The sequence below is a fragment of the Heptranchias perlo genome, unplaced genomic scaffold, assembly GCF_035084215.1.
Source record: "Heptranchias perlo isolate sHepPer1 unplaced genomic scaffold, sHepPer1.hap1 HAP1_SCAFFOLD_55, whole genome shotgun sequence".
Lineage (NCBI taxonomy): Eukaryota > Metazoa > Chordata > Chondrichthyes > Hexanchiformes > Hexanchidae > Heptranchias > Heptranchias perlo.
This window is the reverse complement of record NW_027139570.1, coordinates 3,388,396-3,460,484: the sequence shown is the minus strand read 5'-3', so window position 1 is coordinate 3,460,484 and position 72,089 is coordinate 3,388,396. Positions and strand designations below refer to the sequence as shown.

Sequence of the window (72,089 nt, the reverse complement as noted above, 5' to 3'; positions counted from 1 at the left end):
GTATACAGTCCTTACTACCTCTGTAATTCTCGACTCTCTCTCCCAAACCCCTGTAAATACTGACACAAACTGTGAACTGTCTGAATATCTACAGTCCTTGGTACCCCTTTATATATTGACTCAATCTCGCAGACCCCTGTAAATACTGTCATAGTCTGGGGACTTACTGAATATCTACAGTCCTTGGTATCCTTTTATTTACTGACTCACTCTCAAAGACCCCTGTAAATCGTGACACCATCTCGTTGCTGTCTGAATATCTACATGTGGAGATGCCGGTGATGGACTGGGGTTGACAATTGTAAACAATTTTACAACACCAAGTTATAGTCCAGCAATTTTATTTTAAATTCACAAGCTTTCGGAGATTTTCTCCTTCCTCAGGCAAACATTTGCCTGAGGAAGGAGAAAATCTCCGAAAGCTTGTGAATTTAAAATAAAATTGCTGGACTATAACTTGGTGTTGTAAAATTGTTTACAATTGAATATCTACAGTCCTTGGTACCCTTTTATATACTGACTCACTCTCAAAGACCGCTGTAATTACTGACACAAGCTGGGAACTGTCTGAATATCACCCGTCCTTGGCACCCCTTTATACATTAACTCACTCTCACAAACCCCTGTAAATACTGTCACATTCTGGAGTATTTCTGAATATTTCCAATCCTTGGTACCTTGATACATATTGACTCACTCTCAGAGATCCCTCTACTTAATGACACAATCTGGGAACTCTCTGAATATCTTTAGTCCTTGGTGCCCATTTATATATTGACTCACTCTCACCGGCCCCTGTAAATACTGACACAGTCGGGGGACTTCCTGAAAATCTCCAACCCTTGGTACCCCTGTCAATATCGACTCACTTGCACAGACCCCTGTAAATAATGATACAATCCGCGAACTGTCTGAATATCTATAATCCGTTGTACTCGTTTATATACTGAATCACTCGCACAGACCCCTGTAAATACTGACACATTCTGGGGACTTCCTGAATGTCTCCAGTCCTTGTTACCCCTGTAAATATCGACTCACTCTCTTATACCCCTCTAAATAATGACACAATGTGGGGACTTCCTGAATATCTGCAGTCCTTGGTGCACCTTTGCATATTGACTCACTCTCAGAGATCCCTCTACATACACATACAATCTGGGAACTGTCTGAATATCTACAGTCCTTGATACCCTTTTATATATTGACTCACTCCCACAGACCCCTGTAAGTACTGACACAATCTGGGAACTCCCTGAATATCTGCAGTCCTTGGCATAATTTTATATGTTGACTCACTCTCACAGACCCCTGTAAATACTGACACAATCTGGCACTGTCTGAATAGATACAGTCCTTTGTATCCCTTTTATATATTACAGGAAGGACGTAATTGCTCTGAACAGAGTGCAAAGAAGATTTACAAGAATGTTGCCAAGTCTTGAAACTTGCAGCTACGAGGAGAGATTGGATAGGCTGGAGTTGCTTTCCTTGGAGTAGAGGAGGCTGAGGGGAGACTTGATTGATCTGCACAAAATTATGAGGTGCCGAGATAGAGAAGACAGGAAGTACCTGTTTCCCCTCGCGGAGAGTTCAAGAACTCGAGGACATAGATTTAAGGATTAGAGGGGAAATGAGGAAAAAAAAAATACCCAGAGGGTGGTGGATGTTTGGAATTCGCTGCCCGAATTGGTGGTAGAGGCAGGGACCTCCAACTCTTTAAAAAAGTACCTGGACCTGCACCTAAAGTGCTGTAAGCTGCAGGGCTACGGACCGGATGCTGGAAGGTGGGATTAGAATGGGCATCTGGTTGATCTTCGAGTCGGCGCGGACACGATGGGCCGAATGGCCACCTTCTGTGCTGCAGCTTTTCAATGGTCCTATGGTTCTGTATTGATTCAATCTCGCAGAACTTTGTAAATACTGTCAGAATCCGGGGACTTCCTGAATATCTACAGTCCTTGGTACCCCTTTATATATTGACTCACTCTCACAGAACCTTGTAAAGACTGACACAATCTGAGAACTGTCTGAATATCTACCGTCCGTGGCATCCTTTTACATATTGTCTCACTCTCAGACATCCCTCTGCATACTGACACAATCTGGGGACTTCCTGAATATCTCCAGTCCTTGGTAACCCTGTTAATATTGACTCACTCTCACAGCCCCCTGTAAATACTGACACAGTCTGGGGACTCCCTGAATGTCTACGGTCCTTGGCACCCTTTTACATATTGTCTCACTCTCAGACATCCCTCTACATACTGACACAATCTAGGAACAGTCTGATTATCTACAGTCCTTGGTACCCCTTTATATATTGACTCACTCTCACAGCCCCCTGTAAATACTGACACATTCTGGGGACCCCTGAAAGTTTACAGTCCTTGGTATCCCTGTAATTATTGACTCACTCTCACAGACCCCTGTAAATAATGGTACAATCTAGTGACTGCCTAAATATCTACAGTCCTTGGTACCCCTTTATTTATCGACTAACTCGCACAGAACCATGATATAGTCTGGGAACTCCCTGAATGTCTACAGTCCTTGGTATCCCTGTAAATATCGACTCTCTCCCACAGACACCATTAGATACTGACACAGTCTGGGGACTCCAGAATGTGTACAGTCCTTGGCGCCCCTGTAATTATCGACTCACTCTCATAGACCCCTGTAAATGCTGACACAATCTGGGAACTGTCTGAATATTTATAGTTCTTGGTACGCCTTTATATATTGACTGGCTCTCACAGACCCATCTAAATATTGACACAGTCGGGGGACTTCCTGAATATCTCCAATCCTTGGTACCACTGTAAATATCGTCTAACTCTCACAGACCCCTGTAAATAATCACACAATCTGGGAACTATCTGGATATTTACAGTCCTTGGTGTCCCCTTTATATATTGACTAACTCTCCCTTTGAATGCTGACTCAATCTGGAAACTGTCTGAATATCTATAGTCCTTGGTACCTATTTATATGTTAATCACACTTACAGACTCCTGTAAATAATATCACATTCTGGGGACTTCCTGAATATCTGTAGTCCTTGGTATCCCTATAAATATTGACTCACTCTCACAGACCACTGTAAATAATTACGCAACCTGGGAGCTGTCTGAATATCTACAGTCCTTGTTACCCCTTTATATATTGATCAACTCTCACACAACCTTGTAAATACTGACACAGTCTGGGGACTCCCTGAATGTCTGCAGTCCTTGGTGCCACTACAAATATCGACTCACTCTCACAGACCCCTGTAAATAATGATACAGCGGCTGGGGACTTCCTGAAAGTCTGCAGTCCTTGGTACCCCTGTAATAATCGACCCGCTCTCACAGACCCCTGTAAATGTTGATACAATCTTGGAACTGTCTGAATATCTATAGTCCTTGGCACCCTTCATATATTGACTCACTCTCACAGACCCATGTAAATAATGACACAATCCGGGGACTTCCTGATTATCTACTGGCCTTGATAGCCTCTTCTATATTGATCACTCTCACAGACGGCTGTAAATGATGACACCCATCTGGGGAATCCCTGAACATCTACAGTCCTTGGTACCCTTTTATTTATTGATCACTCTCACAGACCCCTGTAAGTACTGACACAAACCCGGGATTTCCGGAATATCCATTTCCTTGGTAGCCTTCAACATATTGACTCACTCTCAGAGATCCGTCTTCATATTGACACAATCTGTGAACTATCTGAATATCTACAGTCCTTGCTACCACTTTACATATTGACTCACTCTCACAGACCCCTGTAAATGCTGTCTCATTATTAGGACTTCCTGAATACCTACAGTCCTTGGTCTCCCTGTAAATATCGACTCACTCTCAAAGACAACTGTAAATAATGAAACAATCTGCGGACTCCCTGAATATCTAAAATCCTTGGTACCCCTTCATATAGTGACTCACTCCCACAGACCCCTCTAAATCATGATACAAACTAGGGACTGTCAAAAATATCTACAGTCCTTGGTACCCCTTTATTTATTGACTCACTGTCACAGAATCCTGTAAATACCGACACAGTCTGGGGACTTCCTGAATATATACAATCATTGGTACCCTTTCACACACGAAATCACTCTTAGAGATCCCTCTATATTATGACACAATCTGGAAACTGTCTGGAGATCGACAGTCCTTGGTAACCTTTTATACATTGACTCACTCTCACAGACCCCTGTAAATACTGTCAGAGTCTGGGAACTTCCTGAATATCTGCAGTCCTGATTTCCCTTTTACATATTGACTCACTCACACAGACCCCTGTAAATACTGACACATTCTCGGGACTGTCTCAATACCTTCAGTCCTGATTTCCCTTTTATATATTGACTCACTCTCACAGACGCCTGTAAATAATGACACAATCTGGCAACTGTCCGAAAAAATACAGTACTTGGTATCCCTTTACATATCGGCTCACTCCCACAGACCCCTGTAAATACTGTCACATTAGTAGGCCGTTCCGCCCATCAAGACTTTTATACAGGAACAGGAAGAGGCCACAGTGACCCAATGATTACCGTGACCAAGTGATCCCTCAATGCTGCACAGAGATCCCACAGTGACCCAGTGATCCCACAATGTCCCAGTGATCTCGCATTGTCCCAGTGATCCCACAGACTCCCAGTGGACCCACAGTGCCCCACTGTGCCCCACTGATCCCACAGTATCCCACAGTGATCCAGTGATCCCACTGTGCCACAGTGATCCCACAGTCACACAGTGATCCCACAGTGTTACACAGTGATGCCACAATGACACAGTGATCCCACAGTGACTCAGTGATTCCTCTGTGAACCCACAGTGATCCCAATGATCCCACAGTGTCCCACAGTGTCGCACAGTGATCCCACAGTGACCCAGTGATCACCGAGACCAAGTAATCCCTCAATGCCCCACAGAGATCGACAGTAACCCAGTGATCCCACAGTGCTCCCGGTGATCCAGCAGTAACCAATACACAGGTCACGTGAGTCCCATTGTGTGCAGCCTGTGGTGAAGGCCTCGGTCAGTCCCCTCTGGAGAGAAAGCTTCTTTTCAAAGGATTCCTCCTCCTCCCAAAATTTATCTTTCCACATCTTTATGTCACAGCATTTCCACAAAAATCGTCCACTGGAGAGAGAGAGAAATAAGAAGTTGATTACAATCAAAGCAAGATTTGAATAAAGGACAGCAAGAGCCCAGAGCTCTCTCACACTCACTCACTCACATTCATTCCGTTACACAGGCAATCTCTCAGCAAACACCATTGATAAAATCCCCAGTTACAAAGCAGAGAATCTAAAGGGAAGAGAGGAAAGTTGGGAGAGAGAGAGAGAGAGACTCGGGACAGACTGAAGAGCGCATGTTGTTTCACTCTTTCTCCAATACAAGTTTTCAGGGTTTTCTCTCCTGCTTTGCCACTCACTCATTCCCCCTAAAAGGTGCCGGTCTGACTGTCTGTCCTGGTCAATATTTGCTGCAGGATCCAAACTGCCCCGAGTTCGTTTTCTCTTCAGTTCCTGGAACAGGGGACAAAAAGGTGAACGAACTTTCCCTTTGCTCTTTTCTCTTGTTTTAATTAGCAGTGGATAAAAAGCCTGTAGTTTGTGGTCAACTTACAGTTTGTGGCTTTTTCCAATCAGCCAAAGATTTCAAATAAATTCATGTCATTTAAAAGAGCTAAAGCAAAGCACTTAAAAAAAACAAATACACAGCAAGATCCCTCACTCAGTTGCAGGGACAATCTCTCAGCAACATTCATTTACACAGAAACAAAGCCCAGTTTATAAAGGAGATAAATGTAAAGATTGAGAGGCAATCTTTATAGACATAACAAGTTGTATTTATATATTACAGCAATTACTACAACAACAACTTGTGTAGAAATATATATAAATATTTGCACATTACAACCACTACATGGCCCAGAGAAGGGTTGTGGGGAGAGAGCTGAGAGGGAAATGGGATCGCCCTTTCAAAGAGCCAGCGCAGGCACGGTGGGCCGAATGGCCTCCTCCTGTTTTGTACCCACTATGATACCATGAACAACAACTTCAAAGTCTGGGACAGGAAACTAAATAGCCGCCTCTGCGGCAGCCATCTTACTGAGGGGCAAACTGGATATCATACTTGGGGTCAAGGTGGCCATCTTATTGGTGTCAAGGTGACCATGTTAAACAAAATGGCTGCCCCGAAGCTTAAACAAAATGGCTGCCCTTAACCGGAAACGAAATGGCCGCCAGTAAGGTCGTCATCTTACTGAGGGGCAAGGAGGGCATCTTAAACAAAGTAGCGAACATGAAGTTTAATCAAAATAGCCGCATTGAACCCGAAGCAAAATGGGCACCAGTAAGGGTGAGAGGCAAGGAGAAGCTTGTTATGGTGAAAGAGACGGAGAGGGTTCATTTGCTGTTACTGTTAAATTACCGTTGCACGATAGTTAAAGATACAAACTGTGTGAAAATTTCACCAGCTGGTGTTTAACACAAAGACAGCGGTGCAGTGAAGGAATTAAACACCAAAATGTGAACTTCTGCAAGAAAAATGGATTAACATTTGATTATTTGGTCGTAATGTTTAAGGGGAAGGAGAGACCAGACATTCGGAGGAAAGGTCCAATTAGTCATTTTGTGTAGAGAATGTAATTCTAGCTTCTATTAAATAAATCAGAGTAAAATTGGACTCAATCGGAATGTTGTTCTGATCTGGGATTTTGGTTATTTCTCCATTATTCATATTTTTATTTAATCTGAAACAATAACAGTATTTGTAACAGTAACAGATCAGGAGAGTGCTGAGGGACCCTGTCCAGTTTAGTAAGACAGCAGAAGGGGTAAGAGTACATTGTGATTAATTACAGAATCCAGCAGCTCACTGGGAAAGTTACACATGGTCCAGATGGAGAGGCAAAAAGGTGCAAAGTGATTTTACACTTTAATTTGGGGCAATGGCCTTTTCTTTTCACGAGGTCTAATTTTACATTGAACTTGATGAGCTCTTTTTCCTAAAGAAACTTCAGGCACAAACTATGGCGTTATAAAGGAAAAAATAATTTATTATTATTAATACTGGAAAAATTGACATTACAATTCAAACAACACCTTGGGTTTATGCCCGATTTGGAATTGCGTTAACCACAATAAAACAACACATTCTGAATTCCTAAAATGTATAACCGTTTCGAAATCCAATGTCTATCTTAGACTAAGCCCATAACGAAAGGTACATCCTTATGGTTTGCACAGTCTTGCCAGGAAGATTCCAGGTATTTTTGTGGATAATGTTGTAGTGTAGCGTGACTTTCTCTTGTATCCAAGTCATCTGCTTAACAGGCAATCTGTAAACCAGTATCGAGGCATCAAGCTGGGAGGTAGCGAGCAGTCATGAAGATTCCAAGTTAGGTGGTGCTGCCAGGAAGCAAAAGGTGAGGTTGGAGCAGTTATGGTGGATCTGTGTCTCTCCCAACTCAACTTCTGCCCAGATTTTAAAGACCTTTTCTCGAGACAAAAACAGCTCTGGGACGGTAGCTTCTGAACAACAGGTTCCTACAAACACAACCCACGATTGATTGACACTTCACTTGTTTTCTCTCAGTGTCCACAACGTCACCAAGTTAAGTCGGCAGGAGTTCAAACTACCTCCAGCCCTCCTGGAATCGTTCTTGTTGCTATGGTGATCTACCCTCTGCCTTGTGATCATTTAAAATATGTCATTAACAATCCTTTTAATAGTTCTTCCTCCTTTTAATCATCTATTTCCTTCAGACATGCTGAAGCCGATTTAGTCTCCGGCTTTCGTTTATCAGATGAATGTTTGCTGCACAGAGCAGCTGGGAATCGCCTGCAGTAAGTAATGGTCAGGGTCAGGTACACAAGACTGAGGGACTTTATTGTGCAGCCTCCAGGCATCTCCTGCGGAATTGTCTCAATTAAATATACAAGAGTGTTACCACAGAACAAACATGAACTCTCTGACCTGCTTCATCTGCTGCTGTTCTGCTGGTCAGCACTCTCACACACTCCAGGCTGATTACACAGTTTGTTTGGTTATTTAATGCTTTCTGTGTTCTATTCTCACTCCTGTCTCTACCCTCCTGTCACGTTATATGTTTGTCCGTCTTTCATTGTCTCTGTTCTCTGTTTATATCGTTTGTTTCCATTTATTTTCTGTGTTTTTCTATCTTGTTATTTCCACTTCTACTTCCATCACTTTGTAATTCATTGTCAGTCTCCCTCTCTCGTTCCATCCATGTCTGCTTTCTCTTTCTCATTATATATATATATATATATATATATACACACACATATATGCTTTCTTGCACGCTTTCTTTCTTTATTTTTCTCCCCTGCCTGAAAAACTCTCGTTGTTTCTCTCCTTCTCCGCGTAACTGTGTTTCTGCCCCTCTGTTTCTAGCTCTCTCACACACACTCTCTCCCTTATATGTGAATCCTCTTAATTTTCTGCGCTTTATCGTCAATATATTTATTTTATCCCTCTGTCTCTCTCTCTCCCACTCTCACTCTGTTCCTCTCTTTCCCTGCCTCTCTCTCTCTGTTTCTCTCTCTCTCTCCCTCTCTCTCTCTCTATCACGCTCTCTATCACTGTCAGTCTCTCTCTCTCTCTTTCTTTGTTTTTCTCTCTCGGTCTCTCTCTCTCTCTATCTTTCTCTCTCTGTGTCTCTCTCTCTCGCCCTCTGTATCACTCTCGCTCGCTGTATCACTATCTCGCTCTCCCTCACTCTCTATCTCTCTGTATATCTGTGGGTGTGCGCGGTGTCTCCCTCCCTACCTCACATTCCCTCTCCCTCACTCAATCTCCCACACTCTCCCTGTCTCTCTCTCCCTCTTTATCTCTCTCTCCACCTCTCCACCTCTCTCTCCCCCTCTCCATTTATGTGGAGTGCGCCCATTCTCATCAGGCTCACAGCAGCTATTTTGATTGCAATTTCGATGAAGTCCAGCTGAGCTCTTCAGTGCCGCCATTTTGAGCAACAATTCATCTGTCGTCTGCAGAATAAACCCTGCCTCAATAGGTTAGATAATCAATAAAATATAACATCAGAATCAGATTTAAGATCATTTCAGGGCTCTGTGCTAAAATAAAATGTATTTTGCATCCCCTGGGAAGTGTAGGGGATGGAGTATGAAATAAGATTTAGTTCTAGTGCTTGAAACCCTTCAGCTCTTTCTATGATTTCACTAATTTAACAATTAGATTAAGTGGGTATTTCACCGCGTTCTTCAGCTCCTCTCTGAATTTAGTCTGGGTCAGGACATAAATACACGTGTTTGTACAGGAACTGAGGAGCTGCAGCATCTTTGCTGTATGATCTGTGAGATAAACAGGGTCAGTGTAGGAGTAATAAAACCGAATGTCTGCGATTCGCACGTAAATGGAAAAGACAACCTTTGTCATAAGCAACAGTATAAAACTGCCCGATATACTTAAGAGTAAAATGATGGATTTCTTTCGGTTCTCCATCTCTGGATCACTCTGATTCTCTCCATTGCTGCGGCCCCGGAGTCCCCTGCGGACTCGACTGGACGCTAAAATGCGCCTGACCGTCACAACATTGAGCAGTAAAATCAGACAGAACGGGATAAATGGTGTTAAAATCAGATCAAACATGTCAAATGCGGCCCATGCGGGGGATGAACGGAAGCTCGGTATAGTCTCACAACCCCAGGGAACATTATCAATTATAACGTAAGGTTCATATGTAAAGCTCCAGGGGACAGTCACCAAACAGCCCAGCACACTCACTGTTCCCAGAACCACAGCCGCCGTTCTCTCGGTGCAATATTTAGTTTTCAGCTTCTCACAACAAATGGCCACAAATCGATCAAAGGTGAAAGCGACCGTGAACCAGACAGAAACCACGATGGCTGCAGTACTCACGAAGATAATAGAACTACACACAGGAGTAATGTGCAGGAATGGCCATGGGCTATAAATCGAATTAATTACCACCAAAATCACACGAATGATAACGACCATGAGATCGGCCACTGCCATTCCCATCAGATAGCGACTGATACATTTGGAGAGACCGCACTTTCCTCGGGACAGGATCACAATCGCCACCAAGTTAACTGTAAGAGAGAGAAAATGAAGCAGAGAAATTACTGATCAGCCCTGGAGCCAAAGCAACAGTTTGACAGGAACTGGGGTAAAATTTCCAGCTTTGTTGCTGCATCGAAGGGTGGAAAGTGATTCGTCGACCTGGGCATCGCTTTTGAGCAGAGAGATGTTTTTAAACACGATGATCAATAATGAATTGGGAGATGGATACAGAAAGTGAATAAAGTGAGCACCGGATCCACTGGAAGGGCTGAGTGAGGGCTCGGTGCCTGTCAGGGAGGGAGAAAGGGTTTTACACACCTGGAATCCAACAGATTAAAGCCGCGTTTGGCCTCCAGATGAACGGGGAAAGAGAGCGAAAGGTCGGGAAGGTGAGAGGACAGGGGGAGGTGCAGCTTGTGTGTTGCTTTGGGTTAAGCGAGCCGACAGTGAGTGAGATTGTGACGGAGTCAGGGAAAAGAGTAGTGTACATGAACATTGAGGAGCTGGAGGCGAGTGAGGAGCAGATGATTTGGGAAAACGGACAAACTGAAGGAACCGACGAGGAGGCAGAGGATTCAATGCAGAGTGAGGAGAGGCTGGGATTCACAGGGAGAGACTGCAGCGGAGTGTTAGAGGAAATCTAATCTGTAGGTCCCACTAACACAATGCAACTAAAATATTCAACAGTTCATTTCTGTGGTTATTGGTGTCACGGAAACTATGTTGGGTATAAAATGTGTTCAATAAATTTAATTTGCACATTCAATTAAACTTAAATTGAAAATTATTAATAAAATCAACCACGTTGTTATTGAATTCAGCCGAGCTTTGAAAATACAGAATCCGAATAATTCATTGTGATCAAGAAATTTCTGATTCTATTCTTGAAGTAAATTTTTAATTATGTTTACTGTTAAGTTGGAAAACAAGGAACATTCACAAAAACAGACTGAGGACCTGACAGGGATACAAACATGAGGAGCGAGTCCCACAATAAAAACTCACCCAATCTGACCACATCATAATAACACCTTCAAATCACATTTTCTATGTTTAATTGTACTGGAAGTTTCAGCAGTTCATTCTGATGAATTATTCACACCACAGCCTCTCGCTTTCCCTCTCAGTCGCCCTCTCTATCACTCACTCTACTCTCTTTCTCAAGTCCATTTTCATATCCGATTAAATCCTATCATCCTGTGCCTGCATTCTGTTCACCAGCCCCGTGTTCCACCGATCCTATTCTCAGTGTTAGTTTGTTTAATAGTGAAGCCTCTGTGCAATAGTTTAATGTTTCTACAGATCATCCGATTTTCCACCTGTTCACCTATACTGCTCACTTCATCTACAAAGCATGGAACAAACAGAATCAAATGCCTCTTCCAGACAGATCACTAAATAATTGAGATTCCTTCTCCTGCAATTATAAAGTAACGGGATAGATGGCGGGATTGTTCAATTAACAAAACGCCAAAATGTCACTTATAATCCACATATAAATAGAAGGGCTGCTGAGTCCAACAGAGACAGTGCAAATTGAGACAACAAAACATCAAAACATTTCATTTTACAGTGAAGTCCAGTGAAAGTCAGTGAATTCATCCACAGTGAAGCAGAGGAGGAGATGTGAAAGAATCAGCAGAAACCTCAGTTCGGTATTGAGGATGGAGGACACTGCGGTCCCTCCATGTAACACTGAGACTGTGAGCTGTCTCATTATCAATCACTGAAAACACATTGATGAAAACATATTCCAGGACAGGTTAGTTCCACACGATGGAACTATTAACAGCTCCTGATTGTCTGACATCAGCTATTAGCCCAAGCACCTGACTCTAATACATTCAGTACAAGAATCATTCCAGTAACAATGCCGGGGTTGGATACACAAAAAAACTTTACGAATATATTGCAGCCGCTACAAGACCGAAAGAGACTTAATACATTCAATCATTCAACCAATATAACAGGACAGTCGACTGTGTAAAATATGCAGGGAGAAAATATGGCAAGTACAGCAACAGAGTTAACAGTGATTTAGACCATTATCAGTTGGTATAACGGCTTACCTGGAACTCCAATTGCTGCAAGAACAGGATGATAAATGCGTTCTATCTGATAGATTACTGGATATTCCATTTCTGTGAGAAGCAGTGACTTCTGTTGGCCTGGAAGCCACAACTTCAGCAGGCACTCTGAGCTGATCCATTCCAACAAGCCCTGATTTATACAGGGGATCAGTCTCCACTGACACGGTTATACTCCTGACCATTGTTATTAGTAACAGTCAGTTTAACAAACACATTACATCTGCAGCTTTGACTCCGATGTAAATAATGTGGTGAATAAAACACAAACATCTCAAAGTCCAGGTCATTATCATAATCAGCCCTCTCTCTGGAATAAAGTTTATATCTGTTCTCATACAGGACTGATCCAACAATAATGATCGGCTACATTTACAGTTTTTATATAATTGTATTGACCATGTTCACTCCTGGTGATTCATTTATAAATGTTACCGATTCTCCGCAGTGCAGACTGAATCCAGGGATACAGGCAGACCCGTTTCACTCTGTTCCTGCAGTTTCCCAGTTAAAATATGAATTGTGAGTCTCTGACACGAGGACAGTTAAAGGGCAGGTTGAGGATTGCAGCCTAGAAATGACTGTGGGTGATATTAGGGGACGGACACTGAACGTGTCCCATTGACATTCCTCTCTCCGCTATTTTACTGCAGATGTTTACCCGGTTATCCTACATTGGTTAACGGCTCCAGGAAAATTGGTCCCGTGTAAAACCGAGCTGAACTCATGACCCGATTTGACCTCCATCACAAAGGCCCCATGATTCCCTCACCGCCTCCATTCCTTCCTCAGCCCATTTTCATTGAAACCCTCATCAATTCCTCTGTCCCCTCCAGACTCCATTCCTATAATGGACTCCTGGCCGGCCACCAACCTCCACATTCCATAAACGTGAGCTCGTCCAAGGCTCTGTTGTCCGTGTCCAACCAGCACCAGGTCCTGCTCGGCCTCACTCACCCTCACTGGCTCCCAGTTCCATATCCCTTAAACTTAAAATTCACATCCTTGGGTTTAAATCCCTCCATGGCCCACCCCTCCCCATCTCCATACCTACAGACAACCCACCCGTCACCTCTTCATTCATCAGACACTGGCCTCTTTTGCTGGGACTACCCTCACTTGGTTCCACTCACCTATCTGATCAGAGCCAGGAGAAGCTTCTCTTCCCACCCTATCACCGTTTTCTCTGATGTTTCTAAAGGTTCAATCCTTGACTCCCTCCTCTTCCTCATCTACATGCTGCCCTTTGGTGACATAGTCCACAGACTGAATTTGTCCAAGGTTAGAGTTTGTAGATTCTCGGGTTTCTGTTGTGTAGTGGGGGACTGCTCTTCAGCAAGTGCCCTTGAGTATACCTTTTAATTGAAGTGAAATTGGTGGGATTCATTTAATTTGAATTAATTAGTTAAAGGGTAAGTCATGTCAGGACAGCTCAGCCCCGTGTTATGCTCTTCCTGCTCTATGTGGGAAATCAGGGACCCTTCCGGTGTCCCTGACGACCATGTGTGCGGGAAATGTATCCAGCTGCAGCTACTGACAAACCGCATTGCGGCACTGGAGCTGCGGATGGATTCATTATGGAGCATTCGCATTGCTGAGAACGTCGTGCTTAGCACGTTTAGTGAGGTGGTCACACCGCAGGTAAAGGTTGTACAGGCAGGAAGTAATTGGGTGACCAACAGGCAGAGTAAGAGGAGCAGGCAGGCAGTGCAGGGGTCCCCTGTGGCCGCCCCCCTCTCAAACAAATAAACCGCTTTGGATATTGTTGATGGGGATGACTTATCAGGGGAAGGCAGCAGCAGCCAACTTCCTGGCACCAGGGGTAGCTCTGCTGCACAGGCTGGGAGGAAAAATAGTGGAAGAGCTATCGTGGTAGGGAATTCTATCGTAAGGGGAACAGACAGGCGTTTCTGTGGCCGTAAACGTGACTCCAGGATGGTTTGTTGCCTCCCTGGTGCCAGGGTCATGGATGTCACTGAGCGGCAACAGGGCATTCTCAAGGGGGAGGGTGAGCAGGCAGAGGTCGTGGTCCACATTGGGACCAACGACATAGGTAGGAAGGGAGATGAGGTCCTGCATCAAGAATTTAGGGAGCTAGGTAGCAGATTGAAGAGCAGGACCTCAAAGGTTGTAATCTCTGGATTACTCCCAGTGCCACGGGCTAGTGAGTATAGAAATAGAAGGATAGAACAGATGAATGCGTGGCTAAAGAGTTGGTGCAGGAGGGAGGGTTTCAGTTTCCTGGATCATTGGGCCTGCTTCTGTGGAAGGTGGGACTTGGACAAGTCGGATGGGTTGCACCTGAACCAGAACGTGACAAATATCCTTGCGGGGAGGTTTGCTCGCACTGTTGGGTGGGGGGGTTTAAACTAACTTGGCAGGGGGATGGGATACAGAGTGGAGCTACAATAGGGGGAGATGTGCAGCGAAATATAGAGAAAGAAACAAGTCAGCTTGGAAGACAGGGCAAATATGTAAGGGCAAGGCTGGATGGCATCTATTTTAATGCAAGGAGTCTTGCGAATAAGGTGGATGAACTGAAGGTGTTGATAAACACATGGGAGTATGATATTGTTGCTGTCACAGAGACATGGTTGAGGGATGGGCAAGATTGGCAGCTAAATATTCCGGGGTACAGAATCTTCAGGCGAGACAGAGTGGGAGGTATAAGAGGAGGGGGGGTCGCAATATTAATTAAAGAATCAATTACTGCCATAAGGAGGGATGATATATTAGCAGGTTCCTCTAATGAGGACATATGGGTGGAGCTTAAAAACAAAACGGGGGCAAGCACTTTGATGGGAGTGTACTATAGGCCCCCAAACAGTCAGGGGGAGATAGAGGAACAGATATGTAGGCAAATCTCAGAAAATTGTGCAAATAATAGGGTAATAATAGTGGGGGATTTCAACTTCCCCAATATTAACTGGGATACTCAGAGTGTAAAAGGCATAGAGGGTACAAAATTCTTAACGTGCATCCAGGGGAGCTTTTTGAGCCAGCATGTAGAAAGTCCTACAAGAGAGGGGGCGGTACTGGATGTAATTCGAGGGAATGTGGCCGGCCAAGTGGAAGAAGTGCTCGTCGGTGAGCACTTTGGTGACAGTGACCATAATTCGGTGAGATTTAAGGTGGTCATGGAAAAGGACAGGGAGGGGCCGGAAATAAAGGTTCTAAATTGGGGGAAGGCCGATTTTAATAGGATAAGGCAGGATCTGGCCAAAATGGACTGGGATCAGCTGCTTGTAGGAAAATCCGCATCGGAGCAATGGGAGTCTTTCAGAAGGGAGATTGAGACCATACAATGGCAACATGTTCCCGTATAGGTCAAGGGTGGTTCCAAGAACTCCAGGGAACCTTGGATGTCAGGGGATATACGAGAATGGATTAGGTAAAAAAGGAGGGCTTTTGGCAGATACAAAAGGCTAAAGACGGAGGAAGCCCTAGAGGAGTACAAAAATTGCAGGGGGATACTTAAAAAAGAAATTAGGAGATCAAGGAGGGGCCATGAAATAACACTGGCGAGCAAAATAAAGGAAAATCCTAAGATGTTTTATAAGTATATTAAGGGTAAGAGGATGACTAGGGAAAAAATAGGGCCCATTAGGGACAAAAATGGCAATCTGTGTGTGGAGCCGGCAGATGTAGGAGGGGTTCTAAATGAAATTTTTGCATCTGTTTTCACTATGGAGAAGGACGATGTAGACAGAGAAATAAGGCAGGGGGACTGTGATATACTCGAACATATTAACATAGAGCGGGAGGAGGTATTGGCGGTTTTAGCAGGCCTAAAAATGGTTAAATCCCCAGGCCCGGACGAAATGTATCCCAGGCTGCTGTGTGAGGCAAAGGAGGAGATTGCGATGGCTCTAACACATATATTCAGAACCTCTCTGGCCACAGGGGATGTGCCAGAGGACTGGAGAACCGCTAATGTAGTACCATTATTCAATTGGTTGGTCAGATGGGCGGAACAGTGGCAAATGGAATTTAACCCGGAAAAGTGCGAGGTGATGCACTTTGGAGGGACTGACAAGGCAAGGGAATACACAATGAATGGGAGGACCCTAGGAAAGACAGAGGGTCAGAGGGATCTTGGTGTGCAAGTTCACAGATCCCTGAAGGCGGCGGAACAAGTAGATAAGGTGGTAAAGAAGGCATATGGGATACTTGCCTTTATTAGCCGAGGCATAGAATATAAGAGCAAGGAGGTTATGATGGAGCTGTATAAAACACTGGTTAGGCCACAGCTGGAGTACTGTGTGCAGTTCTGGTCGCCACACTACAGGAAGGATGTGATCGCTTTGGAGAGGGTGCAGAGGAGATTCACCAGGATGTTACCAGGGCTGGAGCGCTTCAGCTATGAAGAGAGACTGGGAAGATTGGGTTTGTTTTCCTTGGAGAAGAGGAGGCTGAGGGGGGACATGATTGAGGTGTACAAAATTATGAGGGGCACAGATAGGATGGATACTAAGGAGCTTTTTCCCTTCGTTGAGGGTTCTATAACAAGGGGACATAGATTCAAGGTAAAAGGCGGGAGGTTTAGAGGGGATTTGAGAAAGAACTTTTTCACCCAGAGGGTGGTTGGAGTCTGGAACTCGCTGCCTGAAAGGGTTGTTGAGGCAGGAACCCTCACAACATTCAAGAAGCATTTGGATGAGCACTTGAAATGCCATAGCATACAAGGCTACGGACCAAATACTGGAATATGGGATTAGAGTAGACAGGGCTGATGGCCGGCGCGGACACGATGGGTCGAAGGGCCTCTCTCCGTGCTGTATAACTCTATGACTCTAAGGGGAGTAGGGAAAAACCGGGGAACTGCAGGCCAGTGAGCCTAACATCAGTGGTAGGAAAATTATTGGAACAAATTCTGAAGGACAAAATTAGTCTCCACTTGGAGAAGCAAGGATTAATCAGGGATAGTCAACATGGCTTTGACAAGGGAAGATCATGTCTGACTAATTTGATTGATTTTTTTGAGGGGGTGACTAGGCGTGTGGATGAGGGTAACGCAGTGGATGTGGTATACATGGATTTCAGTAAGGCCTTCGATAAAGTCCCGCACAGGAGACTGGCCAAGAAGGTACGAGCCCATAGAATCCAGGCATGCCTTGGCACTTTGGATACAAAACTGGCTTAGTGGCAGAAGGCAGAGGGTGATGGTCGAAGGTTGTTTTTGTGACTGGAAGCCTGTGGCCAGTGGGGTACCACAGGGATCGGTACTGGGTCCCTTGCTGTTTGTGGTCTACATTAACGACTTGGATATGAATGTAAAAGGTATGATCAGTAAGTTCGCTGATGATACAAAAATTGGTAGGGTGGTAAATAGCGACGAGGATAGCCTCAGTCTGCAGGACGATATAGTTGGGTTGGTCAGATGGGCGGAACAGTGGCAAATGGAATTTAACCCGGAAAAGTGCGAGGTGATGCACTTTGGAGGGACTAACAAGGCAAGGGAATACACAATGAATGGGCGGACCCTAGGCAAGACAGGGGGTCAGAGGGATCTTGGTGTGCAAGTTCACAGATCCCTGAAGGCTGCGGAACAGGTAGATAAGGTGGTAAAGAAGGCATATGGGATACTTGCCTTTATTCGCCGAGGCATAGAATATAAGAGCAAGGAGGTTATGATGGAGCTGTATAAAACACTGGTTAGGCCACAGCTGGAGTACTGTGTGCAGTTCTGGTCGCCACACTGCAGGAAGGATGTGATCGCTTTGGAGAGGGTGCAGAGGAGATTCACCAGGATGTTACCAGGGCTGGAGCGCTTCAACTATGATGAGAGACTAGGAAGATTGGGTTTGTTTTCCTTGGAGCAGAGGAGGCTGAGGGGGGACATGATTGAGGTGTACAAAATTATGAGGGGCACAGATAGGATGGATACTAAGGAGCTTTTTCCCTTCGTTGAGGGTTCCATAACAAGGGGACATAGATTCAAGGTAAAAGGCGGGAGGTTTAGAGGGGATTTGAGAAATAACTTTTTCACCCAGAGTGTGGTTGGTGTCTGGACCTCACTGCCTGAAAGGGTTGTGGAGGCAGGAACCCTCACAACATTCAAGAAGCATTTGGATGAGCACTTGAAATGCCATAGCATACAAGGCTACGGACCAAATGCTGGAATATGGGATTAGATTGGACAGGGCTTGATGGCCGGCGCGGACACGATGGGCCGAAGGGCCTCTATCCGGGCTGTATAACTCTATGACTCTATGACTCTATGACATGGAGCAGCTTTCAGATGGACGTTGATAAAACCACCGCCTCTCTTGATCCTTCCAATATCTTTTTGTTGTCAGACCCACATTTTTTTGAGATGAGCACAATTTCGTCAAGTTAAAAATTGTGAACTCATGACCTTTGGTCCCACAATCTCCACATGCTTGCCACGGATTCCATCCCCACCCCTGGTTTTTTGAATGGTGAGTCGCTCACCAATTACTGAAGTCCTTGCTGACCTGCTCTGGATTCCGGTCTCATAATCGTGTAGTTTATTTTTATTCTTCCTTAAAATTAAATCCATCAGGGCCTCACCCCTCCTTATCTCTGTCACCTCCTCCAGTCCCATAGCCGCTCCTAAACACTCTGCTCTTCCACCTCTGGTCGCTTGTGCATGCGTAGTCCATTTGCCCAACTTTAGGCATTCGTGCTTTCAGCCATATCCGCACACCTGAATGCCCTGCCTAAGCCCATCCATCTCCCTCTTCCTCTTTCAAGTGTCAGCCGTTGCTCAGTGGTAGTAGTCTCGCCTCTGAGAATATGAATGTTGTGATTTCAAGTCTCACTCCAGAAACTTGAAAACATAATACAGGCTGATGTTGCAGTGCAGTACTGAGAGAGCGCAGTACTGTCGGAGGGGCAATAGTCAGGGTGTGCTGCACTGTCAGAGGGTCAGTTTTGAGAGAGTGCAGTGCTTTCGGAGGGCCAATAATGAGGGCGTGTTGCAATGTCAGACGGGCAGTAATGAGGGAGCGCTGTGCTGTTGGAGGGTCAGTCCTGAAGGAGCACAGTAGTGTCAGAGGTGCTGACTTTTTTTGGATATGTTAAACCGAGGGCCCATCTGCCCTCTCAGGTAGATGTAAAAATCCCCCAGCAATATTCAAAAAAGTGCAGGGGAGTTCTCCCTGTTGTCCTGGCCAATGATTGTCCATCAACCAACATTACTGAAATTGATTTTCTGGTCATTTATCTCAGTGAAGTGTGTGGGATCTTGCTGTGTGCAAATTGGCTGTCGCGTTTCCTACATTACCACAGTGATTATACTTCACAGTGTACTTCATTGACTGTTTTGGGATGTCCTGAGGTCTTGAAAGACGCTATATAAATGCAAGTTACTTCCTTCTTTCAGACCTCCCATGAAACCCATCTCTTGCTCCAAGCTTTTGTCATCCCTCCGAATATCTCTTTATTTTGGGCCTTCTTTCGGGCACTATCGGGTCCTACTCTCCTCTGCCAAAACTGCTCACTATTTCTATTCCTGGAATGCAAAGATAATCCCCGTCTTCTCTTCTCCACGACAAACCATCTTCAGAAACCCCTCTCCTCAGCCACCTCCACCCTCACCTCCAACGAAAAGTGCGAGGATTGAGACCATCCGTTCAGCTGCCTCCCTTCCTCTAGCCCACCAAGCCAAACTTCCCTTACGACTCCCCCATGCCATAGCCCTGAATTCACATCTTACTCTTGTTTCTCTCCTGTCTCCCCTCACAGCCTTTCCAAGCTCGTCTTGAACATAAGACCCACCTCCTGCTCCCTCGACTCTATTCCCAATAAACTGCTCACCACCCAACTTCCCTTCCTGGGCCCCATTTTAGCTGATATTGTTTACGGTTCCCTCTCTTCAGGTACTGTCCTCCTCCCCTTCAAATCCGCCGTCATCAAATCCTCCTCAAAAAACCCAACCTTGACCCTCTGTCCTTGCAAATTACCGTCCCATCTCCAAACTCGCTTTCCTCTCCAAAGTCCTTGAACGTGTTGTAGCCTCTCAAATCCGTGCCTATCTTTCCCGCAACCTCATGTTTGAATCCCTCCAATCAGGTTTCCTCCCCTGCCGCAGTACTGAAACGGCCCTTATCAAAGTCACAAATGACATCCTATGTGACGGTGACGATGGTGAAATATCCCTCCTCACCCTTCTAGACCTGTCTGCAGCCTTTGACACGGTTGACCACACCATCCTACTCCAACGCCTCTCCTCCATCGTCCAGCTGGGTGGGACTGCTCTCTCCTGGTCCCATTCTTATCTATCCAGTTATAGCCAGACTATCACCTGCAATGGCTTCTCTTCCCACTCCGGCACCGTTATCTCTGGAGTCCCCGAAGGATCCATCCTTGACCCCCTCCTTTTTCTCATCTACACGCTGCCCCTCGGCGACATCATCCGATACCACAATGTCAGATTCCACATGTACACTGACGACACCCAGCTCTACCTCACACCCACCTCCCTCGTCCCCTCCAGTGTCTCTCATTTATCACATTGCTTGTCTGACATCCAGGACTGGATGAGCAAAAGTTTCCTCCGAAGACCAAAGCCATTGTGTTTGGTCCCCGCTGCAAACTCCATTCCCTAGCCACCGACTCCATCCCTCTCCCTGGCCACTGTCTGAGGATGAACCGGTCTGCTCACAACCTCGGCGACCTGAGATGAGTTTCGGACCACATTTCTGCTCCATCACCAAGACGGCCTGTTTCCACCTCCGTAACATCGCCCGTCTCCGCTCCTACCTCAGCTCACCAGCTCCTTAAACCCTCATCCATGCCCTTGTTACCTCTAGATTTGACTATTCCAATGCCCTCCTCGCCGGTCTCCTAGCTTCCACCCTCAATATACTTTACCTCATCCAAAACCCTGCTGCCCGTATCCTAACTCGCACCAATTCCCGTTCACCCAGCACCCCTGTGCTCACTAACTTACATTGGCTCCTTCTTTGCAAATCCCTCTATGCCCTCGCCCCTCTCTATCTCTGTAACTTCCTCCAGCCCTGCAACCCTCAGAGATCTCGGCGCTCCTCCAATTCTGGCCTCTTGTGCATCCCTGGTTTTAATCACTCCACCATTGGAGGCCGTGCCTTTAGCTGCCTAGGCCCTAAACTGCAATTCCCTCGCTAAACTTCGCCGCCTCTCTCCTCCTTTAAGACGCTCCTTAGAATCTACCTCTTTGAACAAGCTTTTGGTCAGCTGCCCTAATATCTCCTTATGTGGCTCTATGTCAACTATTGTTTGATAATCGCTCCTATGAAGCACCTTTGGACCTTTTACTCCGTTCAAGGCGCGATATAAATGCAAGGTGTTGTTGTTGACCATGGCTGATCTGTATCTTAATTCTATCTACCTGCCTTGGTTCCAGGCCCTTTAATCACCTTGCCTAACAAAACTCTATCGTTCTCAGTGTTGAAATTATCAATTGACCCCCAGCCTCAACAGCTTTCCTCGATTCCCTCTACTCTTTGTGTGAAGAAGTGCTTCCTGACATCATCCCTGACCGGTTCAGCTCTAATTTTAAGGTCATGGCCCCTTGTTCTGGGCTCTCTCTCTACCCCAATCAAATCCTTTAATCATCTTAAACACCTCAATTAGATCACCCCTTAATCTCCTACACTCACGTGAATACAAGACGAGTCTATGCAACCTGTCCTTACAATTTAAACCTTTTAGTCCAGGTATCATTCTGGTGAATCTGTGCTTCACCCCCTCCAAGACCAATATATCCTTCCTGAGGTGCGATGCCCAGAACTGAACGCAGTACTCCAGATGGTGCTTAACCAGAGCTCTGTCAAGCTGTAACATAACTTCTATCTCTTTATATTCCAGCCACAGAGATAAAGGCCGTTATTCCAATATCCTTTCAAATCATTTTTTGTAACTGTCCACTCGCTTTTATTGATTTCTGCACTTGGACCGTAAATCTCCCTGCTCATCCACAGTTCCGATCTTCTCACCATTTGGAACATTTTCTGATCTATCTTCCTTAGGTCCATAGGGGATAACCTCACACTTTCCCACATTGAACTCTATCTGCCACAGTTTTGCCCACTCACTTAATCTATCTATGGCCCTTTGCAACTTTCTGCTCCCATCTACACTATTTACTGTGCCACCTAACTTAGTGTCATCAGCAAACTTAGATATACAGCGATTCCTTCATCCAAGTCATTTATAAATATAGTGAAAAGCCGTGGTCGCATTACAGCTCAGTGGGGGGCACCACTCGTCACATCCTGCCAATTTGAGTATATATCCATTATTCCTATTCTATGTCTCCTACCTACTAATCAATTCCCCATTCAATCCAATAGGATGCCTCCAATTCCATGTGCTCTCATTTAACAGTCCCTTATATGGAACCTTGTCGAATGTTATCAGCATGATCTGTAAAAACTCCCACCAAACTCCTGTCTGCTGGGGGAGTGAGGCCTTCACATTGAGCAGCCTCCCACCTCGCTTTTTTTCTGAAAACTCTCCAAGCCAGGCCAACCCGGCAATTGACTTGTGGGCTCCTTCAAATATGTTGCCCCATGAACGGGCTCTGCAAGATCATGCGGGGAGCTATAACCATTTTTCTGAGGCTGAATTTGATAAATCTTCAGCATTGACTATTTTACATAATTTGAGATGTAAGGTTGGTTTAGTGAGAGCGCATTTCATTCAACGAGAACGCGTGAGAGTGACGTCATTGGAGGCGGTGTCGCTCAGGGAGCCGTAGCTTTTTAACATGCGCTGAGAGTGATGTCATCGAATGGCCCGGCGCATGGGACGTCACGCGTTGAACGAAAACCGGAAGTGCCCAAACCTGTCACTAATCACTCCCATCAAACTAAAGAACAAACGAACGTAAGAGATAGGAGCAGGAGTAGGCCATACGGTCCCTCGAGCCTGCTCCGCCATTGAATAAGATCATGGCTGATCTTCAACCTCAACTCCACTTTCCTGCTCGAACCCCACATCCCTTGATTCCCCTCGAGTCCAAATATCTACCAATCTCAGTTTTGAATATATTCAATGACTCAGTATCCACAGCCCTATGGGTTAGAGAATTCCAAATATTCACGACCCTCTGCGTGAAGAAACTCCTCCTACTCTCAGTCTTAAATGGCCGACCCCTTATCCTGAGACTATTTCCCTCTAGTTCTAGACTCTCCAGCCATGCGAAACATCTCAGCATCTACTCTTTCAAGCCTTCTCAGAATCTTATATGTTTCAATGTGAACACCTTTCATTTTCAAAAGTCCAGAGAGCATAGGCCCATTCTACTCAATCTCTCCTCACAGGACAACCCTCTCATCAAAGGAATTAATCTGGTGAAACATCGTTGCACCGCCTCTAAGGCAAATATATCCTTCCTTAAGTAAGGAGGCCAAAACTGCACACAGTACTCCAAATGCGGTCTCACAAAGACCTGTTCAATTACATCAAGAGTTTCTTACTCTTGAACTCCAACAGCCTTGAAATAAAGGCCTACATACCATTTCCCTTCCTAATTGCTTGCTGTGCCTGCTTGTTAACTTTCTGTGTGTCGTGCACAAGGACACCCAAATCCTTTTCAACACCAACATTTAATAGTTTCTCACCATTTGAATAATATTCTGTTTCTCTATTCATCCTACCAAAGTGAATAATCTCACATTTCCCCACATTATACTCCATCTGCCACATTCTTGCCCACTCATCCAACCTGTCTATATCTCTTTGCAGACTCTTTGCGTCCTCCTCACAGCTTACTTTCCCACCCAGCTTTGTATCGTCAGCAAATGCTTATGAAAACCCAAATACACGACTTCCACTGGATCCCCTTCATTTTACCCTGCAAGTTAATTCCTCAAAAATTTCTGATCGATATGTCAAACACGGTTTCGTTTTCATAAAACGATTTGACTTTCCCTAATCACATTATGGTTTTCCATGTGTCTAAGTGAGGAAAGCGTCATCCAGGTCGGAGGAGGAGAGTAGAAGAACGTGATCTGGGACTAACGAGGAGAGGAGGGGAATGTGATCCCGGTCTATGGAGGAGAGGAGGGGAATGTGATCCGGGTCTAATAGGGAGAGGAGGAGAATGTGATCCGGGTCTAAGGGGGAGAGGAGGAGAATGTGATCCGGGTCTAATAGGGAGAGGAGGAGAATGTGATCCGGGTCTAAGGGGGAGAGGAGGAGAATGTGCTACGGGTCTAAGGAGGAGAGGAGGGGAATGTGATCCGGGTCTAACGGGGAGAGGAGGGGAATGTGATCCGGGTGTAAGGGGGAGAGGAAGGGAATGCGATCCGGGTCTAAGGGGGAGAGGAGGGGAATGTGATCCGGGTCTAAGTGGGAGAGGAGTAGAATGTGATCCGGGTCTAAGGGAGAGAGGAGGAGAATGTGATCCGGGTCTAAGGGAGAGAGAAGGAGAATGTGATCCGGGTCTAAGGAGGAGAGGAGGAGTAGAATGTGATCCTGGTCTAAGGAGGAGAGGAGGGGAATGTGATCCGGGTCTAAGGGAGAGAGAAGGAGAATGTGATCGGGGTCTAAGGAGGAGAGGAGGAGTAGAATGTGATCCTGGTCTAAGGGGGAGAGGAGGGGAATGTGATCCGGGTCTAAGTGGGAGAGGAGTAGAATGTGATCCGGGTCTAAGGGAGAGAGGAGGAGAATGTGATCCGGGTCTAAGGGAGAGAGAAGGAGAATGTGATCTGGGTCTAAGGAGGAGAGGAGGAGTAGAATGTGATCCAGGTCTAAGGAGGAGAGGAGGAGAATATGATTCAGGTTTCAGGGGAAGAGGAGGGGAATGTGATCCGTGTCTAAGGGGGAGCGGAGGAGAATGTGATCCGGGTCTAAGGGGGAGAGGAGGGGAATGCGATCCGGGTCTAAGGGGGAGAGGAGGAGAATGTGATCCGGGTCTAAGGGGGAGAGGAGGAGAATGTGATACGGGTCTAAGGAGGAGAGGAGGGGAATGCGATCCGGGTCTAAGGGGGAGAGGAGGGGAATGCGATCCGGGTCTAAGTGGGAGAGGAGGAGAACGTGATCCGGGTCTAAGTGGGAGAGGAGGAGAACGTGATCCGGGTCTAAGGAGGAGAGGAGGGGAATGCGATCCGGGTCTAAGGGGGAGAGGAGGGGAATGCGATCCGGGTCTAAGGGGGAGAGTAGGGGAATGCGATCCGGGTCTAAGTGGGAGAGGAGGAGAACGTGATCCGGGTCTAAGGAGGAGAGGAGGGGAATGCGATCCGGGTCTAAGTGGGAGAGGAGGAGAACGTGATCCGGGTCTAAGGAGGAGAGGAGGAGAATGTGATCCGGGTCTAAGGGAGAGAGAAGGAGAATGTGATCCGGGTCTAAGGAGGAGCGGAGGAGAATGTGATCCTGGTCTAAGGGGGAGAGGAGGGGCATGTGATTCCAGTCTAATGGAGAGAGGAAGAGAATGTGATCCTGGACTAAGGAGGAGAGGAGGAGAATGTGATTCAGGTCTAAGGGGGAGAGGAGGGGAATGTGATACGGGTCTAAGGAGGAGAGGAGAAGAATGTGATCCAGGTCTAAGGAGGAGAGGAGGAGAATATGTTCCAGGTCTAAGGAGGAGAGAAGGAGAATGTAATCCAGGTCTAAGGAGGAGAGGAGGGGGATGTGATCCCGGTCTGAGGGGGAGATGAGGGGAATGTGATCCTGGTCTAAGGGGGAGAGGAGGGGAATGTCATCCGGGTCTAAGGAGGAGAGGAGGAGAAGGGTCCAGAGGGTCAATTTTTTCACTCAAAGGGTGGTGAGTGTCTGGAACGAGCTGCTAGGGGCAGTAGTAGAGGCGGGTACAATTTGTCTTTTAAAAAGCATTTGGACAGTTACATGGGTAAGATGGGTATAGAGGGTTATGGGCCAAGTGCAGGCAATTGGGACGAGCTTAGTGGTATAAACTGGGCGACATGGACATGTTGGGCCGAAGGGCCTGTTTCCATGTTGTAACTTCTATGATTCTATGATTCTATGAATGTGATCCAGGTCTAAGGAGGAGAGGAGGGGAATGTGATCCAGGTCTAAGGGGGAGAGGAGGGGAATGTGAACCGGGTCTAAGGGGGAGAGGAGGGGAATGTGATCCAGGTCTAAGGGGGAGAGGAGGGGAATGTGATCCAGGTCTAAGGGGGAGAGGAGGGGAATGTGATCCGGGTCTAAGGGGGAGAGGAGGGGAATGTGATCCAGGTCTAAGGGGGAGAGGAGGGGAATGTGATCCAGGTCTAAGGGGGAGAGGAGGGGAATGTGATGCAGATCTAAGGGGGAGAGGAGGGGAATGTGATCCAGGTCTAAGGGGGAGAGGAGGAGAATGTGATCCAGGTCTAAGGGGGAGAGGAGGAGAATGTGATCCCGGTCTAATGAGGAGAGGAAGGAGAATGTGATACCGGTCTAAGGAGGAGAGGAGGGGAATGTGATCCGGGTGTAAGGAGGAGAGGAGGGGAATGTGATCCCGGTCGAAGGAGGAGAGGAGGGTAATGTGATCCTGAACATGATCAGATGTAAGTTACTGGGCCATCACATCTAAAAGAAACAAACTGTTTCCCTTCACATTAATGGATGGTGACGAATAATCTATTTGCCTTCCTTGTTTGAGGCAGCTCCCAGCCAATACCATTACTCTGCAATCCTCACAAATCCCAATTGTCAACTGTTTGCCATCGTCCAGCACAAGAGCATCAGCCACTCGAGGTGCATGGAGGAACAACGGGGAGAGAAGGAGCAAGTGATCCAGGATGCATGGTGTTCAGGAAATATAGGGAGGGAAATAAAGGAGGGGATGGCAGTATTGATTAAGGAGAATATTGCAATGCTGGAGAGAGAGGATTTCCTGGCGAGTCAAAGACATAATCTATCTGGTTGGAGTTAAGAAATAAAAGAGGTGCCATTAAACTACTTGATGTATTCTATAGGCCACCAACTAGTGGGAAGGAGATAGAGGAGCAAATTTGCAGGGAAATTACAGAGAGGTGCAAAAGCCATAGAGTAGTGACTTCAACAATCCAAATATAGACTGGGATAATAATAATAATAATAATAGGGACACAGAGGGGGACAATTTTTTGTAATGTGTTCAGGATAACGTTAGTGACCAGTATGTTCACTCCAACCCCCAAAGAAGAAGGAGGCATTGCTGGACTTGGTTCTTGGGAATGAGGCGGGCAAAGTGGAGCATGTGTCAGTGGGGGAGCATTTAGCGAACAGCGATCATAGTATCATAAGGCTTAGAATAGCTTTGGAAAAGGACACGGACCACTTTAAAGTAAAAGTACTCAATTGGAGGAGGGCCAATTTCAGTGGGATCAGAACAGCTCTGACCCGGGTAAATTGGAATCAAAGATTGACAAGCAAAACTGTAATTGAACAGTGGGCGGCCTTTGAGGAGGAGATGTTTCGGGTGCAGTCTAGGTACATTCCCTCGAGGCAGAAAGGTAGGGCAACTAAAGCCAGAGCTCCCTGGATGACAAAAGAGATAGAGAGCAAGATGAAATGGTAAAAGGGCGTATGGTAAATGTCAGGTTAGTAACACAAGTGAGAACCAGGCAGAATATAGAAAGTTCAGAGGGGATGTGAAAAAGGAAATAAGAGGGGCAAAGATAGAACAGGTGAATAGACTGGCAGCCAACATAAAAGGGGATCCAAAAGTCTTCTAGAGGCATGTAAAGAGTAAACAGGTAGTAAGAGGAGGGGTGGGACCGATTAGGGACCATAAAGGAGATCTACACATGGCGGCAGAGAGGATGGCCGAGGTACAAAATAAGTATTTTGCATCTGTCTTTACCAAGGAAGAAGATGCTGCCACAGTCTCAGTAAAGGAAGAAATAGTTGAGATACTCGATGGGCTAAAAATTAATAAAGAAGAAATACTTGAAAGGCCAGCTGTACTTAAAGTTAATAAGTCACCCGGTCCGGATGGGATGCATCCTACGTTGCTGAAGGAAGTAAGGGTGGAAATTGCGTTGGTACTGACCATAATCTTCCAAACATCCATAGATACGGGAGTGGTGCCAAAGGGCTGGAGAATTGCAAATGATACACCCTGGATCAAAAAAGGGTGTAAGGATAAATCCAACAACATAGACCAGCCAGTTTCACCTCAGTGGTGGGGAAATTTTTAGAATCGATAGTCCGGAACAGAATTAATAGTCACTTGGACGAGTTTGGATTGATTAGGGAAAGCCAGCACGGGTTTGTTGAAGGCTAATCGTGTTTAACTAACCTGATAGAGTTTTCTGATGAGGAAACAGAGAAGGTAGATGAGGGCAATGTAGTTGATGTGGTGTATATGGACTTTCAAAGGGCGGCTGATAAAGTGCCGCACGGTAGGCTTATCATCAAGATTCCGGCCCATGGAATAAAGGGGGCAATAGCAACATGGATACAGAATTGGCTAAGGGTCAGGAAACAGAGAGTCGTGGTGAATGGTTGTTTTTTGGACTGGAAGGAGGTGTACAGTGGTGTTCCCCAGGGGTCAGTGCTGGGATCACCGCTTTTCTTGATATATATTTGTGAATTGGACTTGGGTGTACAGGGCACAATTTCAAAATGTACAGATGACACTAAACTTGGAAGGGTAGTAAAAAGTGAGGAGGATAGTGATAGACTTCAAGAGGAAAAAGACAGGCTGGTGGCATGGGCGGTCACGTGGCAGATGAAATGTAACGACACTGTTGCATCACTGGGACACTGTGGGATCAGTGGGACACTGTGGCTATTTTGTTTAAGATGGCCGCAATTTTGTTTCAGGTTCATGGCGTTAGAGGAGAAACTTGTTCACCAATTCTATGTCGTGTATAAATATATAATATATATAAACGTTATTTTTATACATAAGTTGTTGTTGTCTATAAAGACTGTCTCACAATCTTTTACATGGGTGCAGTTTGGACACTGTGATCACTGGGTGCACTGTCGAATCATTGGGTGCACTGTGGAATCACTGGGTGCACTGTGGATCATTGGGACACTGTGAACCGTTAGTGTACTATCACTGAATGCATTGTTGGATCACTGGGTCACTCTGCGATCACTGTGGGATCACTGGATGCACTGTGGATCACTGGGACACTGTGATTCACAGGGACACTCTGGGACCAATGGGTGCACTGTGCATCACTGGGTGTAATTTGCATCACTGGGTGCACTGTGCATCACTGGGGCACTATCACTGGGTGCACTGTTAGATGGCTGGGTCACTCTGCGAACACTGTGTGATCACTGGATGCACTGTGGATCATTGGGACACTGTGGATCACTGGGATACTCTGAGATTACGATGCGATCACTGGGTGCACTGGGGCGCTGTCTCTGGGTGCACTGTAGGATCACTGGGCAACTCTGCAATCACTGTGGGATCACTGGGACACTGCGGATCATTGTTGCACTATCACTGGGTGCACTGTTGGATCACTGGGGGTCTGAAATCACTGGGTGCACTGTGAAATCACTGGGTGCATTGTAGGACCACTGGGTCACTCTGCGATCACTGTGGGATCAGAGTGTACACCGTGGATCACTGGGACACTGTGAATGACTGCTACACTATAACTGGATGCACTTTGGGATCACTGGGTCACTCTGCGATCAATGTGGGATCACTCGGTGCACTGTGGATCAATGGGACACTGTGGGAACACTGTGGGATATTTATTTATCCAGTTGGGCCGAAAGGCCCCTGTTTCTCTTCTACACAATCGAAGTCTTTCTGTGCCGTGCGTATTCTATACAATATTTCTATAAAGATATATTATATTGTATTATAGATACAAGAAGTAGTTGTTGTAAAATAGAAATAGCAATCGGGCCGAATGGCCTCTGTACTGCGTTGTACTGTACATTCGATGTTAAATATATATAAATATATTTATGATTATACATTGTGTTGTATGTTCGACTCCAGAAGTTGTTGTTGTCAAATAAGAAATTCAGGGGAACTTCTTTACCCAGATGGGCTGAATGGCCTGTTTCTGTGCCGTGCTGTATTCTATGTAAAATATACACATAAAGATGTGGACGGTGTTAAATTCGATAACCCCCGAATCCGGGCGCGGGGGTCGATTAACCCCCACGTGATTAACCTGCACCCGGTCGTTGAGATGCCGACAGTCCGTGAGATTGGTGCTGCCTGGTGATTTACCTGATTCCTGCGAGCTGCGCTGTTGATCGGCTTCTCACCAGCAGGGGGGCGATATTGCGTGAGTGGTTCGCACCTCTGAAAGGCAGGCTGCACCTCTTAAAGGCAGTCTGCAACTCACAAAGTCAAACATTTGATTCAGATACAGACCTCCGGGGTCATTTTTTCTCGTACACTTTTGATTGGCAGCTTCTTTTTAATTAAACAGACCATTGCTTAAAATGACTGGCTCCCAGTCTTTGTTTTGAAGCCATTTATCAGCCTGTCTTTCACAAACTGGTGAGTCTGTTTGGAATCTCTGAGAATGTTAATCAAGTCGACAGCTCCCATAGTTTGTGAGAAAAAGACAACAAAGAACCAGGATGTTCGAAAGTTCGGTCACAGTTTCGTATAGTGTTAGTGAATTATTGATTATTTTCTTTTCCAATCAGGATCTGTTTGAGCTTTACTGTAAAACTGTTGTCTTACTGATATTAGTTGTTTATTCTCTTAATGTTTCATCAATTTGTTTGTCAGTTAAAGTCTAAAACAAGGTCCAGTGTAGTGTGACTCTGTCACCCTCTGAAGAGCAGGCACTATTAGGCACTGGATAGAACGAGTCGGCTTAGATAATCTGAAGGGGTTTCAGCGTTCATTACCTGGAGCCCTTCAAGTGTTACATTGATATCAGGAAAAAGGGAAACACTGAGACGTTGGGAGTGAAGCCTCACCTAGCAGAGGAGCTGCTTTTTCAAGCTTAGAAATACAGCTGGTTTTAAATCAGCAAAATTTCACTTCACTAAAGCAGCAAAATGGCATCTATCTCTGAACTGTCACCACGATCTGAAAAACACAGACATTTTACTGATCGGGCAATAATGATCTTGTACAAAAAGTACACATTAAAAATCAATACTAATCTTTTTAAAATAACGATCTGATATAAAGCATTCTCCAATAAACAAAAGCACCAATCATTCCCAGGACATTAAGAGATTATGTGAGTGGGTAAAACTGTGGCAAATGGAGTTCAATGTGGGGAAATGTGAGGTCATCCACTTCGGATCTGAGAAAGATAGATCAGAGTGTTTTCTAAATGGTGAGGAGCTCGGAACTGTGGAGGAGCAGAGAGATTTCGGGGTCCAAGTACAGAAATCATTAAAAGCTAGTGGACAGTGACAAAAAGAAATAAAAAGGCTAATCGAATGTCAGCCTTCATTTCAAGAGGGCTGGAATATAAAGGGGTGGATGTTATGTTCCAGCTGTACAGAGCTCTGGTTAGAGCCCATCTGGAGGACTGCATTCAGTTCTGGGCACTGCACCTCAGGAAGGATATATTGGCCTTGGAAGGGCTGCAGCGCAGATTCACCAGAATGATCTCGGGGCTAAAAGGTTTAAATTATGAGGACAGGTTGAATAGACTCGCCTTGTATTCCCCTGAATAAAGAAGATTAAGGCGTGATTGAATTGAGGTGTTTAAGATGATGAAAGGAGTTGATAGGGTAGATAGAGAGAAACTACTTCCTCTTTTGCGGGAGTCTAGAACAAAGGGGCATAACCTTAAAATTAGAGCTCGGCTGTTCAGGGGTGATGTCAGGAAGCACTTCTTCACAAAAGGGTAATGGAAATCTGGAACTCTCTCCCACAAAAGTCTGTTGAGGCTGGGGGTCAACCCGAAATTTCAAAACGGAGATTGATAGATTTTTGTTAGGCAAGGTTATTAGGGATTCTGGAACCAAGGCGGGTAGATGGAGTTAAGTTACAGATCAGGCATGATCTCATTGAATGGCGGAACAGGTTGAGGAGCTGAATGGACTCCTCTTGTTCCTATGTAACATGCGCGAGGGGCTGAATGGCGTCCAGATCCTGTATAACAGTCTCGAAGGGCTGAATGGCCTCCTCCTGGTCCAGTGCAACAAGCTCGAGAGGCTTAATGGCCGAGTCCTATTCCAGTGTAATAGGCTCGAGGTGCTGAATGTCCTTCAGTTCCCGTATAACACGCTCGAGGGGCTGAATGGCCTGCTGCTGTTCCTATGTAACAGGCTTGAGGGGCTGATTGGCCTCCAGGTCTGGTGTAATGGGCTCGGGGGCTGAATGGCCTCCTCCTGTTCCTATGTAACAGGCTTGAGTGTCTGACTGGCCATCAGATCTGGTGTAAGGTGTTCGAGGGGCTGAATGGCCTCCTCCTGTTGCTATCTGACAGGCTTGAAGGGTTGATTGGAGTCTAGTTCCTGTATAACAGGCTCGAAGGGCTGAATGGCCTTCAGTTCCCAGATAACAGGATCGAGGGGCTGAATGGCCTCCTCCTTTTGCTATTTGACAGGCTTGAAGTGTTGATTGGCCTCAAGTTCCTGTATAACAGACTCGAAGGGCTGAATAGCCTCCTCCTGATTCTATGTAACAGGCTTGAGAGGATGATCGGCCTCCAGTAACGATGTAACGGGCTTGAGGGGCTGAATGGCCTCCTCCTTTTCCTGTGTAACAGCCTTCAGAGGCTGAATGACCTTCAGTTCCCATATAAGAGGCTTGAGGAGCTCAATGACCTCCTTCTGTTCCTGTCGAACAGCCGTGAAGGGCTTACAGCCATTTCGTCCACGATGTCCGGCGAACTTGCTACCATTTTGTCTAAAAATTAGACCGGACCTTTCAGGAGCGAGATTAGAAAACATTCCTACACACAAAGTGTAGTAGAAGTTTGAACTCGCTTCCGCAAATGACAATTGATACGAGCTCAATTGCTGAATTTAGATCTGAGATAGATAGCTTTTTGGCAACCAAAGGTATTAAGGGATAAGGGCCAAAGGCAGGTATATGGAGTTAGATCACAGATCAGCCATGATCTTATCAAATGGCGGAGCAGGAACGAGGGGCTGAATGGCCTACTCCTGTTCCTATGTTCCAATGATATTGTTTATATGGAATTCCGACAGGCATTTGATAAGGTTCCACACAAGAGACTGTTGGCAAAAATGAAAGCGCATGGAACTTGAAGCAATGTATTGACATGGGTGGAGAATTGGTTAGGACATAGGAGACAGAGAGTAGGGATAATGGGTACATACTCCAATTGGCAGGATGCGACTAGTGGTGTCCCCCGGGGATCTGTAACTGGGGTCTCAGCTTGTCACCATATTTATCAATGACTTAGATCAAGTAACAGAGAGTCTTGTATCCAAGTTTGCTGATGACACTAAGTTAGGAGGTACAGTAAGTAGTGTGGATGCGAGTGGAAAGTTGCAAAGGGACATTAATAGATTAAGTGAGTGGGCAAAACTATGGCAGATGGAGTTCAATGTGCCACATTGGACCTATGGTCAGGGTATTTTCCAAATGGTAAGAAGCGAGGAACTGTGGAGAAGCAGAGAGAATTAACGGTTCATTTCCATGAATCAGGAAAAGCTAACGGACGGGTCCAAAAATAATTGAAAAGTCCAGCGGAATGTTAGCCTTTATCTCAGGGGGCTGGAATATAAAGAAGTGGAAGTTATGTTCCAGTTATATAAAGCTCTGGTGGGACTGTGTCTGGAGTAACTGCGTTCAGTTTTGGACACTGCACCTCAGGAAGGATAGATTGGCCTTGGAGGGGGTGCAGAGCAGATTCACCAGAATGTTACCGGGGCTAAAAAGGTTAAATTATGAGGACAGGCTGCATAGACTAGGCTCGTATTCCCTCGAGTAGAGAAGATTGAGGGGCAGTCTGAGCGAGGTGTTTAACATGGTTAAATGATTCGATAGAATAAAGAGAGAAAATTAATTTCCTCTGGGGAATCAAAAACGAGTGGGACATAACCATAAAGTTAGAAACATGCAATTAAGCTTCGAAATCAGGAAGCACTTTTTCACACAAAGGGTAGCAGAAGTCTGGAATTCTGTCCCCCAAAAGGCTGTGGATGCTGGGGGTCAATTGAAGCTTTCAAGACTGAGATCGATCGATTTTTGTTGGGTCAGGGTATCGAGGGATAGGGTGCAAAGGCGGGTAAATGGATTTGAGGTACAGATCATCTCTGATCTAATTGAAGGGCGGAACAGGTTCAAGGGGCTGAATGGCCTCCTCGTGTTCCCAATGGAAATGTTGAGAATATGCTTTGTTGAGGCTGTGACGTCAGGGTCAACCCCTGTCCAAACAAGGCAGGCCACATTTGGGAGTTTAATAACTTTAAAATGAACATTTTTCTTTTGTGACTGATGCAACTTCGATCAATTGAATAGTTATGAAAGAAAATCAATGCAGTCATTCTAACTTCTGGCTGACAACGAAAGCTGCGGTTTCTGTAGTGTAGTGGTTATCACGTTTGCTTTACACGCGAAAGGTCCCTGGTTCAATCCCAGACAGCAGCATTATTTTGGGGCAAACTTATTTTTTCTCTGGGAAATAGCCGGTCCTGTCAAATTTAACACAAATTCGTGGTCTCACGAGCATTGAACATTTAAAACCGAGCCCTTAAAAATGCAGTGTGTAAAATGAGAAGGGATGAAAAGTTCATCGCACAAAAGAAATTATTAAAGTTTTCCAACTTCCCTCAGTAGCCTTTTATTCTGCAAAATAACGTTATCGGTTAATTTATGGTGATGAAAACAATGATTGTTTTTTTTTCTTCCCACCGACTTTGAGTTAGTTCATGCGATTAATACAACGTGTGTTCAAAAGTTGCTTCTCTGACCGGGAATCGAACCCGGGCCGCGACGGTGAAAGCGCCAAATCCTAACCACTAGACCACCAGGGAGCGCTGTTAACCGGTTTGTCAAATGTAACATGGATTTCTCTTTCTCTGTGATTCAGCTTTTAATTCTGTTTTGCTCCTGATTGCGGATATTCCTGTGATTAAATCGGAAAAAAGTACAATAGTCTCAAGAAAACCCGGGGAGGTGGCATCCCGCTCACCGAGCCTTTACAGCAGCATTTATTTATCTTGCCAAACACTGGAGTGAGTGAAAATTTCTCCGCGGGGGTTTCAGTGTGGTTAGGATGGTCGAGCGGTTTAAGGCGCTGGGTCCAGATCGCAACCTTCCTTGGAGGCGTTAGTTCGAGTCCCATGTTTGAAATTGGTTATTTTGACACCTATTTTATTTGTCGCTGGAGCTGCAGTTGATTTTTCGGCCCAGTTGATTTGCTCTTCCCGCAATAATCAACCCGGCCTCCGTCCTCGGCAAGTTTTGACGCCCACCGGCTCATCCCAAAACCGAGCTTTAAACGAAAATATGCTGGAAACACAAGGCGGTCATTCAACAACTATGGAGAGAGCAGGCACTTGGGGAAATGTACCAAAGGAACAGGAGGAGACCATTCAGCCCCTCGAGCCCGCTCCGCCATTTGATATGATCATGGCTGATCTGCGATCTGACTCCATATACCTGCATTTAGCCCATATCCCTCAATACCTTCGGTTGACAAAAAGCTATCTATCTCAGATTTAAATTAGCAATTAAGCTAGAGTCAATTGCCGTTTGCGGAAGAGAGTTTCAAACTTCTATCCCCCTTTGTGTGTAGAAATGTTTTCTAATCTCACTCCTTAAAGGTCTGGCTTTAATTTTCAGACTGTGCCCCCTAGTCCTAGAATCCGCAACCAGCGGAAATAGTTTCTCTCTATCCAGAAAATGTCAATGACACAGTCAATGAAAGGTGCAGTTCTCGAAGGCGGCTCACCAGCACCTTCTCAAGAGCTATTAGGGATGGGCAATAAATGCTGACCTGGCCATTGACACCCACATCCCATGAATGAAGACAAAAAAAGTCGCCTGCATGGCCGAGTAATTTCCTGCTGCTGAACGACGGGAAGAATGAAACCATCGGCTTCAGTCCTTTGAACGAACTGTATACACTTGCCGTCGAGCTCAATCCCCACTTGGTCCTCTGCCCCGAATATCCAATGCATCAGAAAATCCTCCATAACATAGTATTACAGCATGGAAACATCATAGAAGGAGGCCATTCGGCCCATCGTGCCTGTGCCAACACTTTGAAAGAGCTATCTAATTAGACCCGCTCCCCTTCCCTTTCCCCATAGCCCAGCAAAATTTTCCCCTTAAAGTATTTACCCAGTTCCCCTTTGAATGTTATTATTGAATCTGTTTCCACCACCCTTTCAGGCAGTGCATTCCAGATCATGATAACTCGCTGCGTAAAAACATTCTCCTCATCTCACCTCTGTTGCCAATTACCTTAAATCTGTGTCCTCTGGTTGCCATCCTTTCTGGCACTGGAAATAGTTTCTCCTGATTTATTCTATCAAAACCGTTCATGAGTTCAAACACCTTTGTTAAATCTCCCCTCAATCGTCTCCGCTCTAAGGAGAACAGCCCCAGCTTCTCCAGTCACTTCAGCTCACTGAAATCCCTCATCCCTGGCACCATTCTAGTAAATCACCTCTGCACCCTCTCCAAGGCCTTGACATCCTTCCTAAAGTGTGGTGGGCAGAATTGTGTGGTGGCCAGCTGGGGCTTAACCATTGATTTATAAAGGTTTAGCATAAGTTCCTTGCTTTTGTACTCTATGCCTCTATTAATAAAATCAACGATTCCGAACAGTTTTTTTCTCAATCTATTCAAATTGTCCTGCCACCATCAAAGATTGGTGTACGTATAGTCCCAGGTCGCTCTGTTCCCGCATCCCTTTAAAATTGCACCATTTAGTTTAAAGAGCTGGCACAGGCACGATGGGCCGAATGGCCTCCTGTGATTCGATGATTCTATATTTTTGATTACACCTCTATGAAGCGCTTTGGGATATCACCCAAAATTGGGAATCAGTAGTTCACTTTCTCCCTTAACACTTCCATCTGTCCTGGGCTGGAATAAATCAATGTTTTCATGGTGTAATGGTTATCATGTTAGCCCCACATGTGAAAAATTCCCCGTTTAATCCCGGGTCAGAAACAATTTGCTGGAACTTGCTCCTCACAAACCTCCATGCGCGAGCTTTCTCTCGTGTAAATTGGGCTGCAATCCTTTCATATTCAACAACGGCTGCACCAGATTCCTGGTCTCATAACCACTGAACACTTTTAAGCAGACTCCTAAAATAAAGTGCGTAAAATTAGAAGGGATAAAAGTCAGAAAAGTTAGTGTAGTTTCGACAGTCACTCGGCAAACTTGTTAGCATATCGTTCAGTGCGAAACAGAACGTTGTGAGTTTATTAATGGTAATTTTAAAATCATCTCAGAGACTTGAAACAGTTTCTCCTTATTTGCTCTATCAAAACCTTTCATAATTTTGAACACCTCTATCAAATCTCCCCTTAACCTTCTCTGCTCTCAGGGGATAATCCCGGTTTCTCCATTCTCGCCACATAACTGAAGTCCCTCATCCCTGTTACCATTCTAGTAAATCTCCTCTGCACCCTCTCCAAGGCCTTGACATCTTTCCTAAAGTGCGGTGCCCAGAATTGAACACAATACTCCAGCTGCAGCCTAACCAGTGTTTTATAAATGTTTTGCATAACTTTGTTGCTTTTGTACTCTATGTCTTTATTAATAAAGTCCATTTCACCAGGCTGTCTGTGTCCTCCTGAAGTCTGATACTATCCACCACATTGTTTACTACATTCCCGAGTTTCGTGTCATCTGCAAACTTTGAAATTATACCCTGTATCCCCAAATCCAGCTCATTAATGTGTGTATCAAAAATGAAAACATTTTGCAGTGTGACTTGTGTGATTTTAAGCCTAGTTCATGTGACATCTTCTCATAATTTAACGCATTGCACCCTGGTAACAATCTGGTGAATCTTTGCTGCACTCCTTCCAAGGCCAATATATCCTTTCAGATTCAAAGGGTATAAACTTGAAATGAGCGTCACTGTGGATCAGTTTTCGCTCAGTCAAAGTTATCTTTTGAATGAAATCAAAGAAAGCGCTTTTAAAGAATAAGGAAGCAGCCACTATCGCCCCTTTTGACAAGCCTATTTTGTGGCACTTTATCAAACGCCTTTTGAAAGGCCACATACATAACATCAACCACATTGTCCTCATCAGCCCTCTCTGTTAACTCATCACAAAACTCAATCACGATTTCCCTTTAACAAATCCACAGTGGCGTTCTATTATCAATCCACACTTGTCCAAATAACTATTAATTTTGTCCCAGATTATCATTTCGAAAAGCTTCCCACCACCGTGGTTAAACTGACTGGCCTGTAGTTGCTGGGTTTATCCTTACACCCTTTTTTGAACAAGGGTGTAACACCTGCAATTCTCCAGTTCACTGGCACCAAACCCTGTATCTAAGGAGGATTGAAAGATTATGGCCAGGACCTCTGCAATTTACACCCTTACTTCCTCAGCAACCTAGGATGCATCCCATTCGGACCAGGTGACTTTAAGTGCAGCCAGCCTTTCTTGTATCTCCTCTTGAACAATTTTCACCCAATCCAGTATCTCAACTACCTCCATTTTTATTGTGATTTAGGCAGCATTTTCATCCTCGGTAAACACAGATGCAAAATACTCATTTAGTACCTCAGCCATGCCCTATGCCTTCACGTGTAAATCTCCCTTTTGGTCCCTAATCGGTCTTATCCCTCCTCTAACTACCCGTTTACTATTTATATGCCGATCGAAGACTTTTAATGACTTGATGAAGGGATCGAGTTTAACGTATCCAAGTTTGCTGATGATACAAAGCTAGGTGGGAAAGTAAGCTGTGAGGAGGACACAAAGAGTCTGCAAAGGGATGTAGACAGGTTAAGTGTGTGGGCAAGAAGGTGGCAGATGGAGTATAATGTGGGGAAATAAGAGGTAGGAAGAACAGAAAAACAGATTTTTTTTTGAAATGGTGAGAAACTATTAAATGTTGATGTCCACAGAAACTTGGGTGTCCTGGACACCTGAACTCCAGGTTGTACTAACCTAGTATAAGCATCTAAAACCTGATGACGGAGAAAGGCTAAATAAACACTAAGACATGAAACAATGCTTGGTGGTTTCTGAGAGTCAGCAAAGTGGGATGGTTTACGACCATGAGTTGAGATCAGTGGTGCTAACGTACAGAACAATGTAGCCGAATCCTATAAAGATAATTGTAAACAATTTCACATCACCAATTTATAGTCCAGCAATTTTATTTTACCTGCCAGGTCTCACAGAATATACAAATCACCAAAAAAAAACAACAAACAAAAAAAAACAGAGATAGAGAGGTAGAAACATAGTAAAGACAGCAACTGACCCGTTATATTAAAAACAGATAACATTTGTTCGCTGGTGGGGTAACGTGTAGCGTGACATGAACCCAAGATCCCGGTTGAGGCCGTCCTCATGGGTGCGGAACTTGGCTATCAATTTCTGTTCGACGATTTTGCGTTGTCGTGTGTCTCGAAGGCCGCCTTGGAGTACGCTTACCCGAAGGTCGGTGGATGAATGTCCATGACTGCTGAAGTGTTCCCCGACTGGGAGGGAACCCTCCTGTTTGGCGATTGTTGCGCGGTGTCCGTTCATCCGTTGTCGCAGCGTCTGCATGGTTGTCTGCACACTGATTGCCTTGGCAACGGGCAGTTGAAAAAACTGTCTTTACTCACCAAGCATTGTTCTGTGAATTATAAATGCGATTTCATTTCGAGGATTTCATTTTCACATCGTTCACCTGAAGAAGGAGGAAGCCTCCGAAAGCTTGTGAATTTAAAATAAAATTGCTGGACTATAACTTGGTGTTGTAAAATTGTTTACAATTGTCAACCCCAGTCCATCGCCGGCATTTCCACATCATGCCTATAAAGATAGGGCATGCTCCCTTCTCAAATGTTAGAGCTCTCAATTGGAGAAAGTCAGAAGTCCATTGCCACAAAGAGTCCGCAAATGTCAGGTCTGATATACCTGGATTCGCAGACAGGTCAGGTTGTGTTGATTGCTTGTCATTAATGTAATCTGTAGACAGTTGTATTATAATAATAATACTGTTGAATGTAATGTTGAAGACAGCTGTAGTGCAAATCTGTTGTAAGTCAATCTATTAAACTTGCTATTTTGTAACCGCTCGGGCTCAAATCAAGCAGAAGTTATTGTTGATGGTTTAACAACCCATAGTTGCGACAGTAACGGGAGAAATCCGCTAAAAACATTCACTTCAGAGAAAAACATCATACCCATAGTTTATATTTTCACATGTTCTTTTTTGCAGTTCTAACCAAAGTCCAAACATCTAATGTCCATGTGTTTTTCAGACGTTTACCGTCCTGTTATGTATTTTGAGCAGTTTCCTGCATAAATCAACATCGCACCCATAGTTTATATTTTCACACGTTCTCTTCTGCAGCTCCAATGGAAGTCTAAACACCGAAAGTCTAAGTGTTTTTCAGGAGTTTCCCCTCCTGTTATGTATCTTGAGCAGTTTCCCACATCCTTTTCCTGTGATGTGATAATTCTGGGTGCAGAATGAATGTAATTGGATTTGCTGCAGTCCGCTGACAGCAGGCGATGGAAGCGAGCGCCGTGCTGCCGCTGACAGGTGAAGGAGACTTCTGATGCTGCCTGACATCCGGTGGGGGTGGGCGGGGATTTGAAAGTCAACCCATTCCACGAATATCGGAGATATAAAGCGGTGCTTGACAAACATCGATATAAACAAACACCTATTGCAATACGCAGGCCTCGTGGCGCAACGGTAGCGCGTCTGACTCCAGATCAGAAGGTTGCGTGTTCAAATCCCGTCGGGGTCACAGTTTTTTCCCTTTGAGCTGGTTTGTATAATTCTGCAATTAATGTTTTCTTTGCGTCTTCACAATTAACAGAATCCTGCTCTAAAGTCTGCCTCTGGTTCCCCAGTGTCAGGGAGGGAAGCACCTGATGCACTCATTTATTTAATGTAACGAACAGAAGACAAACACAAGTCTTCGTTCAAAAACCACCCTGCAGGTGGACACATAGTGAGACAAACACAGGCCAGAGATGCAGAGAGTATCCGGAAACATCGGGAAATAGTCAAGAGAAATAGATTGTGCGCTTTGTTATCAGAAAATTGTCTGAACCTCCACGGAAAATGAAAGGGCTTTTTTTGGTCGGTTTCCCATTGCACCGGAGAATTCAGGAGAACTTGGTAGATGGTTGGTTCGGTTCCCTTGTCCCCACCAGCGGAAAAGTTTTGTCGATCCCACTCTCCGAACTCCTTTCAAAAGCCACTCTGTCCAAAGCAAATACATCCTTCCAAATTAAAAGGGAATAAAACTTGAAATGAGCGTCACTGTGGATCAGTTTTCTCTCACTCAAATTTATCTGTTCAATGAAGTAAAAGATGCAGCTTACAAAGAATAAGGGAGCAGACACTGTCTCCCTTTTTGGCAGGAGAAGAAAATCGATGTGGATGTTTCTGGAGACCAAGTTCCAACATAATGTTTCCACCCGGGAACCGATCGAACCAGGAACCTTTCGCGTATAAATCGAACGTGATAACAGCTATACTACGGAAATAGATGGCACTTTGTCAACACAATGGGCAACTGAATGGTGTCCTCTCTCTGCTTGTACTTGGAATGTGTTGTTTCAAGAACAGCAAGAGATGCAGACAGTGGCTGCTCCCCCTTTTCTTTAAAAACTCTCAGGGTGGTGGGTTTGAGCCCCACGTTGGGCGAGTACCGTTTGAAACTTTTATGCTGCTTCCACCGGTGAGCCCGCGCTCTGACACTTCCCTCCGCCTCCCTCCTTCTCACCGCGCATGATGGGGCCGCGCCCGGGCTGAATCTCTCCAATCAGCTTTCCTACCCTGTCGCAGCATGAAATGGTCCTTATCAAAGTCACAAATGATACTCCATGTGACTACCACCATGATAAACTATCCCTCCTCATCCTTCTCAAATACAATATCTCACCGTGCTGTTATGCTGTTAGACGAGTTTCCTCTCTCTGCTCTTATTTGGAATGTTGCTTTTCCGTCTGACAACAATTAGTATCATCGTATTATGTTAGTCCACAAGAGGAGATCATTCGGCCCATCGTGCCTGTGCCGGGTCAAACAAACGTATTCGTTCAAAATTCGTTCAGAGATGGATTGAGTGCCTTGTTGTCAGAAAATTGGCTGAACCCCCACAGTCGACAGCTTTCCTCCTCGCTATCAACCACTTGGCCTATTTTTGTGTCACCCGCAAATTTCTGAATCATGTCCCCGAAGTTTCGGTCCAAATCGTTAATGTAGAGCATAAAAAGCAAAGGACCAAGTACCGAGCCCTGCGGCACCCCACTGGAAACAGCCTTCCAGCCACAAAAACACCCGTCGACCATTACACTTTCCTTCCTGCCACTGAGCTAATTTTGGATCCAACAAGCCACATTCCCTTGGATCCCATGGTCCTTTACTTTTTTGACCAATCTGCCATGTAGGAACTTTTCAAAAGCCTTGCTAAAATCCATGTAGACCACATCAATTGCGCTACCCTCATCGATCCTTCTTATCACCTCCTCGAAAAATTCAATCAGGTTAGTCAGACACGACCTCCCCATAACAAATCCATGCTGACTGTCCTTGCTTCGTCCGTTCCTTTCGAAGTGACAGTTCATCCTGTCCCTCAGAATTGATTCCAATAATTTGAAATGGAGTCTTTCTCCTGCTTGCTGCAATAACAGATAAGGTGGTGCTGAGTACGCAAGCACGGCTAGCTCAGTCGGTAGAGCATGAGACTCTTAATCTCAGGGTCGTGGGTTCGAGTACCATTTTAAACTTTTATGTTGCGTTCACTGGCCAACGGTGCAGAATTGATGCAGAATGAAACGTTAGATTTGTAGTCGGGATGGCCGAGCGGTCTAAGGCGCTGCGTTCAGGTCGCACTTCTGACATTGCTTATTTTTGCGAAGACCTGAAAATATTTCATTTGTGGATTGGGCTGCAGCTGATTTTTCGACCAAGTTGATTTGCTCCTCCCACAAAAGCAACTGGCTTTGTGATGGAAATGTGACTTGAGAAGTTTCAAACGGTGAAATGTTTGACATATTAATGACCTGGACAAAGAAATAGAACAGCAGTGGGAAACAATAAAAACGGTGATCAATAGAGTCCAGGAGAAATATATCCCACTAAAAAGCAAGAACAAACCAGCCAGAAATGACACACCAGGGATGAATAAAGAAACAAGGGCAAAATTGAATCTGAAGAAAAAGGCACACACTAGACAATAAAGGAGAGAGGGGAATGTGAAAAGACTGGGAAAGAAGTCTAAAGAACTATTAGAAAGGCAAAAAGGAATATCAAAAAAGCAAAGTATTCGAGACACATCAACAGCCAAAGAAAGTTTCGGATAGGAATAGGGTCACTAAGGGATACACACGACAAACTCACAGGCAATGACAGCGAAATGGCAGAAATATTAAATAATCACTTTGCTTCAGTATTTAACAGGGAGACTGGTATTGTGGGCGTGACAGTAGAAGAAGAGATCAAAAAGATATGTGAAGACATTTAAGATCGAAAGGGTGAGATAATTGATAAACTAATCAATCTTAGAGAGGAAATTTCCAGTTAGGAGCCAAACCAGAGTTTCAAACCGCTCAGCCACGCTAATTTCCGTATTACTGTTCAGGAGATCATTTCACAGGGACACGATTACTGCGCTCCATTTAGGGAGGCTCAGTGAAAGGCGGAAATTGATCTATTAATCGAATCATAGAATAAGACAGCGCCATTCGGCCCATCGTGCCTGTGCCAGCTCTCTGAAAGAGCTGTCCAGTTAGTCCCACTCGCCTGCTGTTTCCCCATAGCCCTGAAAATGTTTCCATCCAAGCGTTTATCCAATTCCCTTTTGAAAACTGTGAGTTAAGAAAAACAATATTGAAAGTGGTGCTGGGGCCTCTGCAGCGTCGATGTAGAGTGTGTGATGATTGAAGTTATTAAGATGGTTGCTTTACACATGGTATGTTGTGCAATCATCCTGAAATACCTTCAATATCCAATACAAATTGAATTGCAAACCTGACGGACCAACACTGGAAAACAAGCCACGAGTGAACGCAAATCATCTGGGACCCGTTTTTAGCCTCACGGCACTTTAAATAAAGTGAAATAACTTTGCATTGAAAGGATTTGGAACTTGCGTCTGTGCCTTTATCTGTTCCATTTCTTAAAGTTGCTGGCGTCTGATGATGAACACGCCTCTGCTCCCTCTATTGAACAAGAAAGGAGGTGTTTGACGTTGACGGGACCTGTTGGTTCTGAGCTCATCCTTTGCATTGAGTGGGTTCGCGTCCTTTAAACGGCGTCAACTTTTGCCCAGCGGTGAACTTCACAGCAAACAAGTTCATCACCGTCTCACCGCGGGCACTGACTGACAGGTTTATCGTTATTTCTTTCAGACCGAAATAAATAGGAACCGTGATTTTAAATTTGCACTAAGTGATTTTTAGGTAGTCGCCTTTAAATGTTTCAAAGGCGACTCCGAAATTATGATAGTCCGGCCATTTCACCAGCCGTGTTCAAAACAGAACATGTCTCTAACTTTCGCGTCTTTTTTCGAAAGGCAAAAAACATATTTCCCATGACCTCTGAAGGATGGACAAGTACATTTCAGAAAGCAGAAGCAAGTTCACCAGCCTTTTAATCCGGAGTCAGATCTTTGCGCCACGCACTCTGAAGACAGGATCCTGGATGTTATTATATTTTTGAATGTTTCTCAAACACCGTTTCATATCTTGGTTGAATGGATGAGGCTTATCAAATCTCCGCCAGATCCCACCGGTAATGAGACAGTATTGGAAGCAGCCTTCACCCCCAATATCACGCTGGCTTTCATTGCCTGCTCTCAGCGGACTCCAATAACAGGGCTTGGAGATATGGACTTTGTTCACATTTAATCACCAATGTGAATCGTTAAATATTTCATCCTTTTTAATGGGGACAACGTTTCAAAATATTTCCGCCCGGTTTCGAATCGGGGACTTTTCGCGTGTTAGGCGAACGTGATAACCACTACACTACGGAAACCTGACACCTCCAACCTCGTGATAGGGATATAACCCCTCAGCCAAACTAATTTCCGTATTACTGTCCGGGAGCTCATTTCACAGGGATACATTTACTGCGCTGTATTTCGGAAGGCTGCAGAGAAGGATCGGTGGAGATGGTCAGGCAGGGAATCCCAGAGCATCGCGCCGAAACAAACATTTCACTGTTTTTTTTTCATGTGCCTGATATCCGACCGCAGTGTAAATTATGGCGAATCAGGCATGCTCAGATGACATTGTTCACAGAGTGTTTTCTTGCAGCCAAATCACACATTAGAAAACTTGAAATGAGATGAAGAGATCGGAGCCATTTAAAGTGCTCCCAGTTGCTGCTGATCAGGAATTGAAACATGGCATCGGCTTCAGTGCGATCAGAATGAGGCAATGAATCAAAAAGTGGGACGAAAAAGGTGCAATTTTCGTCCCTGGGTGGGCTCGAACCACCAACCTTTCGGTTAACAGCCGAACGCGCTAACCGATTGCGCCACAGAGACCGTCTGGTCCTTTGCTTGCAAGATACACTAAAGCACCGTGTCACCGAGCCAAAGTTACATGTTGCAGCCACAGAAATGCAATTGTCCACTATCAGTGTTACTTTTCCAGAAATAAAAGATGGGACATTGCTTGTGGAAACATGCAAACGGTCTGGTCTCGCTCAAAGCATCGATATCACCGACAACCAGCTCTCCTGCAACCGGCGCGCCCACCGGTGCTTTGTCTGTTAGTTAGTTGCACTGTGGGAGATCCTTCGCCACACTGACTGCAGCGGTTTAAAAAGCCGGCTCACCACCACCTTCTCAAGGGCTTTTTGGGATGGGCAATAAATGCCGGCCTCGCCAGCGACGCCCACATCCCATGAACGAATAAAAAGAAAATATTCTGAGCGTCCTGATGCTGATGTCAGGTTTTGATCCCTGATCTGCAGTAACTGGGAGCTGAAATATTAATTGTACCGAATGCAAACACTCCCTGATATATTTAACACTCTTACATGCCTTCCCTGCTGGCCTCGTCGTTCGGCTTCGGTGTTTTCATCACGGCGGCCTGGGTTGGGAATATGCTGTTACAAAAAAGAATTGCCAATTTTGTCGAATCACAGCAAACTTACGGCACAAAAGCAAGCCATTCGGCCCATCCTGTCCGCACCGGCCGGAAATGAGCTACCCAGCCGAATGCCACTTTCCAGCACTCGGTCTTTCACCTTGTAGGTTACGCCACTTCAAGTGCATATCCAAGTATTTTTTTAAATGTCACGAGGGATTCTGCCTCGACCACCCAGTCAGGCAGTGAGTTCCAGACCCCTACCACCCTCTGGGTGAAAAAAATTCTCCTCAGCTCCCCTTAAATCCTTCCACCAATCATTTAAAATCTATGCCTCCAAGTTATTAACCTCCCTGCTAAGGTAAATAGGTCCTTCGCCTCCACTCTGTCTGGGCCCTTCATAATTTTGTACACCTCAATTAAATCACCACTCAGCCTCCTCTGTTCCAAAGAAAACAACCCCTGACTATCCAATCTTTCCTCACAGCCAACATTCTCCAGCCATGGCAACCTCCTCGTAAATCTCCTCTGTACCCTCTCTAGTGCAATCGCAGCTTTTTTGACCAGTCTGTCATTTGGGACCTTGTAAAAGCCTTGCTAAAATCCATGTTGACGACATCAAAGTACTCCAGGTGTGTTCTCACCAAAGCCCTATTTAATTGCAGCAAGACTTCCTTACTCTTATACTCCAACCTCCTTTCAAAAAGGCCAACATACCATTTTTCTTCCTAATTGATTGCTGTTCCTGCATGTTAACTTTCTGTGATTTGTTTACAAGTTCACCAAACTCCCTCTGAATACCGACATTTATTGGACTCTCACCTTTTAAAAAATATTCTGCTTTTCTATTCTTCCTACCAAAGTGGACAATTTCACATTTTCCCACCTTATACTCCAACTGCCACCTTCTTACCCAATCACTTAACCTGTCCACCTCCCTTTGCGTCCTCCTCACGGCTTACTTTCCAACCGACCTTTGTATCATCAGCAAACTTAGATACATTGCACTCGGTCCCCTCATCTCAGTCATTAATATAGATTGTAAACAGCAATTGCAACTTAAATTGTCCGCCCAGGATCGAAAGCAGGGCCGTTCGCGTGTAAAGCGAACTGGTAACCGCTGCTGACTTATACTGGGCAGAGGGGAACTGACCAGTCACCTCTCTCTGCTCTGATTGGGACATTTTTACTTCTCTTTAAACAACATCTCTCCTGTCCCACACTAAAATCATGGACCAGAATCATAGAATATTACAGCACAGAAGGAGGCCATTCGGCCGTGTTGCCCTGCCTACTCTTTGAAAGAGCTGTCCAATTTAGTCCAAAAAACCCAGCCTTTTCCCCGTAACCTTGCAAATCAGTTCTCTTCAAGTACCTGTCCAATTGCCTTTTGAAAGTTCCTATGAAAGCTGCTTCCACCACCCTTTCAGGGAGTGGCTACCAGATCGGAACAACCCTCTGTGTGAAAAAAAAAATCTCCTCATTTCCCCTCTAGTCCTAAAAGCTCACAATCCTTCTCCACGGATGCCTTTTTACAAACATTTCATTCATCAAAACCAAACAAGATACTCTGGAAAATGTCTTCATTTTCAAGTAATTAATGTTCCGAAGGAGCTCCCTAATTTCCCTCCCCTTTATGAATCAGATCATTCTCATCCGGATCTTTTTCCACATGAACCGGCCTCCCCTCCCAGGGGCTGAGTTCAGAATCTTCGAAGGATACAGCTCAGAAGCAGGCCATTCGGGCCATCGCGCCCGTGCCTTATCCAACAAACCATGTACCAGATTCTCCTGAATTCCAGGGTGTGGAACGAAAGCGAACAACAAAAGCCCTGACATTCGACCGTGGAGGTACAGGCAATTCTGTGACAAACCGGTTTGTCTTTTTCCCGGTTTTTCCCTGTCTATCTGACTGCGTTTATCTCTGTGCGTGTGGAGCTGCAGGCTGATTTTGAATTCATAAGTGTGTTTGTGTATGTTTCGTGCAATAAATAAATGAGTGAATCAGACGCTTCTCTCCCTGACACTGGGGAACTAGTGAGGCAGAATTCAGAGCAGGGTTCTGTTTATTGTGAAAAAGGGAATGCAATATGAATTCCGGAATTATTCAGAATTCTACCAGCGCTAAAACCAAATGCGACCCCCGCCGTGATTTAAATACGCAGCTTTCTGATTTAGATTCAGACGCGCTAACGTTGCGCTACGAGGTCTGATGGTAGCGATCGGGTTATTTACCTTTATGAAAGTTTCTCATGCACCATTTCATTTATTTCAGATTTCCAAATCCCGCCCACTCCCACCGGGTATCAGGCAGCCACAGAAGCAGCCTTCACCTGTCCGCGGCAGCATGACTGCAGCAAATCCAATGACACACACCCGGAACCCAGAATCATCACATCACAGGAAAGGAACTGCTCAAAATACATAACAGGACGGGCAGCATCTGAAAAAACGCTGAGACTTTCGGTGTTTGGACTTTGTTCAGGACTGCTAACAGGACGGTGTGAAAATTTAAACTATGGATGTGTATAAATGGATGTCATGCTTCTTTATAAATTGAGTGTTTAAGTTATGTGTGCCATTTATAAATTTATTTTGATTATTTTTACAATATGATATATCTTGTTATAAATATATATGATTGCACCTGTGACACTTATAAATACATTTGGGTGTAACTGCTTGGTGGTTATCATTATATCTCTGTGTATCTGTGTTATGTATTTGTGTGTAATGAAAAGTAAGATATAGAGAAATAAATATCCAGAAAATACATTTACAATATATACCCCACAAAAAAGGAATAACTAAAAGATATATCTAAATAGATTTGTAAGCAGCAGTCATGAAATGCATTTACATCTTACAAATCAGAAATATATTTTCAATCTAACACGGCTGCAGCCCAATATATTTATAACCATCTGTTGACAATGTATAAGTCGGGTTTATGGTTATCGAGTGGTTAGAATTCGGCGCTTTCAGCACTATGGCCCGGGTTTGATTCCCGGTCAGCGCATTTGTTTTTACAAAACAGTTCACTTAATTACGCAAAATTATACAAGTCTCTTAGATGATTCTTTCAATTACCATTAATAAACCCACAACTTTCTGGTTCACACTGAACGAAATGCTAACAAGTTTGCCGAGTAAATGTCGAAACGACGCGAACTTCTCTGACTTTCATCCCTTCTCATTTTACGCACTTTATTTTTGGAGTCTGCTTCAAAGTGTTCAGTGGTGATGAGACGAGGAATCTGGTGCAGCCGTTGTTGAATGTGAAAGGATTGCAGCCCAATTTACACGAGAGAAAGCTCGTGCCTGGAGGTTTGTGAGGAGCAAGTTCCAGCAAATTGTTTCTGTCCCGGGATTAAACCGGGAGTTTTTCGCGTGTGACGCCAACATGATAACCATTACACCACGAAAACACCTATTTAGTCCAGCCCAGGTCAGATGGAAGTGTTAAGGGAGAAAGTGAACTGCTGACTCCCACTTCTGGGGGATGTCCCAAAGCGCTTCATAGAGGTGTAATCAAAAACATGGAATCATGGAATCGCAGGAGTCCATTCGGCCCATCGTGCGTTGGCCAGCTCTTTAAAATAAATGGTGCAATTTTAAAGGGGGTGCAGGAACAGAGAGACCTGAGGGTATACGTACACAAATCTTTGAAGGTGGCAGGACAAGTTGAAGAGATTGTAAACGAAAACGTATTCGGAATTGTTGACTTTATTAATAGAGGCATAGAGTACAAAAGCAAGGAACTTATGCTGAACCTTTATAAATCACTGGTTAGACCCCAGCTGGCCATCACACAATTCTGCCCACCACACTTTAGGAAGGATGTCAAGGCCTTGGAGAGGGTGCAGAGGTGATTTACTAGAATGGTGCCAGTGATGAGGGACTTCAGTGAGGTGGAGAGACTGGAGAAGCTGGGGTTGTTCTCCTTAGAGCAGAGACGGTTAAGGGGAGATTTAACAGGGGTCTTCAAAATCATGAACGGTTTTGATAGAATAAATCAGGAGAAACTGTTTCCAGTGCCAGAAAGGATGGTAACCAGAGGACACAGATTTAAGGTAATTGGCAACAGAGGTGAGATGAGGAGAATGTTATTACGCAGCGAATTGTCATGATCTGGAATGCACTGCCTGAAAGGTTGGTGGAAACAGATTCAATAATAACATTCGAAGGGGAACTGGATAAATACTTGAAGGGGAAAATTTTGCAGGGCTATGGGGAAAGGGAAGGGGAGCGGGTCTAATTGGATAGCTCTTTCAAAGAGTTGGCGCAGGCACGATGGACTGAATGGCCTCCTTCTGTGATGTTTCCATGCTGTGATTCTATGTTATGGAGGATTTTCTGATTCAGTGGATATTCGGGGCAGAGGACCAAGTGGGGATTGAGCTCGACGGCAAGTGTATACAGTTCGTTCAAAGGGCTGAAGCCGACGGTTTCATTCTTCCCGTCGTTTAGCAGCAGGAAATTACTCGGCCATGCAGGCGACTTTTTTTGTCTTCATTCATGGGATGTGGGTGTCAATGGCAAGGTCAGCATTTATTGCCCATCCCTAATTGCTCTTGAGAAGGTGCTGGTGAGTCGCCTTCGTGAACTGCACCTTTCATTGACTGTGTCATTGACATTTTCTGGATAGAGAGAAACTATTTCCGCTGGTTGGGGATTCTAGGACTTGGGGGCACAGTCCAAAAATTAGAGCTACATCTTTCAGGAGTGAGATTTGAAAACATTTCCACACACAAAGGATGGAACAAGTTTGGAACTCTCTTTCCCTAACGGCAATTGATGTTTGCTTAATTGCAAATTTTAAATCTGAGATCGATAGCTTTTTGCCAAAAGAACGTATGAAGGGATAAGGGCCAAAGGCAGGTATATGGAGTTCGATCACAGTTCAGCCATGATCTTATCAAATGGCGGAGCGGACTCGAGGGGCTGAATGGCCTACTCTAATTCCGATGGTACATTTCCCCAAGTGTCTGCTCTCTCCATAGTTGCGACCTTGTGTTTAAAGCATATTTTTGTTTAAAGGTTGGTTTAGGGATGAGCCGGTGGGCGTCAAAACGTGCCGTGGATCGAGACCGGGTTGGTTATTGCGGGAAGAGCAAATCAACTGGGCCGAAAAATCAACTGCAGCTCAAGCAACAAATAAAATAGGAGTCAAAGTAACCAATGTCGGAAGTGGGAAGGAGACTGCGACCTGAAAGCAGTGCCTTAGACCGCTCGGCCATCCTGACGGATAAATAGCACTTTGCCTCGCCACCCTTTCCACATTGAGACCCCCCCGGAGAAAGGTTCATTCACTCGAGTGCTTGGTGATATAAATGATGCTGGAAAGGCTCGGTGAGCGGGATGCCACCTCCCCGGGTTTTCCTGAGCCTATTGTACTTTATTCCTATTTAATCACGGGAATATCCGCAATCAGTAGCCAAAAAGGATTAAAAGCTGAATCACAGAGAAATGGAAATCCTCGTTAAATCTGATAATGCTGTAAGTAAAACTCGCTGGTGGTCCAGTGGTTAAGATTCGCCGCTTTTACCACTGCGGCCGGGGTGCGATTTCCAGCCAGAAGAGCAACTTTTGAACACTTGTTATATTAATCGCATGGAAGAAAAAAAAAACAATATTTTTGTTATTCACCATTAATTAACCGATAACGTTATTTTGCAGAATGAAAGGCCACTGAGGGATGTTGGAAAAGTTTAATAATGTCTTTTGTGCGATGAACTTTTTATTCCTTTTCATTTTACACACTGTATTTTGAAGGGCTCCGTTTAAAATGTTCAGTGCTCGTGAGACCACGAATTTGTGTCGAACTGAACAAAACAGGCTCTTTCACAGAGGACAGAAAAATCTGCCCCAAAATAATGTTCCCGCCCGGGATTGAACCGGGAACCTTTCGCGTGTGAGGCGAACGTGATAACCACTACACTACGGAAACCTCTGATCTGGTTACCAGCCAGAAGTTAGAATGACTGTATTGATTCTCATTCATAACTATTCACTTGATCGAAGTTGCACAAGTCACAAAAGAAAAATGTTCATTTCAAAGTTATTAAACTCCCAAATGTGGCCTGTCTTGTTTGGACAGGGGTTGACCCTGACGTCACAGCCTCAACAAAGCATTTTCTCAACATTTCCATTGGGAACAGGAGGAGGCCATTCAGCCCATTGAACCTGTTCAGCCCTTCAATTAGATCAGAGATGATCTGAACCTCAAATCAATTTATCCGCCTTTGCTCGCTATCCCTCGATACCCTTACCCAACAAAAATCTATCGATCTCAGTCTTGAAAGCTTCAATTGACCCCCAGCATTCACAGCCTTTTGGGGGACAGAGTTCCAGACTTCTACTGCCCTTTGTGTAAAAAAGTGCTTCCTGATTTCGAACCTGAATAGCATGGTTCTAATTTTAAGATTATGTCCCCCTCGTTCTTGATTCCCCAGAGGAAATTGATTCTCTCTCTCTATTCTATCGAATAATTTGAACATGTTAAACACCTCGCTCAGACCGCCCCTCAATCTTCGATACTCGAGGGAAGACGAGCCCAATCTGTGCAGCCTGTCCTCATAATTCAACCTTTTTAGCCCCGGTAACATTCTGGTGAATCTGCTCTGCAACCCCTCCAAGGCCAATCTATCCTTCCTGAGGTGCAGTGTCCAAAACTGAACGCAGTTACTCCAGACGCAGTCCAACCAGAGCTTTATATAACTGTAACATAACTTCCACTTCTTGATATTCCAGCCCCCTGAGATAAAGGCTAACGCTCCGTTAGCCTTTTAAATTATTTTTGGACCCGTCCGTTAGCTTTTACTGATTTATGTAAATGAACCTTTAATTCTCTCTGCTTCTCCACAGTTCCGAGCTTCTTACCATTTGGTAAATACCCTGACCATCGGTCCAAAGTGGATTACCCCGCATTGAACTCCATCTGCCATAGTTTCTCCCACTCACTTAATCTATCAATGTCCCTTTGCAACTTTCCACTCGCATCCACACTACTTACTGTACCACCCAACTTAGTGTCATCAGCAAACTTGGATATACGACTCTCTGTTCCTTCATCTAAGTCATTGATAAATATGGTGACAAGCTGAGACCCCAGTTACAGATCCCTGGGGGACACCACTAGTCGCATCCTGCCAATTGGTGTATGTACCCATTATCCCCACTCTCAGCCTCCTATCTCCGAACCAATTCTCTACCCATGCCAATACGTTGCCTCAAGTTCCATGCACTTTCATTTTTGCCAACAGTCTCTTGTGTGGAACCTTATCAAATGCCTGCCGGAATTCCATATAAATAATATCATAGGAACATAGGAACAGGAGAAGGCCATTCAGCCCCTCGTTCCTGCTCCGCCATTTGAGAAGATCATGGCTGATCTGTGATCTAACTCCATATACCCGCATTTGGCCCATATCCCTTAACACCTTTCATTGCCAAAAAGCTATCTATCTCAGATCTAAATTTAGCAACTGAGCGAGTATCAATTGCCATTTGCGGAAGAGAGTTTCAAACTTCTACCGCCCTTTGTGTGTGGAAATGTTTTCTAATCTCGCTCCTGAAAGGTCCGGCTCGAATTTTTAGACAAAATGGTGGCAAGTTCGCGGGACATCTTGGACAAAATGGCGGCAAGTCTGGCAATCATCTTGGACAAATTGGCCGCAAGTCCTTCACGGCTGCTGCACAGGGAAAGGAGGAGGCCATACAGCCCATCAAGCCCGTTTCATCGTTACTGAAGGCCGATCATCCCCTCAAGCCTGTTACATAGAATCAAGAAGAGGCCATTCAGCCCATCGAGCCTGTTATACAGGAACTGAAGGCCATTCAGCCCTTCGAGCCTGTTATACAAGAACTAGACACCAATCAATCGTTCAACCCTGTCAGGTAGCAAAAGGAGGAGGCCATTCAGCCCCTGGAGCACCTTGCACCAGATCTGGTGGCCAATCAGCCCCTCAATCCTGTTACATAGGAACAGGAGGAGGCCACTCTGCCCCTCGAGCGTGTTAACGGGAACTGAAGGCCATCCAGCCCCTCGAGCCCATTACAACGGAACTGGAGGCCAGACAGACCCTCAAGCCTATGACATAGGAACAGGAGGAGGCTATTCAGCCCTTCGAGCCTGTTATACAGGAACTAGACGCCAACCAACCATTCAGGCCTGTCAGATATCAACAGGAGGAGGCCATTCAGCCCCGAGCCCATTACACCAGACCTGGAGGCCAATCAGCCCCTCAAGCCTGTTGCATAGGAACAGCAGCAGGCCATTCAGCCCCTCGAGCGTGTTATACGGGAACTGAAGGCCATTCAGCACCTCGAGCCTATTAGACTGGAATAGGACTCGGCCATTAAGCCCCTCGAGCTTGTTGCAATGGAACAGAAGGAGGCCATTCAGTCCTTCTAGACTGTTATACAGGATCTGGACGCCTTTCAGCCCCTCACGCATGTTACATAGGAACAAGATGAGTCCATTCAGCCCCTCGAGCATGTTACATAGGAACAAGAGGAGTCCATTCAGCCACACGAGCCTGTTACACAGGAACAGGAGTGGACAATTCAGCTCCTCAACCTGTTCTGCCATTCAATTAGATCATGGCTGATCTGTATCTTAACTCCAACTACCCGCCTTGGTTCCTTGATCCTCAATAACCTTGCGGAACAAAAGTCTATCAATCTCCGTTTTGAAATTTCGGATTGACCCCAGCCTCAACAGACTTTTGTGGGAGAGAATTCCAGATTTCCACTACCCTTTTGTGAAGAAGAACTTCCTACCATCACCCCTGGGCGGCCGAGCTCTAATTTTAAGGTTATGCCCCTTTGTTCTAGACTCCCCCAACAGAGGAAGTAGTTTCTCTCTATCTACCCTATCAACTCCTTTCATCATCTTAAACACCTCAATTCAATCACACCTTAATCTTCTATATTCAGGGGAATACTAGCCTTGATAATTCAACCTGTCCTCATAATTTAACGCTTTTAGACCCATTATCATTCTGTTGCATCTGTGCTGCAGCCCTTCCAAGGCCAATATATCCTTCCTGAGGGTCAGTGCCCAGAACTGAATGCAGCCCTCCAGATGGGGTCTAACCAGAGCTCTGTACAGCTGGAACATAACTTCCACCCCTTTATATTCCAGCCCTCTTGAAATAAAGGCCGACATTCTATTAGCCTTGTTAATTATTTTTGCAAATGTCCACTAGCTTTTAATCATCTCTGCACTTGGACCCCTAAATCTCTCTGCTCCTCCACAGTTCCGAGCTCCTCACTATTTAGAAAACTCTCTGATCTATCTTTCTTAGATCCGAAGTGGATGACCTCACATTTCCCCACATTGAACTCCATTTACCACAGTTTTGCCCACTCATATAATCTCTCAATGTCCTGGGAATGCTTGGTGCTTTTGTTTGTTTGGAGAATGCTTTAAATCAGTTCATTATTTTAAAAAGATCACAATTGATTTTTATTTTGTACAGTTTGAACAAGACCATTATTACTCGATCAGTAAAATATCCGTGTTTTTCAGATAATGGAGACAGTTCAGATATATTTGCCTTTTTGTCTACTTTAATGAAGTGAAATTTTGCTGATTTAAAATCAGCAGTATTTCTTAGCTTGAAAAAGCATCTCCTCTGTGAGGTGAGGCTTCACTCTCAATGTCTCAGTGTTTCCGCTTGTCCTGATATCAATGTAACACTTGAAGGGCTCCAGGTAATGAACAGTGAAACCCCTTCAGATTATCTCAGCCCACTCGGTCTATCCAGTGCCGAATAGTGCCTGCTCTTCAGAGGGTGACAGATTCACACCACACTGGACCTTGTTTTAGACTTTAACTGCCAAACAAATTGATGAAACATTAAGAGAATAAACAGAATAGTAGCAGTAAGACAACAGTTTTACTGTAAAGCTCAACCAGACCATTATTGGAAAATAAAAAATAATAAATAATTCAAAATACCATACGAAACTGTGCCCGAACTTTCGAACATCCTGGTTCTTTGTTGTCTTTTTCGCACAAACTATGGAAGCTGTCGATTTGATGAACATTCTCAGAGATTCCAAACAGACTCACCAGTTTGAAAAAGACAGGCTGATAAATGCCTTCAAAACAGTGACTGGGAGCCAGTCATTTTAATCAATGGTCTGTTTAATTCAAAAGAAGCTGCCAATCAAAACTGTACGAGGAGAAATGACCCCGGAGGTTTGTATCTGAATCAAATGTTTGACTTTGTGAATTCAGGCTGCCGTTGAGAGGTGCAGCCTGCCTTTCAGAAGTGCAAACCACTCACGCAATATCGGGGCCCCCCTGCTGGTGAGCATCTGCTGAACAGCACAGCCAGGCCTGATGCTCGCAGGAATCCGATAAATCACCAGGCAGCACCAATCTCACGGACTGTCTGCATCTCAACGACCGGGTGCAGGTTAATCACGTGGAGGTTTATCGACCATCGCGCCCGGATTCGGGGGTTATCGAATTTAACCCCGTACATATCTTTATATATATATATTACATAGAATACAGCACTGCACAGAAACAGGCCATTCGGCCCAACTGGGTAAATAAGTATCCCATCGAGTCCCCACAGTGTGACTAATGATTCCACACTGCACCCAGTGATGGTGTCCCATTGATCCACAGTGTCCCAGTGATCCACAGTGCACCCAGTGATAGTGTCCCATTGATCCACAGTGTCCCAGCGATCGACAGTGCACCCAGTGATCCCAAAGTGAACACAGAGTGACCCGGTGATCCAGCTGCACACCCACTGATAATGCCACAATGCTCCCTAATTGATCCCAGTGATCCCACAGTGCAGTCAGTGATTCCACAGTGCACCCAGAGGTCCCAGTATCCCAGTTCACTGCATTTGTGTAAACGTTTGAGACTGTCTTTATATACAACAACTTGCGTGTATAAAATAACATGTCTATATATATATATATATAATATTTCTACATGTCTATATATATATATATATATGTACATATATAATATTTCTGTATTACTTAGAATGGGTAAAGTAGTTTCTCCTGTCACCCCATGAAGCTGAAACAAAATGGTGGCCATTAAGGCGGCCATCTTAAACAACATGGCCGCCAGTATCCCAGTGATGCCTCAGTCAGCCAATGATCCCACAGTGTCCCAATGATCCCACAATGTCCCACTGATCCCACAGTGTCGCATTCATCCCACAATGTCCCAGTGAACCTGCAGTATCCCAGTGATCCCATAGCAACCCATGATCCCACAGTGCTCCCAGTGATCCCACAGTGACCCAGACACAATTCACGTGAGCCTGTGGTGAAGGCCTCGGTCAGTCCCCTGTGGAGAGAAAGCTTCTTGTCCATGGAATCCTCCTCCTCCCAAAAATTCTCTTTCCACAACTTCATGTTACAGCATTTCCACAAAAAAATCTTTTAATTGATTTTTAAAAATGGATTAAAAACAAAGCAAGCGAATAAAAAAGCACAGCAAGAGCTCAGAGCTCCCTCACACTCACTCACACACACACATTCACACTCAGTCATTCACTCATTCCATTACACAGGCAGGCCATCTCTCAGCAAACATCACTGACAAAAAAAAATCCCAAGTTACAAAGCAGAGAATCTGAAGAAAAGAGTGAAAAGCTGGGACAGAGAGAAACAGAAAGACACTCGGGCAGACTGAAGAGCACATGTTGCTTCTCTCTCTCTCTAATACAAGTTTGCAGGGTTTTCTCTCCTGCTTTGCCACTCAATCCCTCACCCACCCCCTCCCCTAAAAGGTGCTGGTCTGTCTGCCTGTCCTTGGTTAATGTTCGCTGCAAGATTCAAATTGCCCCTGTGCTCATTTTCACTTCTGTTCCTGGAGCAGGGGACAAAAACCCTGGGCATTTTTTGCTACTTCGCCCTTTATGTTGCAGTTTGCAAAGGTGAACGAACTTTACCTTTGCTCTTTTCTCTTGTTTTAATTTGCAGTGGAAAAAATTCCAGCAGTTTGTGATCAACTTACAGTTTGTGGCTTTTTCCAATCAGCCAAAGATTTCAAATAAATTCATGACATATAAAAGAGCCAAAGCAATTTTTAAAAAACCCAATATACAGCAAGATCCCTCACTCAGTTACAGGGACAATCTCTCAGCAACATTCATTTACACAGAAACAAAGCCCAATTTATAAAGGAGAAGAATCGAAAGAGTAAAAGATTGAGAAACAGCTTTATCCAGAACAACAACATTATCAGAACATATGAAATAGAAGCAGGAGTAGGCCAATCGGCCCCTCGAGCCTGCTCCACCATTCAATAAGATCATGACTGATCTGATCCGAACCTCAAATCTAAATTCATGTCCAATTTCCTGCCCGCTCCCCATAACCCCTAATTCCCTTTACTTCTAGGAAACTGTCTATTTCTGTTTAAAATTTATTTAATGATGGAGCTTCCACAGCTTCCTGGGGCAGCAAATTCCACAGACCTACTACCCTCTGAGTGAAGAAGTTTCTCCTCATCTCAGTTTTGAAAGAGCAGCCCCTTATTCTAAGATTATGCCCCCTAGTTCTAGTTTCACCCATCCTTGGGAACATCCTTACCGCATCCACCCGATCAAGCCCCTTCACAATCTTATATGTTTCAATAAGATCGCCTCTCATTCTTCTGAACTCCAATGAGTAGAGTCCCAATCTACTCAACCTCTCCTCATATGTCCACCCCCTACAACAGCAAATTGTATATATATATATATATATATATATGTGTGTGTGTATTATCAAAACTACTATTACAAGCATCCATGAGGGCTTTGGGGGAAAAGCAGAGCGGGAAATGGGAATAATTGGATCGCGCTTTCAAGGAGCTGGCACAGGCAGGGTGGGCTGAATGGACTCCTCTTGCACCGTGCCTGCTATCAAAATGTGAATCGATGAACAACAACTTCAACGCCATGAACCTGAAACAAAATGGCACCCGAAAGGCGGCCATCTTCCTGAGGGGCAAGGTGAAGCTTGTGATGAGAGACACAGAGAGTGATAATTTGCTTTTCCTGTAAAATCACTGTTGCACTCTCGTTAAAGATACAAACTGAGTGAGACTAACACTAGCTGGTGTTTAACATAAAGACAGGGGTGCAGTGAGGGAATTAAACAATCAAATGTGAAACTTCTGCAAAAAAGATGGATTAACATTTGGTTATTTGGACCTAATGGTTACAGAAAAGGATAGACCAGACATTCGGAGGAAAGGTCCAATAAGCCATTTTTTGTAGAGAATGTAATTCTAGCTTCTATTCAACAAATCAGAGTAAAATTGGACTCAATCTGAATGTAGTTCTGATCTGGGATTTAATTCATTTCTCCATTATTCATATTTTTCTTTAATCTGAAAGAATAACTGCATGTGTAACAGTAACAGAGCAGGAGAGAGCTATGGGACCCTGTCCAGTTTATTAACACTGCAGAAGGGGTAAAATACATATTATTTATTGCAGAATTCAGCAGCTCACTGGGAAAGTTACACATGGTACAGATGGAGGAGCAAAAAGATGGAAAGTGATTTTACACTTTAATTTGGAGCAATGCCTTTTTATCTCCACAAGGTTTAGTTTTACATTTAACTTAATGAGCTCTTTATCCTAAACAAACTTCAGGCACAAACCATGGCTTTACAGAGAAAACAAGTATTATTCATTCAATAGAAAAAAATGACATCAGAATTTAAACTTCATCTTGGTTTTATGCCCGATTTAGAATTGCATTAGCAAAAATTAAACAACACATTCTCAATTCTCAAAATGCATAACCGTTTGGAAATCAAATGTTTATCTTAGACTAAGCCTATAACGAAAGTTTTAGACTTGCCGAGAAGATTCCAGGTATTTTGATGGATACCGTTGTAGTGCAGTGTAACTTTCTCTGGTGGACAGGTCATCTGCTTCACAGGCAATCTGTAAACCTGCATCGAGGCATCAAGCTGGGAGATAGCGAGCAGTCAGGAAGATTCCAGGTGAGGTGGTGCTGCCAGGAAGCGAAAGGTGAGCTTGGAGCAGTTATGGTGGATCTGCGTCTCTCCCCACTCAACTTCTGCCCAGATTTTTAAGACCGTTTTTACAGAGAATCACACCTCTGGGACAGTGGCTTCTCAACAATAGGTTCCTACAAATACAACCCATGATTGATTGACACTTCACTTGTTTTCTCTCAGTGTCCACAACGTAACCAAGTTAATTCGGCAGGAGTTCAAACAATCTCTCGCCCCCCTGGAATCGTTCTTGTTGCTATGGTGATCTATCCTCGGCTGTGTGATCTTTTTACAATGTGTCATTAACAATCCTTTCAACAGCGCTTCCACCTTTTAATCGTCCCTTTCCTTCAGACATGCTGAAGCCGATTCAATCTCAGGTTTTCGTTCATCAGATGAATGTTTACTGCACAGAACAGCTGGGAGACTCCTGCAGTCAGTAATGGTCAGGGTCAGGTTCACAAGACTGAGTGACTTTAATGTGCAGCCTCCAGGCATCACCTTTAGAAATGTCAAAATTAAATCCACACGAGTGTTACCCCAGAACAAACATGAACTGTCTGGCCTGCTTCATCTGCTGCTGTTCTGCTGGTCAGCACTCTCACACACTCCAGGCTGATTACACAGTTTGTGTTTGTCCGTCTTTCAATATGTCTGTTCTCTGTTTATGTCGTTTGTCTCTATTTATTTTCTGTGTGTTATTCTATCTTGTTATTTCCACTTCTATTCCATCAATTTGTAATTCGTTGTCAGTCTCTCTCTCTCGTTCCATCCATGTCTGCTTGCTCTCTCTCATTATATACATATATACATATATGCTTTCTTTCACTTTCTTTCTCTCTTTATTTTTTCTCTCCTGTCAAACAAACTCACTTTATTTATCTCCAGCTCTGTGTACCTCTGTCTCTACCCCTCTTTGTTTCCATCTCTCTCTCTTTGTCACAGACCCTCTCGCCTTTATGTGAACCTGTTTTAATTTTCTGCGCTATTTAATCATGATATTTCTTTTGCCCTGTGTTCTCTGTCTCTGTCCACTCCTCTCTCCGCCTCTCTCTCCTTCTGTCTTTCTCTGTCTCCCTCCTTGTCTTTCTGTCTTTCTTACTCTCTCTGTCCCAATATCTCCCTGTCTTTCTCTCTGATCTCTCTCACGCTCTCCCTGTGTCACTCTTTGCCTCTCTCTCTCTCTTTCTCGCTCTCACTTTCTGTCTCTCCCTCGCTCTTTATATCACTATCTCGCTCTCTCACACTCTTTATCGCTGTAAGTTCCTCTCTGTCTCTATGTCAGTCACTCTCCCCTCTCTCTCTCCCTCTCTGTATTTCGGCCTCTCTCAATCTCTCTCCCTCTTTCTCAAACTCGATGAATTTCTCTCTCTCGCTCCTTCACTCCCTCCCCCTCTCCCCCTCTCTCTCCCTCTCTTCCCCTGCACCCATTCTGATCTGGCCCAAAGCAGCTACTTTGACTCCCAGCTTTGCACATTTTGCTGGATCACCATTTAGTTGAAGTCCAGCTGGGCTCTTTAGGACTGCCATTTCGAGCAAAATGCATGTGTCGTCTGCAGAATAAATCCTGCCTCAATTGGTCAGATTTTCAATAAAATATAACATCAGAACCATATTTCAGATCATTTAATGGCTCTGAGCTGCTAATATAAAATGTACTTTCCGTCCCCTGGGAAGTGTAGGGATGGAGTATGAAATGGGATTCAGTTCTAGTGCTTGAAACCCTTCAGCTTTTTCTATGATTTCACTAATTTAACAATTAGATTTATTGGGTATTTCACCGCGTTCTTCAGCTCCTCTCTGAATTTAGTCTGGGTCAGGACATAAATACACGTGTTTGTGCAGGAACTGAGAAGCTGCAGCATTCCTGCTGTCTGTTGTGTGATATAACCAGGGTCAGCGGTGGAGTAATAAGACCAAATGTCTGCAATTCGCAGATAAATGAAAAATACAACCCGTATCAGCCACAACAGTATAAAACTGCCCGATATACTGAAGAGTAAAATTATGGATTTCTTTCGGTTCTCCATCTCTGGATCACTCTGATTCTCTCCATTGCTGAGGCCCCGGAGTCCCCTGCGGACTCGACTGGACATTAAAATACGCCTGACCGTCAGAACATTGAGCAGAAAAATCAGACAGAACGGGACACAAGGGGTTAAAATGAGGTGAAACATGTCAAATGCGGCCCATGCGGGGGAAGTACTGAACCTCGGTTTAGTCACACAAAACCAGGGAACATTATCAATTATATAGTCAGGTTCATATATAAAGTTCCAGGGGACACTCTCCAAACAGCCCAGCACACTCACTGTTCCCAGAACCACAGCCGCCGTTCTCTCGGTGCAATATTTAGTTTTCAGCTTCTCACAACAAATGGCCACAAATCGATCAAAGGTGAAAGCGACTGTGAACCAGACAGAAACATCCGTGGCTGCTTCACTCAAGGAGATAATAAAACTACACACGGGAGTAATGTCCAGGAATGACCCTGGGAAATACATCGCATTAATCGCTATCAATATCGGATCAGTGATAATGACCATGAGATCGGTCACTGCCATTCCCACCAGGTAGCGACTGATACATTTGGAGAGACCGCACTTTCCTCGGGACAGGATCACAATCGCCACCAAGTTAACTGTAAGAGAGAGAAAAGGAAGCTGAGAAATTACTGCTCAAAGCTGGCGCCAAAGCAGCAGATTGAGAGGATCTGGGGTGAAATTTCCAGCTTTGTTGCTGCATCGAAGGGTGGAAAGTGATTGATTGACCTGGGCAGTGCTTTCGGGCAGAGAGATATTTTTAAACACAATGATCAATAATGAATTGGGAGATGGATACAGAAAGTGAATAAAGTGAGCACCGGATCCACTGGAAGGGCTGAGTGAGGGCACAGTGCCGGTGGGGAAGGGAGAAGGGGTTTTACACACCGGGAATCGAGCGGATTAAAGCCGGATTTGGGCTCCAGACTGACGGGAAAGAGAGGGAAGGGTCAGTAAGGTGAGGGGACAAAGAGAGGTACATTTAGTTTGTTGCTCTGGTTTAAGAGAGCTGACAGGGGCTGGCACTAAACGGGAAAGGCGGCAGAGGACCGTCCCAGTGAGACAGATTGGGAGGTAGACAAGGAAAAGGACATGTCAGAGCTGGAGCGGAGTCAGGAGCAGATAATTTCGGAACTTGCACGAACTGAAGTAAGGGATGAGGAGACAGAGGATTCAATGCAGTGAGAGGAGAGGCTGTGAATTACAGGGCGAGAAAGCAGCAGAGTGTGAGAGGAAATCTAATCTCTAGGTCCCAAGAACACAATCCAACTAATGCATTCAACAGTGAATTTCTGTGGTTATTGATGTCAGGCAACCTTTGTTGGGTATTAATTATATCAAACTTGTTGTTTATTGAATTCAGCCGAGCTTCTAAAACACAGAATCCTCATAATTCATCACGATAAATAAATTGCTAATTCTACTCTTCAAGTAAATTGTAATTATATTTAGTCATTCCGATCAAGACATTTCTGATTATATTTTTTTCAGCAAATTTTAATTATGTTTAGTGTTAAGTTGGAAAACAAAGAACATTCACAAAAACAGACTGAAGACCTGACAGGGATATAAACATGAGGAGCGAGTCCCACAATAAAAACTCACCCAATATGACCACATCATAATAACAGCTTCAAATCACATTTTCTATATTTAATTGTACTGGAAGTTTCAGCAGTTCATTCTGATGAATTATTCACACCACAGCCTCTCGCTTTCCCTCTCAGTCGCCCTCTCTATCACGCACTCTACTCTCTTTCTCAAGTCCATTTTCATATCCGATTAAATCCTATCATCCTTTGCCTGCATTCTGTTCACCAGCCCCGTGTTCCACCGATCCTATTCTCAGTCTCATTTTGTTAAATAGTGAAGCCTCTGTGGAATAGTTTAATGTTTCTACAGATCACCCAATTCTCCACCTGTTCACCGACACTGTTCACTTCATCTTCAAATCATGGAATAAACAGAATCGAATGCCTCTCCCAGGCAGATCTCACAATAATTGAGATTCCTTCTCCTGTAATTATAAAGTAAAGTGATAGATGGCGGGATTGTTCAATTAACAAAACGCCAAAATCACACGGATAATCGACAGATACATAGAAGGGCTCCTGATTCCAACAGATACGGTGCAAATTGAGATAACATAACAACCACACTTTTCATTTAACAGTGAAGTCCAGTGACAGTCAGTGAATTCATCCACAGTGAAGCAGAGAAGGAGATGTGAAAGAGTCAGCAGTAAATTCAGATCAGTAACCAAACATCTGAAGCGGCGTCAGATACACACATAATGAAATAATATTTCATAACAGTGATCACCAATAAATACATTGAAATCTCAGTTGAATTGAAGCATGTTATTGGGGAGGGAGGACACTGCACTGCCTCCTTGTAACACTGAGACCGTGAGCTGTCTCATTATTAATCACTGAAAACACATTGATGAAAACATATTCCAGGACAGGTTAGTTCCACAAGAAACTGTTAACAGCTCCTGATGGTCTGAAACCAACTCTTAGCCCAAACACCTGATTGCAATACATTCAGTACAGAGAATAATCCAGTAACAATGTCAGCTTTGTATATATAAAGTCATTACAGATATAATGTAACTCCTACAAGATCGAACATTTGGAAGCTAAGGACATACCATTATTCAACACAACATTCAGTACAGAGAATAATCCAGTAACAATGCCAGGGTTGGATATAAAAGGGTCGTTATGGATATAATACAGCTCTGACAAGACCGAAAGAGCAGAGACTTAACATATTCCACCATTCAACCGATAGAACAGGTGACTGTGTTGAACATGGTAGGAGAAAAAAATCATGTACCAAGTACAGCAGCGGAGTCAACTCTGATTTACGTCATTAACAGCTGAGATAACGGCTTACCTGGAACTCCAACCGCTGCAAGAACAGGAAAATAAATATCTTGTACCAGAAATATTACTGGATATCCCATTTCTGTGAGAAGCACTGACTTCTGTTGGCCTGGAAACCACAGCTTCGGCAGACACTCTGAGCTGATCCATTCCAACAAGCCCTGATTTATACAGGGGATAAGTCTCCACTGACACGGTTATACTCCTGATCATTGCTATTAGTTACAGTCAGTTTAACAAACACATTATATCAGCAGCTTTGACTCCGATGTGAATAATGTGGTGAATAAAACACAAAAATCTCTAAGTCCACGATATTACTTAATCAGACCTCTCTCAGGAATAAAGCTTCAATCTGTTCTCATACAGGACTGATCCAATAATAATAAACGGCTTCATTTACAGCTTTTATATAACTATATTGACCATGTTCACTCCTGGTGTTTCATTTATAATTTAGACAGATGTCTCCGCAGTGTGCACTGAATCCAGGGACACAAGCAGACCCGTTTCACTCTGTTCCTGCAGTTTCCCAGTTAAAATATGAATTTTGAGTCTCTGATACGAGGACAGTTAAAGGGCAGGTTGAGAATTGCAGCCGAGAAATGACTGTGGGTGATATTAGGGGACGGACACTGAACGTGTCCCATTGACATTCCTCTCTCCGCTATTTTACTGCAGATGTTTACCCGTTTATTCTACATTGGTTAACGGCTCCAGTAAAATTGGTCCCGTGTAAAACCGAGCTGAGCTCATGACCCTTTTTGACCTCCATCACAAAGGCCCCGTCATTCCCTCACCCGCCTCCATTCCTTCCTCAGCCCATTGCCATTGAAACCCTCATTAATATCTCTGTCCCCTCCAGACTCCATTCCTCCAATGCACTCCTGACTGGCCACCCAACCTCCACCTTCCATAAACGTGAGCTCGTCCAAAAGTCTTGTCCGTGTCCAACCAGCACCAGGTCCTACTCGGACTCACTGACCCTCACTGGCTCCCAGTTACATATTCAATAAATTTAAAATTCTCATCCTTGGGTTTAAATCGCTCCCCATTTCCATACCTACAGACAAAGCACCCGTCACCATCTCATTCATCGGAAACTGGCCTCTTTTGCTGGGACTCCCCTCACTTGGTTCCACTCACCTATCTGATCAGAGCCAGAAGAAGCTTCTCTTCCCACTCTATCACCGTTATCTCTGATGTTTCTAAAGGTTCAATCCTTGGCTCCCTCCTCTTCCTCATCTATAAGCTGCCCTTTGGTGAAATAGTCCACAGACACGGACCAGCTTTCAGATGGACGCTGACAAAACCACCGCCTCTCTTGACCCTTCCAATATCTTTGTGTTGTCAGACCCACATTCTGTTTTAGATGAGCCATCAGTTCCTCCAGTTAAAAATTGAGAAGTCATGATCTTTGGCCCCAAAATCTCCACATCCTTGCCAGGGATTCCATCCTCACCCCTGGTTTTTTGATTGGTGAGTCACTCACCAATCACTCAAGCCCTTACTGACTTGCTTTGGATTCCAATCTCCTCAGCCTTTAGTTTATTTTTATTCTTTCTCACACCAGAATCCATCAGTGTCTCACCCCTCCCTATCTCTATAAACTACCAGTTCCGACAGCCCCTCCCAAACATTCTGCTCCTCCCCCTCTGGCCGCTTGTGCATCTGGAGTCCATTTGTCCCACTTCTGACAGGCGTGCCTTCAGCCATATCCACGCTCCTGATTGCCCTCCCTAAGCCCCTCCATCTCCATTCCTCCTTTCACGTGTCAGACGTGGCTCAGTGGTTGCAGTCTCACCTGTGAGATAGAAGTCTGTGCATTGAAGTCTAATTCCAGAGACTTGAACATATAATCCCGGCTGACACTGCAGTGCAGTCCTGAGGAAGCACTCGACTATCGGAGGGTCACTACTGAGGGAGCACAGTACTCTCGGAGGGTCAGTACTGAGGGAGTGCTGTATTGTCGGAGGGTCAATATTGAGGCAGCACAGTACTGTCTGAGGGTCAGCAGTGAGGGAGTGCTGCACTGTCGGAGGGTCGGTACTGAGGGACTGGCGCACTGCTGGATGGTCAGTGCTAAAAGAGGGCAGTACTGTCGGACGGGCAGTACTCTGGGAGCGCTGTACTGTCGAAGGTGCCGACGGTAGGATACTTTAAGCCGAGGGCCCATCTGCCCTCTCAGTTCGATGTAAAAGATCCGACAGCAACATTCGAAAAAGAGCAGGGGAGTTCCTTCCAGTGTCCTGGCCAATATTTACCCTTCAACCAATGTTTATAAAACCGACTTTCTGGCCATTTATCTCATTGCAGTGTGTGGGAGCTTGATGTGCACAAATTGGCTGCCTCGTTTCCGACATTAACACAGCGACTACTCTTAACAATGTACTTCATTGACTGTTTAGGGACGTCCAGAGGCCAAGAACGGCGCTTGATAAAAGCAAGTTCTTTCCTTCTTTCAGACCTTCCAAGAAACCCATCTCTTGCTCCAAGCTTTTGCCGTCCTTCCTACTATTTCCTTCCTTGGTCAGGGGTCATCGAAATTCTACTCTTGAAAAACAATCATATCCCCTCCGATTCTCCATTTACTTCTCCTCCTTTTACATCCTCCCTAAACCCACTCTTTGACCAAGGTTTTCGCCAGTCCTCCTGATATCTTCTTATTAATTTTACTTCTCCGTGAATCCAATTGGGAATGTTTATTCCATTAAAGGCGGTCTGGGAATGCAAGTTGTTGTTAACTTTCATTGGAATGTGTTCATTAGTTGTCCACTGTATGAGTAAAAGTAGTTTCTTGGATCATATTCTTGTCCCAGAAAGAGATTTATATCAGAGACAGACTTGCTCACATAAATTAACATTGGAAACTGCTCGTGGACACCGTTTTGTTCGAACAACATAACTTGGTTTATGTTCAGGCATCGCATTGAAATCGGTTTGTACAGCCGTGAGGGATCCTTTAGGGAGTGCTCTATCTAATAGGAGACCAGCAACACTGACTAGGATGAAGATTTATTAGTTATTTGTCTTTTTACTCTTTGATTATAACCAGTTTTACTGCTCTCTGGGACTGATGATTATGATGAAGATTTATTCGTTATTCTATTCGGTTAAACGACATAGTTCCAGAGCAGTTTCGGTGTCCCATTATAGAAACAACATTAAAGCCATAGGGAGAGCACAATGTAGATTCACTCGAATGAGGCCAGGGAAGGGAAACCTATCTGGAAAGACTTGAAAAAACAGGATTATTTCCATGGGAATCGAAAAGACGAGACGTAAATCTGAAACAAAAACAGGCCATTCGGCCCACCTGTTCCATTCCGGTGTATATGCTCCACACGAGCCTCCTCCTGACTTCATCTAACTCTTTCAGAATATCCTTCTGTTCCTCTCTCCCTCGTGTACTTATCCAGCTTCCCCTTAAATACATCTCTACTATCCGCCTCAACTACTCCAGGTAGGAGCAAGTTCCAAAATTCCATCCACTCTCATGGTTAAAAAGTTTCTCCTGAATTCCTTATTGGGTTTGTTAGTGACTATTTTATATTGATGGCCCCAAGTTTTGGACGCCCCACAAGTGGAAACATCTTCCCGACCTCTAACATATCAAACCCCTTCCTAATTGGAAAGACCTCTATTAGGGCAATCCTCAGCCTTCTCTTCTCTAGAATAAAAATATCCAGCCTGTTCAGTCTTTCCTGATATTTATAACCTCTCAGTTCTGGTATCATTCTAGTGAATCATTTTTTGCACCTTCTCCAGTGACCGTGTATCGTTTTTATAATATGGAGACCAGAACTGTTCACAGACCTGAAATGTTAACACTGTTTCTCTCTCCACAGATGCTGCCTGACCTGTTGTGTGTGTCCAGCATTATCTGATTTAATTACAGTTTACTGGTCTAACCATGCTCTTGTACAAGTTCAACATAATATCTCTGCTTTTCAATTCTATACCTCGAGAAATGTTTGCATTTTTATGGCCTTCGCCCCTCTGCAAAATAGCCAGCTTGTCCCTCAGTTTGATGGCCGCCTTGCCCCTCAGTATGATTGCCAGCTTGCCCCACAGTATGATGGCCGCCTTGCCCCACAGTATGATGGCCGTCTTGCCCCACAGTATGATGGCCGCCTTGCCCCTCAGTAAGGTGGCCGTGTTGCCCCTCAGCAAGATAGCCAGCTTGCCCCACAGTAAGATGGCTGCCTTGCCCCTCAGTATGATGGCCGCCTTGCCACTCAGTAAGATGGCCGCCTTGCCCCTCAGTAAGCCTTGCTGGCAGACATTTTGTTTTCAGTTCAGGGCGGGAGTGAATGGTTCCCTTTTCCCCACTGTGTGCTGTACATGTCCAGGAGCTGTCACTGTTCCATACATGGGCCGTAAAGTACAGAGAAGGAGAGACACACTGAGAGAGGTATTTTGTTCAAATGTGAAGGCACTGATTTTTTACAGGTATATGTCTCAATTTTGTGTTTATTCAGGGCCACCATTTGTTGTCAACACAGCACTGGGACATTTATTGCAGAGTACCACTCGTCACTGGGAAAGAAACACACTGTACAGAGGACAGGAAATATAAAGTGAAACACAGATAAAGGTCTGAATGGAGATCAGAAATTGCACAGATAAAACACAGGTGCATATCTCGTTGTTATGTTTCATAACTGTTTTTTTATTCGTTCATAGGATGTGGGTGTCGTTGGCAAGGCTAGCATTCATTGCCCATCCCTAATTGCCCTTTAGAAGTTGGTGCTGACCTGGCTTGTTGAACCGCTGCAATCCGTGTGGTGAAGGTTCTCCCACAGTGCTGTTAGGAAGGGAGTTCCAGGATTTTGACCCAGCGACGATGAAGGAACGGCGATATATTTCCAAGTCAGGATGGTGTGTGACTTGAAGGGGAACGTGCAGGTGGTGTTTTCTCCAAGTGCCTGCTGCTCTTGTCCTTCCAGGTGGTCGAGGTCGTGGGTTTGGGAGGTGCTGTCGAAGAAGCCTTGGCGAGTTGCTGCGGTGCATCCTGTGGATTGAACACACTGCAGCCACGGTGCGCCGATGGTGAAGGGAATGAATGTTTCGGGTGATGGATGTGGTGCCAATCAAGCGGGCTGCTTTGTCCTGGATGGTGTCGAGCTTCTTGAGTGTTGTTGGAGCTGCACTCATTCAGGCAAGCGGAGAGTATTCCATCACATTCCTGCCTTGTGCCTTGTAGTTGGTGGAAAGGCTTTGGAGAGTCAGTAGGTGAGTCACTCGCCGCAGAATACACAGCCTTTGACCTGCTCTTGTTGCCACCGTATCTATGCGGCTGGTTCAGTTAAGTTTGTGATCAATGGTGATCCCCAGTATGTTGATGGTGGTGGATTGGGCGATAGTAATGCAGTTGAATTTCAAGCGGAGGTGTTTATCCTCTCTCTTGTTGGAGATGGTCTTTGCCTGGCACTTGTCCGTTACTTGCCACTTGTCACTTATCAGCCCAAACCTTGATGTTATCCAGGTCTTGCTGCGTTCGGGCAGGGACTGCTTCATTTTCTGAGGGGTTGCGAATGGAACTGAACACTTTGCAATCATCAGCGAACATCCCCATTTGTGACGTCATGATGGAGGGAAGGTCATTGATGAAGCAGCTGAAGATGGTTGGGCCTCGGACACTGCCCTGAGGAACTCCTGCAGCAATGCCCTGGGGCTGAGATGATTGACATCCAACAACCACTACCATCTCCCTTTGTGCTAGGTACGACTCCAGCCACTGGAGAGTTTTCCCCATGATTCCCATTGACTTCAATTTTACGAGGGCTCCTTGTGCCACACTCGCTCAAATGCTGCCTTGATGTCAAGGGCAGTCACTCTCACCTCACCTCTGGAATTCAGCTCTTTTTGTCCATGTTTGTACCAAGGCTGTAATGAGGTCTGGAGCCGAGTGGTCCTGGTGGAACCCAAACTGAGCAGCAGTGAGCAGGTTATTGGTGAGTAAGTGCCGCTTGATAGCACTGTCGACGATACCTTCCATCACTTTGCTGATGATTGAGAGTGGATTGATGGGGCGGTAATTGGCCGGATTGGATTTGTCCTGCTTTTTGTGGACAGGACATATCTGGGCAATTTTGAACATTGTCGGGTAGATCCCAGTGTTGTTGCTGTACTGGAACAGTTTGGCGAGAGGTGCGGCTAGTTCTGTAGCACAAGTCTTCAGCACTGCAGCTGGGATGTTGTCAGGGCCCATAGCCTTTGCTGTATCCATTGCATTCAGCCGTTTCTTGATCTCACGTGGAGTGAATCAAATTGTCTGAAGACTGGCTTCTCGGATGGTGGGGATATCGTAGGGAGGCCGAGATGGATCATCCACTCGGTACTTCTGGCTGAAGATGGCTGCAAATGCTTCAGTCTTGTTTTTTGCACTTTTATTTTATCTATTGATTAAAGGTTTCTCAAAACAAACGCGCAGATCCTCCAATCTGCATATCAGACCCGAACAATCTGCCTGCCTGAGTTTGCACCAGTCAATTTTTCTCTTTCTGAAACGGTACTGGAACAGTACTAAAACGGACCTTATCAAATTCACACATGACATCCTATGTGACTGTGACCGTGGTAAACTATCACTCCTCACCCTTCTCGACCTGTCTGCAGCCTTTTACACCGTTGGACACACAACCTACCACCAACGCCTCTCCTCTGTCGTCCAGCTGGTTGGGATTGCGTTCGCCTGGTTCCATTCTTATCTATCCAGTCATAGCCAGAGAATCGCCGGCAATGACTTCTCTTCGCACATCCGCACCGTTACCTCTGGAGTCGCCCAAGGGTCTATCCTTGGCCCCCTCCTATTTCTCATCTACATGCTGCCGCTCGGCGACATCATTCGAAAACACAACGTTAGATTCCGCATGTACAGTGACAGCACACAGCTCTTGGAGCATGATGGGAGGATCTAGTTGTCGTAGTCCACGTAGGAATCAACGACATTG

General features: G+C 44.9%; 6 non-coding genes across 6 annotated transcripts; 2 read left to right on the top strand and 4 right to left on the bottom strand.

Annotated features, from left to right (window-relative positions):
* Positions 1–34,501: 34,501 nt before the first annotated feature.
* On the top strand, positions 34,502–34,580 carry trnav-uac (transfer RNA valine (anticodon UAC)). The gene has a single exon. It is a non-coding gene; the product is annotated as a tRNA-Val (tRNA).
* A 314-nt stretch (positions 34,581–34,894) lies between these two features.
* On the bottom strand, positions 34,895–34,966 carry trnae-uuc (transfer RNA glutamic acid (anticodon UUC)). Its single transcript has one exon. It is a non-coding gene; the product is annotated as a tRNA-Glu (tRNA).
* Positions 34,967–40,818: 5,852 nt separating this feature from the next.
* Positions 40,819–40,890, top strand: trnaw-cca (transfer RNA tryptophan (anticodon CCA)). Its single transcript has one exon. It is a non-coding gene; the product is annotated as a tRNA-Trp (tRNA).
* A 4,171-nt stretch (positions 40,891–45,061) lies between these two features.
* trnav-aac (transfer RNA valine (anticodon AAC)) lies at positions 45,062–45,134 on the bottom strand. Its single transcript has one exon. It is a non-coding gene; the product is annotated as a tRNA-Val (tRNA).
* A 440-nt stretch (positions 45,135–45,574) lies between these two features.
* On the bottom strand, positions 45,575–45,648 carry trnan-guu (transfer RNA asparagine (anticodon GUU)). Its single transcript has one exon. It is a non-coding gene; the product is annotated as a tRNA-Asn (tRNA).
* Positions 45,649–52,072: 6,424 nt separating this feature from the next.
* On the bottom strand, positions 52,073–52,145 carry trnav-cac (transfer RNA valine (anticodon CAC)). Its single transcript has one exon. It is a non-coding gene; the product is annotated as a tRNA-Val (tRNA).
* Positions 52,146–72,089: the final 19,944 nt, after the last annotated feature.